This window comes from Ylistrum balloti, unplaced genomic scaffold (assembly GCF_031769215.1).
Source record: "Ylistrum balloti isolate Yb309-2 unplaced genomic scaffold, AGI_CSIRO_Ybal_v1 Utg370038, whole genome shotgun sequence".
Taxonomy (NCBI): domain Eukaryota; kingdom Metazoa; phylum Mollusca; class Bivalvia; order Pectinida; family Pectinidae; genus Ylistrum; species Ylistrum balloti.
In genome coordinates, this window is record NW_026782097.1 from 859454 (window position 1) to 910030 (window position 50577).

A 50577-nucleotide genomic window follows, 5' to 3' on the forward strand; every position below is an offset into this window, starting at 1 on the left:
GCATACGTCCGCGATGTCAGCCGTACACGTGTCCTGTTCTCCAGCAACGTCATCGTGTAGAACGTTTAGTTTTGCACTTCACGCGGCAGGACTGGACGTTTGCTCTTTTCACGGACGAGTCAAGGTTTCATCTCGACAGCAGTGATTGTAGTTCTAGCGTGTATTGTCGTGTTGGTGAACGTTTCGAAGACAGTTGTGCGGTTCAACGACGTCCATTCGGCGGAGGTAGTGTCATGGTGAGGGGTGACAGCTTATTCCGTGGCAGAACAGCTCTTGTGTTTGTGGACGGAACACTTACAGGCATCAGACATCATGGCAAATTCATCCGGTCTCGCGTCCTTTCATTTGTGCAGCAACGTAATGGCACGCTGCAATCATCTTGGCGTCGTTGTCAAGCATGCATCGATTCTAATGGCGAACATACAAAGTATTGACGAGAGAAACTTTGTTTAGAGAACATCTCTGAAAACTGGCCTCTATTCAAGACGCTGCTGATGCAATAGCCAGATCACTTGAACTGGTGTTTAATAGAGCGCAGACAAAACCCTGTTGATTTTCCCCCGATTTCTTATATACTTCCTAAGTTATATCATTTCATACCCGTGTACAGTTTCTTTTTTCTGCTGGTATAATTTAAGTCTTAAAATGTTGAAATTATCACAACGAAATTCGACAACAAAAAGAGATACTATGAACAATTGGAGCAACACATGGCTACTTAAAAAGACATCCTGACAAGTGCAAGCACATGAGATTGAGTAATGTGACCAAAGATGTTTTATTCTGTGATATAAATGTCTTGTACGGTCACACTTGGATTACGCCAGTCCTGTGAGGACACCATATCAGAACAAACTATTTATCGATAAAAATAGAGGGAGTTCTAAGAAGGGGAACTAAATGCCTCCCTGGCATGCGATACCTTAATAAAACATAGCCTACCAACCTTATCATTCAGGAGAGTTAAAGGAGAAAAATGTTCGAACTTTTTGAAATTATTATTGGAATATATGACCAGGAATGCTGTGATTCAGTCGTTTTATGGACTGAGGCCACTCAACGACATAGCCGTCGAGTCGGTAAACTTGAAAACGAGAAATAAATAAATAAATAAATAAAGAATCCGAAGCGTAATTAAATCGATGTCAATTTGGAACAAATTGCCAAGACAAGTCTAGTATACAGTACTTACATATACACAAGTCCTGAATCGGAAATAAACTTATCTAAAAAACAATATCTGCATAAGTTTGTTCAAAACGTTCCCTCACATTGCTATGGCCAGTCAAAACACTCCTTTCAACCAATGATGACGTTAAAGCTCCGCCCACTTTCCAATCAAGTTGGCAATAATTTCGGGTCAGGATGTAGCTATAAGGTCGAGGCATATGAAAAGACTCAAAATGTTTGTCTGCGTGGATTATGAATCTTGATAGTTGTTTATATTGATTCCTGGCGTATTTACCCTAAATTTGTCACATCTATCTCTGAATGGTAAAGGTATTTGTTCATTAAAGTAGAGCGATAAACAACAGACATTACGGAGAGGCATGACAAGAGATCATGACGGAAAACTCATCCAAAGTTGTCAGTACGTTTCTTTCAAATGGAAAGTGGGGTTTATGTGTCGTTCTCTTTAGAATTATCCTGTAAAGTTAGGAGGGAATACCATGTGGTGTGATGTAGTAATGCGGAATGTATCCTGCACGGTAGACGTTATAATTAACAAGACGGACAAAGCACTAACTAAATCTACAGTTATACCATGTTAAATTAATTTATTGATATAATTAGACCACTTCAGTCTTACACACAGTCTGTAATAAGAAAATACGCCAAATCTCAAACTATTTGCAACAGAATTTATTTGCTAAATAATTTTCAGATAAACCCAAACTTTAGTGCAAATGAAGATTTTCTGTGTTAAGAATCAAAAGACGTAGTTCATTTTGGTTGCAATGATATAATTCTACATTGGTTTGCAACGGACATCACAAAAAAATTGAGCGTACTACTAATGCGTTGGAACATTATATTACTAGTAAAGCGTTTGAACGTAATGTTACTGGTAAAGTGTGGGAACGAAATACACTAGTAAAGCGCGGGAACGTAATATTACTAGTAAAGCGTGGGAACGAAATGTTACTGGTAAAGCGTGGGAACGAAATATTACTAGTAAAGCGTGGGGACGAAATATTACTAATAAAGCGTGGGAACGTTATATTACTAGTAAAGCGTGCTAACGAAATATTACTGGTGAAGCGTGGGAACGAAATATTGCTAGTAAAGCGTGGGAACGAAATGTTACTAGTAAAGCGCGGGAACGTTATGTTACTAGTAAAGCGCGGGAACGTTATGTTACCAATAAAGTGTGGGAATGAAATACTAAATCGTGAGAACGAAATATTGCTGGTAAAACGTGGAAATGAATGGGAATGAAATACTAATACATGGTAACGACATATCATTTCTGTAACAAGATAGTAACTTATCCTGTATCTGACCCATTCTAAAACGTCTCAAGGGCCAAAAATCAGCACTGATATAAAATTGCCCCCCTTTCAATGTACAATACCTCTGACCAAGTTAAGTCAGAATACCGTTCCTTCACAGAGGTTTAAAACCCACCATGTATACAAATTTGGACACCCCCACCCACTAACCACATAATGCTTCAGATAATGTCCTGTCACACACATATATAATAAGTATTTTGTTGATAATTTAACAACTTTAATGTGATAATACATTTCTGTACTTTCCCTTTCTCTCTCTTCTTAATCATTTAAAAGAAACGGGACATTTAAATGAGAATATTTCAATTTCTACCCAAATCAGACTCAATGAAACTACTATATGTGACCTGTTTCTTTTACCAATGAATTTGATCAGATTAACATTGCCACTGTGTATGAATACAAATATTAGGTAAGGGGAGAAGACTCCCCAACTTCTAATAGACTGGCAATATACCACAAGTATGAAATTTAAAAACATCAAAATAAAAAATTAATTCAACAATTAATAACTGTAACTTTACGTTTCAAACGATGTGAAGCGACTGAAGCCTAATATTTCTTGCTCTCCGCTTCGGTGCATGTAAAAAAAAAGGCCCACACTGCTTCGTTTGCGAACCGGCGCACCGCGTCTAGATGTTATTCCTCCGCGGGGAAAAATGCATGCTGTCTTTGTTGCACACTATTATTTAAATTTTCATTAAAGTTGTCGAAAAATATATTAAATTTTGTTCTTATTTAAGTTTCATTGAATATTAGTAACCACGCTGAAATATATTTCAACCTGTCACAATAATCTGTTTTCAAATGACAGTTTATTTGCTTGTACGACGTCAGACGATATGATGACAAGGAACGAAAGTAGAAGATAAATTGTGTCAGTTCCCATGCTATAGAAAAAAGAAGCGTGAATTGAAATATAAGGATTGAATCTTGCTTATGTTGATTTCATGGGATGATGAATTGAGTTGGTCTTGAGACCAAACCAACATGTCTAAAGACAAACTAAATTCATCATCCCATGAAATCGACATAAGCAAGTATCAATCCTTAAATGGAAAATACATCACAAACCTTCTGGGAAATGGCGACAGAAGACTTCAATTAATAAAACAAAAAATGGCCACCTGTCGGCAACTTTGTTTTCTAGATTTGACTAAAAATTTAGCTCTTTGTAAATACGTTCGCCAACAATTTTTAAAATGGCCTAAGCACAGCACCTACATTAATCCTTAGATTCACTGTCTCTTAATTCCCAAAACAAACACTTTTCAATAGACAAACGGTGCCCATAATATTGTACTATAGTGTTCTGTAGTATACTAAAGTTTTCTATAGCTTACTTACGTGTTCTATAGTAGTATATTTAAGTGTACTAAAGTGTTCTAATAGAAGAAACGAGTCGACAGAAGCATGGTTAATATCACATCCTATAATGTATATAATATATATGTCTTACCCATGGATGTGTTGTCCAAACAAATACAAATGCTGATGTGAAATTTTCATATAGAAATGCCAAATGTGTTCGAGTGTATTTGTGGTTTAGAAATCGAAGAATTCCCCCGATGAAGTTGAAGGTTAATAAGCATAGCTCTGTTGTTATACCTAATACATTAGTGTTAACTCCCCAACTCCCGATAAGGATTTCATTTCGTATTACTTTCAAACACGAACAAACTGCTGCAGCACGATGTTGATATTTGTAACCCGAGGAGGACCATTTATTTGGCATTACATCGCCGTCAGTGACAAATACGTCTGTTTTATACAGAAACAGCTCGCCATGTAACAAATCAATGTTTCGGAATAATTCCGATAGCAAGTTCTCTATGTAAACGCATACCGTTTACTCGTTTAATGAAGGTCCTAGAATTCACAATTGTTTCAACCAATTTAGATGTGACGTAAAAAGGTTTTCGCTAAATTACAACTCACATTGAAGTGAAATTAAGTCCATCGTGTGTGGACAACGATTTTTCAATCTGAATTTGCAAACTGTCTGTTGGAAATTCTTTCCGCCAAACTCAAAAATAGATTGTGCAAATGATATGGGAATGAATAAAACCTTCCGACCCAAATTTTGAGTTACTTATGGTGTTACAAAATAGTGTACTAAACAACATTATTCAGCTGTTTCGTCCTTTTTGGTCGTGTCTGTATGCAAGCTTCCGAAGGTGTTGTTTATCGTACAAGACAAAATTCTCTATTATCTCTCCCATTTAACAGTGCTATGCTTAATCTTTCAGTTTCTTTAATACCAGCATGAAACTAAAACTTTTTCCTATCAAAGCTTATCTATTTATTTATTTCTGGCCCGAGGAACAAGATAGGGATACCTCAAATGAATATGTCGATACCATACATGTCAACCTTTTTTTAAAATTCTAATCTTCTAATTGAGATGACGCAGCTTTTCACTTTGGAACCTATAGGCTGCTTCGAGAAGCTGTTTATTCAAGGGCCGAAGCTTAAACTCATTTCACATCTCTAAAGACTTAAGTAATTATAGGTACAGAATATGTTAACTGTATGGTTATCCGGATAAGTAGTGTTCTTTATGCTATAATGTGGTCTAGAACATGTTTTGATGCGTGTCCTGATGAATTCATATTGAACACTTCATCAATAGTCTAACTTCTCTGTTCCCCAACAATTCTTCATTATCCTTTTCAGTCGCGTCCAAACTTGTTTGTTTCTGGTGTAGCTTCTTTCATCCCCTATTATCAGCAAAACAGTCATAGACGATTTGAACAACACGCAAATAACAACGAAGGAAGCTGTATGATGTTTTCAATCAGTTTAATTCATTGCTTAACTATGCTGCATGTCACTCTGAATGATTGTCCTTTGGACTATCTTTGTATTAAATGGCGCTGTTCACTTCAGTGTTTGTTGGAAAATATTTACAGAAAGAAAAAAAAAGTTTTCACTTATCACCAAACTTCTTCACACAAAAAGTTTCTAAAGCTCTGGCAGTTCCCACTGTAGAACGCTTTATCAAAATACGACAGGCATTGACCTTCGTCCTGTGAGTCGCTGACAACCGTAAACCGAGTCGCTTCCAGAGCTTGCCCGGTTGTAAAATACCACAACTCGTTGATCAGCGTGCCTCCAACCCATATTTTCTCTACAACATAAATGTACGATACATGGAGACATCATGATATATAATCCTACTAATTAAAAGAATCAGCTTTTAAAAGATGTTTGTACATTACATACCTTTACACCGGCCTGTAAATCGTACATAAATTTGCCTTGATTAGTAGTAAAGATAATATATACTAAGAAGAGAATGAAACGCAACTTCAAATTTACGCTTTAACAAAATGATATTTATGAGCAATATGCCTAAATGTGAAAAGAAATAGTCAACTTCGAATATAGGACAATTCGTCTTCAAATTTTCTGAGATTTTTGATAGCTGAAGATTTCATTAGGCCACCATGAATTATGTGCACAAAGCTGAAATAACGACAGTTATCAGACCGATTCTAATATCGCGTGTGCCCGCAAAGAACAGCTATAGCGTCTCAATTCTGCGTAGCATGGAACTCATAAGGACTAAATGTTATTCCATTCCTCGGTAAGTGCTTTGGCCAACTGGCACTGGTTGTTTGGGATGTTTGCTCGATTCCGAACTTTTCTGTATGATCTATCCCGCATGTGTTCGATTTTGAACAAATTGGGACTATACGGAGACCAAGCAATAGGAACGATATTCTGGGTTGTAAGGAAGTCCTTACAAACTCTTGCAGATTATGGTCTAGCGTTATCATGCTGAAAGGTCCAATGGTGTCTTATAATGAAAGGAACGACATGAGGCCTCAGGATCTCATCTCGATAGCGATCCCATCAATGACCTTCTCACAGCGTGAAATTCCTCCGCAAACCAAAACAGATCCAGCCCCAAACCTGTCGTGCTAAAAAACACAAATGTATGCAGGGTGCTCTCCTCGACGCCGGCACACACGTTGATGGCCATCTTATCGAAATAACGTGAATCGAGATTCATCCGTGAAGAGCATGAACTTCCATCGTTTCAGAAGGAAACTGCAATGTCGAACACGTCGTATGCAATTTTTGACGGCACAGTTTCCCAGACGGTGACAGTGTTTAACAAACGAACTGGCGGCGTTGACGTAAATTTTGTAAAGTTTTTGAGTGGATACCACTGTCTCTATTACAATTAGTATTTTGTACCATTTCGGCTGCCTTCATCTCCTGTCACGCAAGTGGGCAAGCCTAATGAACTGATCTTGACGTTGCGACATTACATGTGTACGTCAGGATCTCTGTTTGCCATCAGCTCTTCCCGTTGCGTTACGAAGTAAAACTAACCGACTTATATAGTCGATTTGTGAAATCCGAAGTGAATAACGACCTGTTGTTGAGTGCTACATGGGAATTAAGACAACTTGTCCGCTATCAAGTTGGAATAGTCGTGGTGTATTTGTTAAAAAAAAAAAATTTAAATTGCAAACGTAACGGCCAACATGCATCTTTGTGATAGTCAAAAGCCGAACTAGTTTGAATAGAAAAGAACATTTGCATTTGTACAGTCACGGTATATTGGCAATTTAGGCGTACATGATGTGGATAAGTGTTTTTTTCTAACGGATGACGTGTTTCTAAAAATTTTTGGGGAATTAGGTAAGGTGCCTTTATATTCCTCTTAATTGTTATATGGCTGTTTATATCAAATACAAAATATTTTACAATTCAAGAAGTTGCATTTCTTAATCCTTTCCGTATATATACAAATAAAGGATAAAAAAGATTTTGTAACAGGTACAAAACGGAAAAGTAAACATGTTTACGTACACAACTCAATCCCCTTCCATCAGGGTAATAATAAGTATTAACTCTTCACCTTTTTACCTTAGCCAATATTAATCAAAATCCGATAACACTCATCAAGTTTGTATTTCCGAAGTGAGCAAGGGTGACATTTGACCATGAGAGATGCCCACGAAAATCAAATCAACCGTGAAAAGCATTAACACAGCTATTATTTGAAACAAGAGTGGAGAAGGGGTATAACATTGATATTAAAGAACGGTTATTTTGGAAATGTAAAGAATCATGAAGAAACCATTACCATTGCTGTCGAAGTTACTTGAAATTGCAGCAAATTTATCAGAAGTGTTCAGCACCGCCAACCGTCCTCCACTCTCATTGCAAAGAGACTCGGCTTCATTCCATTGGTCCCTAACATTCACCAATCGGACACACCAGTTCAGCTCGGCTAAAAATATGTAGTTCCATCCAGCACAAACTCCTAAACCATAATAAGAAAAAATAGTTTAAACAGTGCGAATTACATAGTCTAAAATATGCCAGGAAAGTGGTAAGCGAAATGAATGATTAGCATATCGTTATTGATATAACGTTAAACTATCGATTAAAGTAACAATTTGAAGTTATACCACAACAAGTCTACAACAAAGCAAATACTGAAATGAAAGTTGTAAACCTACACATAGTTTAGTATTGACATGTTGCCGTTGATTCGATATTGAACGGCTGTTCCCACGATTTCCGTCTAAGATGTTGGCAACTGTCTGATAAACTCGGACACATATAATGATGGATGATAAAAATGATAGAGAAGTTTTACAATATGATTTTAGAATAGTTGAGAAGTATTATTTCCTTGTGCAATAGGAAGTTGGGCACTTTTGATGCTCGTTAGTATACATGTTTGATGTGTATCTTGTTCTCGTTGAGAACGTGACATTACTTACTTGGATTGATCAAGATTACCAAGGTGGATGTCGGTGGTGAAGCAGAAGACGCCTACTCTTCCGAAACACCTGGTCTTATTATCCATGTATCCAGAATCTTTCTTTCAACACATAAAATTCTGTGAGCACTGTTGAACAAATGTAGACTGCGAAACATGACAGTAGATATTGCAACACATACTGCTGGGCTTCAACTTGAAAAGCGCTAATTGTACACAATATTTTCCTTTTCAAAAAGTATCAGAAGCCACATTAACCAGGAAAACAAGAAAGATTAGCAATAAAACAGAAGTACATCACAAAAATATCAATGAAGAAAACTTTAATAGAAAGCAACATATTTTTGAAACACAAGAGAAAAGGCAAAGTGAAAAATAAAATCAGGTATCACAAGTTATGTATCAATTTTAACAACTGTTACTGATAATGTAATGGTGTGTTGTATTTTCAGAATGTAAGCGCCTTGTTCTGGTGACGTAATGCGAACTTTTCATAACTATGGCGTTTGTCGTGGACAACACCCCAGAAGGATCCTGTATCGGGAGCAAAGGATTATATAGTTCTGAATATGAAGTTGCTAATGGCGCCGTTGGTGTTGCTTGGAAGGAAATGTAGCCCACACAATGCCCGGAAGTAAATGTTATTACGTCACACCCGGAAACTGTTGCACAATGGTTCGCGCATGCCAGCAAGGAACGTCTGGTTACGTGAAACAGTGCTGGCGTTTCTACTCGGCTTAAATATTCTGGACTGATTGACCATGTACTGTTTTTGAGAACATCTGAAATAAAAAATAAAAAAAGGTATAGAAACAAAACATATCGTATAGCGTCAAAGACCATGATAAAATACACCACAAAATCAGTCATCTCAAACTGTGTCTGTAGAAATACCCGGGCAAGTATGGAGTTATCAAACAATATCACAAAGTCATATGCCCAGGAAATCCGCGATGCATCAAACTAAAGCAAAGTCTTGATTAAAATGCGATAAACTATATGTTTTTACGTTCTCTATAGAAACGGCTCAACTATTGAATATGACTTGTGTCGACTCCTTTTTTAGATAAAAATTTACAGAATTAAATTCCTTCTAACTACTACATTATGTTTAATAAGAACATTAAATTTTCATAGAACATTAAAAACCTTACCTGCAGCCATGATTATGTATTGAGCAAACGAAAGGATCACGGAAAACAGAAATGGAACCATGTCTACCTGCTGTCTTACCAAAGTAGGAATGCAACTTTCGTGATCACATGGACAGAATACTGCATGTGGTATCAGGGGAACGCAATGTCATTCAGTTTCCTAGTTGTTATTAAGATAGAAAAAAAATAATTGATTCGTCGTGCAACGGGAATGAACAATGTTATGGCTGTCAGAACCGGGTACAGTGTAAAAAGTAAATCCAAATCCTTAGAGAAATATAGCATCGTGGTTCAATACGAACGATGAGTGTAAAGTGAAATTCCCGTAATTATCAATATACGAATCATCTCTTGTGTAAACCTCATTCAGCCAAAATACAAATATTGCATAGAAACCAGATATCAATGTGATAAAACCTGATCGACCGATCGATATTGCGATCGGAAATTATTCCTGAATCAAAGTTTTTTTGTTTTGTTTTGTTTGCTATCGTTGTTCTTGGGAGGGGGTGTTACATACAGTAGTATTATACTACCTAGACATGTTACACAGTTATTATACCTGTTATAGTTGTAAATGTTTCTATCACTTACGGTAAAATCCAGATACGTATAGAAAACTGTTCAATGTGTTATCTTACAGTGATATCATCTCATCCTTCATGTATGTCGATAGTGTACATGTTATTGTTTGTGACTGTTAGAACACAGTGTTATATTACAGTGTCGTCATCTCATCCTTCATGTATGTCGATAGTGTTCATGTTATTGTTTGTGACTGATAGAACACAGTGTTATCTTACAGTGTCGTCATCTCATCCTTCATGTATGTCGATAGTGTACATGTTATTGTTTGTGACTGTTAGAACACAGTGTTATCTTACAGTGTTGTCATCTCATCCTTCATGTATGTCGATAGTGTACATGTTATTGTTTGTGCCTTCATGTATGTCGATAGTGTATATGTTATTGTTTGTGAGTATTAGAACATGGTGACTGTCATTATACAAGTGTTGTATTGTAATAGCAGAAAGTTAACCATGTGGATCCGATATTGCCTTACCCTCTCTATAACTACGATGATAGCTTAACAACGAGTTGTATGGCAAATCTAGATACACGATTTCAATTTCCCTACTTCCTTAATTTTGATTTTCTGCCTATCAACTTAAAATGTGTTTCCAGAGTTTTCCTGTTCGAAATGTATTGATGTTATCTATCTAGTAAGTATACATTATATTTTTTATTGCTAACACGGTTCTTACTTTGAGCACCTTACATTTCTTGGGTTGAAATACATATACCTTTACTTGACTAGTGCCTTATAGTCTGTTTCTATTGTTCCCTAGAAAATATGAACCCATTAAAATACAATTTTTAGCAGAACTCGGTTGGCATTCGGAATTATACTCCACAATATAAACGATTAGAACTGATGTTTATAGAAATATGGTGTAAAATTTCGCATTCCAATCAAAGGTTGAATTAGAACGATGACATTTTGCTGTAAACGATATTCCACATGATAATATCAATATTTCTAATTTGACATTAATAGCCGGGGATATAGAACTGGTGTTCATGGGCACGCTGGTCAGTGTAAGGAAGCTTGCATATGCAACATGGCATCTCTATCAGACTCAGCACAGACGTCAATCAAAGATGACGGACAAACTGAAGATAAGGTAATGTTTATATTCAGAATCTAGAGGGTATATGGCAACATTTTTACACTTAATAACAGAACGGAGCATTACACAATGGAAATAACGTTTCGTGATATGACCGTCAGTTAGTAGGTTAAGCTGCCATTAAAGCCCTTCTCTAATTCAATTTTGTTCACTGTAAATTTTTACATATTTCTAAAATTTGTTGGATTGAACTTGAGACTTACAATTACCTTTATTAAAGTTCCGTCTCTCGGTAGTGACAATATCTTATTATTTTACGATTGTATAACCTTTGAACCCTCGAAAGTATAAACCGTCGCTTTTATGTCTGATACTTTAGCATTGTCACCGTAAATACCATGTCTATTAATTGTGTGTCTCTATGTACCGTTAATATCATGTCTTTTACAGATGTGTCTCTATGTACCGTTAATATCATGCCTTTCACAGATGTGTCTCTATGTACCGTTAATATCATGCCTTTCACAGATGTGTCTCTATGTACCGTTAATATCATGTCTTTCACAGATGTGTCTCTATGTACCGTTAATATCATGTCTTCTACAGATGTGTCTCTATGTACCGTTAATATCATGCCTTTCACAGATGTGTCTCTATGTACCGTTAATACCATGTGTTTTACAGATGTGTCTCTACGTACCGTTAATATCATGTCTATTAATCATGTGCCTCTATATACCGTTGATATAATGACTTTTACAGATGTGTCTCTATGTACCGTTAATATCATGCCTTTCACAGATGTGTCTCTATGTACCGTTAATATCATGCCTTTCACAGATGTGTCTCTATGTACCGTTAATATCATGTCTTTCACAGATGTGTCTCTATGTACCGTTAATATAATGTCTTCTACAGATGTGTCTCTATGTACCGTTAATATCATGCCTTTCACAGATGTGTCTCTATGTACCGTTAATATCATGTCTTTTACAGATGTGTCTCTACGTACCGTTAATATCATGTCTATTAATCATGTGCCTCTATATACCGTTGATATAATGACTTTTACAAATGTATCTCTATGTACCGTTAATATCATGTATTTTATATATTTACCTCTATATACAGTTGATATAATGTCTTTTCCTGTTGTGCCTCTATGTACCGTTAATATCACGTCTTTTGCTGTTGTATCGCTTTGTCCCATAAAGTCATTTTTTATTTATACAGAAACTTGTTACCGGAGATGATGATAAAAAAGAACATGAAGACGCTGACGGAGGAGAGGAAATGCAGGATGAGGATTATGAGGATCCACCAGAATCGGTTCACAAACCCCCAGATGGTGGCAGCAGAGCATGGTGTGTTCTTGTGTCATGTTGCAGCATCAGATTCTGCGTCATTGCGCTACAGAATGTCTGTGACTTATGTGTTGAGATTATCATCGGCAAAGCTGAAAACAAACGTCTTCAAGAGGTCCTTGTTGCAGTGCAATGCATAACACGTAAGTACAATGCGTCGGTGAAGAGTCGTTTTATTAGAGTATTTACGTGAAGCTATCAATGTGTACAAATTATATCGCGTAGCAATTTATAATGACAATATGTGAGAGTTATTGACTCGCGTGTTTCCTTTCTGTGAAATTTAGGGTTTAATTGTCATGCGAAAAGGGCGATGTGATTTCTTATTCATACAGTCTCAGATTCAAATGACAGATCGGTTGATTAAGAAAAAAAATTGACATTTCACTTTTATCTAAAGATTAACAATCAGCGGGTGCCACCGGAAGTGTAGATTCCGCAGTAACATATCTTAACTTTGTTGCTTCGTTATAGATAATCTGAATTATAGTTCAAACTAAAACCTCTCCTACATTGTAAGGTGAACATCAAACGTCCGTAAGAGCCGTTCTATTCGCGAATATTTAATGATTTTGCGAAAATCAACAACACCATTCAAATGTAAAGCCCGCGTGGATCAGTCGGTACACCATCATACTTTTTGTAATGGGGTCTAGGGTCAGTGTCCTTACGTTGGAGAAAATATTCTAAATGTGGTTGGGTGGCTCAAGTTGTAACGCACTCGCCTTTTCCAGCCGTCCGGGGTTGGATTCCCGGAACGGCCGTGAAAAGGTAAGGGATCACCTGCCCGACCATGTGGGGTTTCCCCCAGTACTCCGGTGTCCTCTCACAATAAAACCCCTCCGGACCAACAAGAGTGATTAGTTACATATTTCACAATTGTTGTAAAATAAATAAACTTTTCATTAATTATATCCTCCTCTCACGGTAGGGAAGTAAGACTGCCAACGATCAATAACAAAAGGTAAGGAATTCAACGGTAACGGTTTGGTACTCTTGAAACGCCAAAATATTCCGTTGGTACGCTAGGTTAAACTCAACTTCGGTCAAATACACAGTTAACCATGAAACTAATATGCTTAAAAATAGATCTTTACTTTGGTATCCTCGCCTCATTGAGATATGTCCCCCAATGGAAACGACACATCCGCTGGCACCCGGTAGTAATAATCGATGTGAAATAGAATATTAAATTTGTTAAATATCGTTTAAAACTTTATGTTGTAGTGCCAATGATAGGCATATTTATGACGCATTGCGGCTACAGAGTGATTGGTTTAACCGGAAGTACTTTCATTATTCTGTCCTTGTTTGCACTGTCATGCGTGCCCCACACGGCCTACCCATTGGCCTTTTATACCATTTACTGTATAACTGGTAAGTGTACCATAAATACACATCTGTTAAAACTATCGCGATGTATTCTCATTTCTTCTTTGAACTTCGTATCGTATAGATACTTATAAAGCCAACAATTAATATCAGTCAGAAGAGTTTTCTTATTTCTTGTTTGTTTGTTGTGGTTTTTTTTAATTCTCGCTAGTGATGATATATTTCAGGACTTGGATTCGCTTTTTTGAACTTGATATCGGTGGTGCCTGTCATGGAATATTTCCAAAAGAAACGGATGGTAGCTCTGTTTGTGTACGGTTTGTCCACGTTGGTGCCGCTAATTGTGTTTGAGGTTCAATTGAAGGACCATGAGTTCACAAATGAATTAGTCTTCACCATATATCAGTTGGTTGCTATGGCAATAACTTGCATCGCGAGCAGCTTTCTGGTACCCATGGCACTGGACGTGGAGATCGGGGAAAAGCGGGTAAATAGGATCCTCGGACTACGGGACCTGTCGTTTCTGAAGGATGTTCTCTTCTATCTGCTACTTGTCTTCGTCTACCTCTTTCACTTGGGTAAGGCACCGCTATATACAACTCAAACTGCACAGAAGGACTATGTAATTCAGAATATGGTTAAATTTTAAATTTTATTAATTTATTGATATCATTTTGTTTATTCATGATATTCATCAATTATTTTTAATATCAATGATATTTTTGTTGTTGATAACAACTAACATAAGGAAGGTGTTTATCAACGTCTAATAGATACCCATCAAGTGTACCCATTTTCTGATTAAAAACTCAATTAATCATAAACGCGATAAACACGTGCTTTGATTCCACCTCCGCTATAAATATTCCTGCATGATTAATGTTGCAGTATTGCCGAAAACCTTTTCCTTAAAAGAAAAAAATATCGATCGTATTTCATTCACCTGAGTAAGCTAATTCATGCAATGCACAGCGTCCGTCTGTCGGTGGACCAAAGCTTGTCCAACGCCTTCATTATTATGTCTATACATGTAATAGCGTTCAGACTGTAGTAAGACAACACATTAAATATTGTTTTCGGACAGTAGTGAAATAAATGTCAGCGGGAGTCACATATATATGTCAGTGTGTTGATACATTTTGAATCTTAGTCTGTGATATTGATATGTTAGGGGAGAGGGTGTTAGTCTGTGATGGTGGGCGGATAAGTCTGTGATAATGATATGTTAGGGGAGAGGGTGTCAGTCTGTGATGGTGGGCGGGTAAGTCTGTGATATTGATATGTTAGGGGAGAGGGTATTAGTCTGTGATGGTGGGCGGGTAAGTCTGTGATATTGATATGATAGTAGAGAGGGTGTCAGTCTGTGATGGTGGACGGGTAAGTCTGTGATAATGATATGTTAGGAGAGAGGGTTAGTCTGTGATAATGATATGTTAGGGGAGAGTGTGTCAGTCTGTGATGGTGGGCGGGTAAGTCTGTGATATTGATATGTTAGGAGAGAGGGTGTTAGTCTGTGATAATGATATGTTAGGGGAGAGTGTGTCAGTCTGTGATGGTGGGCGGGTAAGTCTGTGATATTGATATGTTAGAAGAGAGGGTGTCAGTCTGTGATGGTGGGCGGGTAAGTCGGTGATAATGATATGTTAGGGGAGAGTGTGTCAGTCTGTGATGGTGGGCGGGTAAGTCTGTGATATTGATATGATAGTAGAGAGGGTGTTAGTCTGTGATATTGATATGTTAGGGGAGAGGGTATTAGTCTGTGATGGTGGGCGGGTAAGTCTGTGATATTGATATGTTAGGAGAGAGGGTGTCAGTCTGTGATGGTGGACGGGTAAGTCTGTGATATTGATATGTTAGAGGAGAGGGTGTCAGTCTGTGATGGTGGGCGGGTAAGTCTGTGATGTTGATATGTTAGAGGAGAGGGTGTCAGTCTGTGATGGTGGGCGGGTAAGTCTGTGATATTGATATGATAGTAGAGAGGGTGTTAGTCTGTGATGGTGGACGGGTAAGTCTGTGATATTGATATGTTAGGAAAGCGTCTGTTAGCCTGTCCCCGGTTTTATCGTGTCTCCCCGTCTTGATCGTGTCTCCCCGGCTTTATCGTGTCTCCTCCGACTTAATCGTGTCTTCCAGGTCTTACTTTGTCGTTATATTTGGACTCTTTGTCCTGATGTTCAGTTTGTATCATGTTATACGCTATTCTGTATGTATAATGCCATTTGTTTTTATAAAAATACAAATTAATCTAACTCGGGTCTACTGTTTTGAAATGTCAACATTTAATTTTTTTTCTATATTTCATGAGTAATTGATATAAAGTGAGGTTGGATTGGACATGAATACCGCCATAAGTTAAAGCACCCCATTTCTGTATAGATCAGATTAATGGCTTTCTGTTAATGTAGATATTGAGGTTTATAATACTGAAAATGATTCACACTTGAAATATTAAACCATTAACGATAGTAGGCCAGACGGTGACGCAAGACTGTACCTATAACTCAACCTTTTCTAATACGAACGTAAAATAACCTGCGTCCCACGAGTCAAAATGTCATGATGTTGCTTTATCATATTCAATAACTTTGTCCCATTATTACCGACACTTACACGTCATTCTGAGAAATACTATATGAACCAGTTTGATAGTGTCTGGATTTTTATATGGTGACAAGTGAACGGTTATCAATTAGAGTACAGGGGAACCGTAAATTATCAAAAACCTTTTACGTGATAGTTTCTAACGGGATCCATTCACCAACCATATCTAGTGGTGTCCAATCACCAACCATATCTAGTGAGATCCATTCACCAACCATATCTAGTGGTGTCCAATCACCAACCATATCAAGTGAGATCCATTCACCAACCATATTTAGTGGCGTCCAATCACCAACCATATCTAGTGGTGTCCAATCACCAACCATATCTAGTGGTGTCCAATCACCAACCATATCACCCATATCTAGTGGTGTCCAATCACCAACCATATCTAGTGGTGTCCAATCACCAACCATATCTAGTGGTGCCCAATCACCAACCATATCTAGTGAGATCCAATCACCAACCATATCTAGTGGTGTCCAATCACCAAACATATCTAGTGAGATCCAATCACCAACCATATCTAGTGAGATCCAATCACCAACCATATCTAGTGAGATCCAATCACCAACCATATCTAGTGGTGTCCAATCACCAACCATATCTAGTGGTGTCCAATCACCAACCATATCTAGTGGTGTCCAATCACCAACCATATCTAGTGGTGTCCAATCACCAACCATATCTAGTAGGATCCAATCACCGACCGAATTTAGTGGGATTCATTCCATTGCCGTCTAATATTTTACTATTCTCTTCGTTTGTTTTAGGGATAAGCTTTGGGAACCAGTCACAATATGTATACCCAGACAAACAGAAATCGTATGAACGAATCATGATCCGATTATTCCCACTGCTGGGCCAGGTTGTGGGCTTTGTTTGGGCTTTGGGTCTACGTCAAAGAGCCGAGACTGTGGTTTTTTACATGACCGGGGCCGTGGTCATCCTAGCCGCTGTCCTCACATCCATCGTGGTAATCCCAACAATGTCCGTCGAGATCTGGACAACGACTTGTTTTGCTGTACTTGGTGTAGCGTATGGTGAGTACTAAATATAAGAACAAGTATTTAATAAATGTCTGTTTTCTTCCGAGTCCTCCATTACATATTGAGAGACTACATGGTGGGGACAACATGTGAGAAAACTACATGGTGGGAAATATATGATGAAATAATACATGGTGGGGACTACATGGTGAGAGAATACATGGTGGGGTATTACATGTACGAAGACTGTATGATGGGAAGTATATTATGGCAGACAACACGGTGGGGGAAACCATGATGGGGGTATATGGTGGTAGACTACATGGTGGGGGATACCATGATGCGGAGTATATGATGGCAGACAACACGGTGGGGGAAACCATTATGGGGGTATATGGTGGTAGACTTCACAGTGGGGGATACCATGATGGGGATTATATGGTGGTAGACTACATGTCGGAGGATACCATGATGGGGGTATATGGTGGTAGAATACACAGTAAGGGATACCATGATGGGGGTATATGGTGGTAGGCTACACGGTGGGGGATACCATGATGGGGATTATATGGTGGTAGACTACACGGTGGGGGATACCATGATGGGAGTATATGGTGGTAGACTACATGGTGGGGATACCATGATGGGGTATATGGTGGTAGACTACATGGTGGGGGATACCATGATGGGGAGTATATGGTGGTAGACTACATGGTGGGGATACCATGATGGGGGTATATGGTGGTAGACTACATGGTCGGGGATACCATGATGGGGTATATGGTGGTATACTACACGGTGGGGATACCATGATGGGGAGTATATGGTGGTAGACTACACAGTGGGGATACCATGATGGGGGTATATTGTGGTAGACTACACAGTGGGGGATACCATGATGGGGGTATATGGTGGTAGACTACATGGTGGGGGATACCATGATGAGGTATATGGTGGTAGACTACATGGTCGGGGATACAATAATGGAGAGTATATGGTGGTAGACTACACAGTGGGGGAAACCATGATGGTGGTATATGGTGGTAGAATACACGGTGGGGGATACCATGATGGGGGTATATGGTGGTAGACTACACGGTGGGGGATACCATGATGGTGGTATATGGTGGTAGAATACATGGTGGGGGATACCATGATGGGGGTATATGGTGCTAGACTACACGGTGGGGGATACCATGATGGGGAGTATATGGTGGTATACTACACGGTGGGGGGGTACCATGATGGGAGTATATTGTGGTAGAATACATGGTGGGGGATACCATGATGGGGGTATATGGTGCTAGACTACACGGTGGGGGATACCATGATGGGGAGTATATGGTGGTATACTACACGGTGGGGGGTACCATGATGGGAGTATATGGTGGTAGACTACACAGTGGGGGATACCATGATGGGGTATATGGTGGTAGACTATATGGTGGGGGATACCATAATGGGGGTATATGATGGTAGACTACACGGTGGGGGATACCATGATGGGGGTATATGGTGGTAGACTACACGGTGGGGGATACCATGATGGGGGTATATGGTGGTAGACTACATGGTGGGGGTGGGTAGACTACATGGTGGGGGATACCATGATGGGAGTATATGGTGGTAGACTACATGGTGGGGGATGGGGATACTACATGGTGGGGGATACCATGATGGGGGTATATGGTGGTAGACTACATGGTGGGGTATATGGGGATACCATGATGGGGGTATATGGTGGTAGACTACACGGTGGGGGATACCATGTTGGGGGTATATGGTGGTAGACTACAGGGTGGGGATACCATGATGGGGTATATGGTGGTATATGGGGGTATATGGTGGTAGACTACATGGTGGGGATACCATGATGGGGTATATGGTGGTAGACTACATGGTGGGGGATACCATGATGGGGGTATATGATGGGGGGATACCATGATATATGGTGGTACGGTGGGGGATACCATGATGGGGGTATATGGTGGTAGACTACAGGGATACCATGATGGGGATGGGGTGGTAGACTACATGGTGGGGATACCATGATGGGGAGTATATGGTGGTAGACTACATGGTGGGGGATACCATGATGGGGGTATATGGTGGTAGACTACACGGTGGGGATACCATGATGGGGTATATGGTGGTAGACTACATGGTGGGGGATACCATGATGGGGGTATATGATGGTAGACTACACGGTGGGGGATACCATGATGGGGGTATATGGTGGTAGACTACACATGGTGGGGGATACCATGATGGGGGTATATGGTGGTAGACTACATGGTGGGGGATACCATGATGGGGGTATATGGTGGTAGACTACATGGTGGGGTTACCATTATGGGGTGTATATGGTGGTAGACTACATGGTGGGGGATACCATGATGGGGTATATGGGGTATATGGGGGATACCATGATGGGGGTATATGGTGGTAGACTACATGGTGGGGGATACCATAATGGGGGTATATGGTGGTAGACTACATGGTGGGGGATACCATGATGGGGGTATATGGTGGTAGACTACATGGTGGGGGATACCATGATGGGGGTATATGGTGGTAGACTACATGGTGGGGGATACCATGATGGGAGTATATGGTGGTAGTGGGGGATACCATGATGGGGGGTAGACTACACGGTGGGGGATACCATGATGGGGAGTATATGGTGGTAGACTACATGGTGGGGGATACCATGATGGGTGTATATGGTGGTAGACTACATGGTGGGGGATACCATGATGGGGGTATATGGTGGTAGACTACATGGGGGTATATGGTGGTAGACTACATGGGGGGATACCATGATGGGGGTATATGGTGGTAGACTACACGGTGGGGGATACCATGATGGGGGGTATATGGGGGATACCATGATGGGGTATATGGTGGTAGACTACATGGTGGGGGATACCATGATGGGGTATATGGTGGTAGACTACATGGTGGGGGATACCATGATGGGGGTATATGGTGGTAGACTACATGGTGGGGGATACCATGATGGGGGTATATGGTGGTAGACTACATGGTGGGGGATACCACATGGTGGGGGATACCATGATGTGGAGTATATTGTGGTAGACTACATGGTGGGGGATACCATGATGGGGGTATATGGTGCTAGACTACATGGTCGGGGATACCATGATGGGGTATATGGTGGTAGACTACACGGTGGGGGATACCATGATGGGGGTATATTGTGGTAGACTACACAGTGGGGGATACCATGATGGGGGTATATGGTGGTAGACTACATGGTGGGGGATACCATGATGGGGGTATATGGTGGTAGACTACACGGTGGGGGATACCATGATGGGGTGTATATGGTGGTAGACTACATGGTGGGGGATACCATGATGGGGGTATATGGTGGTAGACTACATGGTGGGGGATACCATGATGGGAGTATATGGTGGTAGACTACATGGTGGGGATACCATGATGGGGGTATATGGTGGTAGACTACATGGTGGGGATACCATGATGGGGAGTATATGGTGGTAGACTACATGGTGGGGGATACCATGATGGGGGTATATGGTGGTAGACTACATGGTGGGGGATACCATGATGGGAGTATATGGTGGTAGACTACATGGTGGGGGATACCATGATGAGGTATATGGTGGTGGGGGATACCATGATGGGGGTATATGGTGCTAGACTACATGGTCGGGGATACCATGTTGGGGTATATGGTGGTAGACTACACGGTGGGGGATACCATGATGGGGGTATATTGTGGTAGACTACATGGTGGGGGATACCATGATGGGGGTATATGGTGCTAGACTACATGGTGGGGGATACCATGATGGGGGTATATGGTGGTAGACTACACGGTGGGGGATACCATGATGGGGAGTATATGGTGGTAGACTACATGGTGGGGGATACCATGATGGGAGTATATGGTGGTAGACTACATGGTGGGGGATACCATGATGGGGGTATATGGTGGTAGACTACATGGTGGGGGATACCATGATGGGGAGTATATGGTGGTAGACTACATGGTGGGGGATACCATGATGGGGGTATATGGTGGTAGACTACATGGTGGGGGATACCATGATGGGGGTATATGGTGGTAGACTACACAGTGGGGGATACGATGATGGGGGTTTATGGTGGTAGACTACACGGTGGGGGATACCATGATGGGGGTATATGGTGGTAGACTACATGGTGGGGATACCATGATGGGGTATATGGTGGTAGACTACATGGTGGGGGATACCATGATGGGGGTATATGATGGTAGACTACACGGTGGGGGATACCATGATGGGGGTATATGGTGGTAGACTACACGGTGGGGGATACCATGATGGGGTATATGGTGGTAGACTTGGTGGGGGATACCATGATGGGAGTTTTTGGTGGTAGACTACATGGTGGGGGATACCATGATGGGGGTATATGGTGGTAGACTACATGGTGGGGATACCATGATGTGGAGTATATGGTGGTAGACTACATGGTGGGGGATACCATGATGGGAGTATATGGTGGTAGACTACATGGTGGGGATACCATGATGTGGAGTATATTGTGGTAGACTACATGGTGGGGGATACCATGATGGGGGTATATGGTGCTAGACTACATGGTCGGGGATACCATGATGGGGTATATGGTGGTATATACATGGTGGGGGGTGGTATACTACATGGTGGGGGATACCATGATGGGGGTATATAGTGGTAGACTACAAGGTAGGGGATACCAAGATGGGAGTATATGGTGGTAGACTACATGGTGGGGATACCATGATGGGAGTATATGGTGGTAGACTACATGGTGGGGGATACCACGATGGGGGTATATGGTGGTAGACTACATGGTGGGGGATACCATGATGGGGGTATATGGTGGTAGACTACACGGTGGGGGATACCATGATGGGGGTATATGGTGGTAGACTACACGGTGGGGGATACCATGATGGGGTATATGGTGGTAGACTACATGGTGGGGGATACCATGATGGGGATATATGATGGTAGACTACACGGTGGGGGATACAATAATGGAGAGTATATGGTGGGGGAAACCATGATGGGGGTATATTGTGGTAGACTACACGGTGGGGGATACCATGATGGGGGTATATGGTGGTAGACTACATGGTGGGGATACCATGATGTGGAGTATATGGTGGTAGACTACATGGTGGGGGATACCATGATGGGGGTATATGGTGGTAGACTACAAGGTGGGGATACCATGATGGGGGTATATGGTGGTAGACTACATGGTGGGGATACCCTGATGGGGGTATATGGTGGTAGACTACATGGTGGGGGATACCATGATGGGGGTATATGGTGGTAGACTACATGGTGGGGATACCATGATGGGGGTATATGGTGGTAGACTACATGGTGGGGGATACCATGATGGGGGTATATGGTGGTAGACTACAAGGTAGAGGTAACATATTATCTTTATGATACAAAGCTGATTAGGTTGCTGTTTCAAGTACTTACTTATTGATCGCACTTTTAATTTTTTCATGTTTAAATCGTTTATCATATATTTGTCACAGGCCTCGTCTTCATGTCAGCACACAAAGTTATTCCGGACCTGTTTGGGAAACAGAATACCCGGCTTATCGCTAGTTTGGTGTCATGTATGACAACACTCCCGACGTTGACAGAGTCACTTTATACTGGTAAGTTTATATAGAATCCAGTTTGTTGGGTGTATGACATCACTTCCGACGTTGACAGAGTCACTTTGTACTGACAAGTTTATATAGAATCCAGTTTGTTGGGTGTATGACATCACTTCCGACGTTGACAGAGTCACTTTGTACTGACAAGTTTATATAGAATCCAGTTTGTTGGGTGTATGACATCACTTCCGACGTTGACAGAGTCACTTTGTACTGACAAGTTTATATAGAATCCAGTTTGTTGGGTGTATGACATCACTTCCGACGTTGACAGAGTCACTTTGTACTGACAAGTTTATATAGAATCCAGTTTGTTGGGTGTATGACATCACTTCCGACGTTGACAGAGTCACTTTGTACTGACAAGTTTATATAGAATCCAGTTTGTTGGGTGTATGACATCACTTCCGACGTTGACAGAGTCACTTTGTACTGACAAGTTTATATAGAATCCAGTTTGTTGGGTGTATGACATCACTTCCGACGTTGACAGAGTCACTTTGTACTGACAAGTTTATATAGAATCCAGTTTGTTGGGTGTATGACATCACTTCCGACGTTGACAGAGTCACTTTGTACTGACAAGTTTATATAGAATCCAGTTTGTTGGGTGTATGACATCACTTCCGACGTTGACAGAGTCACTTTGTACTGACAAGTTTATATAGAATCCAGTTTGTTGGGTGTATGACATCACTTCCGACGTTGACAGAGTCACTTTGTACTGACAAGTTTATATAGAATCCAGTTTGTTGGGTGTATGACATCACTTCCGACGTTGACAGAGTCACTTTGTACTGACAAGTTTATATAGAATCCAGTTTGTTGGGTGTATGACATCACTTCCGACGTTGACAGTCACTTTGTACTGACAAGTTTATATAGAATCCAGTTTGTTGGGTGTATGACATCACTTCCGACGTTGACAGAGTCACTTTGTACTGACAAGTTTATATAGAATCCAGTTTGAAAATCTTTGTTTAATATGGAGGCTTTGTTTTCTTTAATTTCATGAATTTCTTGAAAAGTGGTACTCCTTTACCAATTAACCACCGCGATTGATATTTAATATCACGTGATACAAATCACTTATCTGTGATAAGGCGTTGTCTGTGACACAGTTACAATTACATTATATAACAAACCAGCGATCTATTATAAATGATTGTTCGATGACTAAATACTGATTAAATTACCCTTGAAGAAATTTATAAATAACATCCCTGCATGCCGTAAAAAGTGCCTAGTTGTTAAACAACCTTGGCAGGTTGGGTTGATTTTTCCGGCGATTTACGGGAAAAAGGAGAACACAAGAATACAAACTGATGCATGACGTAACTCTTATTACAACTAATTATTACATTAAACGTAACAGTTGCCCCGCTTAATGTAATAATAATAACTTTATTACATTAAGCGTAGCCGTTACAACGCTTATTGTAATAATTATTACATTAAGCGCCGTTATACATTAAGAGTTGCATCAAAGCATTCCACTGCATGACAGTACAAGGCATCTAAAATAGATTTTTTCCATCGGGTCTTCTACCAAGAGGACATAAAAGAGACCAAAATAAATTTACTGTTCCTATTGCAACACTCGCGTCCTTATCCTGTTTGTTTTTTCTTCCTCTGTTCAGGTCTATCACGTGACACTTGTCCTTATAACACTGGCTGTATCTTTATTTCTAAAAATATCAAAGAAACGGATATATGATATTTCAAAATTAATAGACAATTACGATGTTCTGTATGTAGGTCTGATGGGTTTGAGACCAGCACTTCGACAAATTACCCACACTTTCTTTTCACCTATTTGCAGATTTGTTTGGGAAGAGTAGCATTGAGAGGTTCGTTCATGCAGGGATCCTAATACTTTCTGCTGGTATCTGTGCGTTGGTCATAGCAAAATGTGCATCTTCACGTAGAACACTGTCCATTAGTGACGGTGATACTAGTCAGGATGGGGACCGGGAAAGGGATACAACGGAAGACATCGCAGAGGCTTAAAAACATGTGAGGAATCTGCAAACATTCTGCTTTACATCTTGTACATCAAATAACGTTCAGCTGGATAATGATCTTGTAATAAAAACATAGTCACTCGTAGAATACCACAAATATGGATGCTTTATCAGAGACATGAAACGGAGAGATTGATGCAAACGGGTGACTGACATCTGAAAAGTGGAGTGGTTCAGACAAAACACATGTACTAGATGTTCTTTGCGGTCATTCAGTATTTAATCTTTTTTAAGTGATCATTTTTGGCACTACTGAATCTCCCCATTAGGGGTTTGACATTTATCTCCGCCAATTTGATTTTCCTTCGGCGTCTCCGAGATTTTACCAATATAGGCCTTTAGTATCACTGACAAGTCCTAAAGAAATGATGAGTGTAGTTTAATTCATTGTGACTCTCCTGTATTAGTATGTATTTTTTTAATGCGTGTCGTTTGTATAACTTATTACATATATTCCTATGACAATAAAATTCATCAGAAAAAACATAACATCTTTTCATATTTGTATAATCATATAGACATTCATGAAATTAAACCTCAATTTTCTTCTTTGAATTAAGAATACTCGTGGGATCTTCCCTCGGTTTAATGTTAATCACTCTCATTGTCCAACATAAGTCATTCTGAATTAAAATGTTTTAAAATATATGTGGATATATTCTCAAAATGTATTATTTGTTACCATGTCTAACTGCTTTTGCAATTCCAATACCTATAAATAAAGCTTTAATGTAAATGTCTGAATTTTACTAAGTCGTCTTTATTATCATAATCTTATTTATTTCTGGTAACACATTTGCTGGCATGCGATTCCAACACAGTCTATGTTATCCGAACCTCAATAAAGTGCATCAGCGATGGTAAATGTCAAATTGTATATGTACATTTGGAATGGAATACGATGTTTATCCAATATTGTGACTGAAATCAATAGATTCAATCCAAGCCTCCAATATCTGGGTTATTTTGTCATCCAAACAGCTTTCAGCAACTACAGATCATAAAGGTCCGCATTAGCTATATCAAATCAGATCAGATACACTCCTGAAGCATTTTATATTTCGGTCACAGCTACATCATAAGTACAATCTTCCTCGATACTCCAGGGGTTACGATCACTTTCGCTTTCTGCACCCTTCGAACCATCCTCGATTCTCCGGGGGTTACGATCACATTCGCTCTCTGCACCCTTCGAACCATCCTCGATACGCCGGCGATTACGATCACTTTCGCTCTCTGCACCCCTGGAACGTGTCATTGCAAAATCGAAAGCAAAAGGGAAGTCATTTGATTGGTTCCACGAGGAAAAAATCTGACCATGCTCCTTTTGGAGATTACAAACGAGCGACACCCAACTTCAAAGCCTGTAAAAACATACTGTTATGCGACCTCGAGATACGTTTGATGTACATCAAAGGATAAAACAAGTGTTTTCATCTTGTCCACAAGGTGTTGCTCATGGAACCTTCAGTTTTGCCGTGACATTGTTCCTGGGGCGCAGAGAGCGAAAGTGATTACGGCCCCTGGAGTGTCGAAAATGGGACATAATATAAATAAAACACAAACACAAGTAAAAGTTTGGTAAATAAAGCATTTTATTAGTTATCGGGAAGGTTGATTAAAAAAAAAAGCCGGTTGTAAAATGAGGAGCATTGCAACAAGGAAGACATGGAAAGTGGAAGCTACTTCAGATGACTTAAACCGGGTACGTTTTAACCGGGTGCGTCTGAAAACGACGATAAAAACTTACAGGATTTCAACCCTTTAAATAAAATGATCTATCTATGCCGGGAAAACGATGGTTGAATATTGAAATAAAAAGTCAAGTACGATTAAGTACACACATCAATCTATATACAATACTCTGTAGTGGGAACTTCCTAAATGATGGGCACTGCAGGAAGTGACCGGACGATACTATAATATACATGTCAGTTTGTATGTTATCTCACAATATGTGTAAGTTATAATCAGAGGGAAATTCCGCCGACAGGGGGCGTCTAGTTAACAACGGCTTGGTTTAGTTTGTATGGGATCTGTTAAATTTTGGCCATATATGGTGGTAGGCAGTGACCAGAATGAATACATACATCAACCAACACACTACAGTTCAAAGTATGGAGAACTCGAACGACTGGGATGATGATTATCAAGAGGTCAGTTTGTTTACAACAAAGCAAGTTTTTTTAAAGATAAACACAACTTAGTTCACATCTTATCCTAGAACAGTGTTTTATTGTGCTGATTTCCATGTAATAATACATTCTCATGACATTTTTCGCCTGTGAAAACTTACACTTAGGGGTAGCTATGCATGGAAGCCTCTTAACATTTATGGTTGGCTACCTATGAGAACCCCTTTATAGTAAGGGTTGACTATATGTGATAACCCCTTTATCGTAAGGGTTGACTCTATGTGATAACCCCTTTATAGTAAGGGTTGACTATATGTGAGAACTCCTTTATAGTAAGGGTTGACTATATGTGATAACCCCTTTATAGTAAGGGTTGACTATATGTGATAACCCCTTTATAGTTAGGGTTGACTATATGTGATAACCCCTTTTATAGTAATGGTTGACTATATGTGATTACCCCTTTATTGTAAGGGTTGACTATATGTGATACCCCTTTATAGTAAGGGTTGACTATATGTGATAACCCCTTTATAGTAAGGGTTGACTATATGTGATAACCCCTTTATAGTAAGTGTTGACTATATGTGAGAACCCCTTTATAGTAAGGGTTGACTATATGTGAGAACCCCTTTATAATAAGGGTTGACTATATGTGAGAACCCCTTTATAATAAGGGTTGACTATATGTGATAACCCCTTTATAGTAAGGGTTGAATCTATGTGATAACCCCTTTATAGTAAGGGTTGACTATATGTGATAACCCCTTTTATAGTAATGGTTGACTATATGTGATTACCCCTTTATAATAAGGGTTGACTATATATGAGAACCCCTTTATAATAAGGGTTGACTATATGTGATAACCCCTTTATAGTAAGGGTTGACTATATGTGATAACCCCTTTATAGTAAGGGTTGACTATATGTGATAACCCCTTTATAGTAAGGGTTGACTATATGTGATAACCCCTTTATAGTAAGGGTTGACTATATGTGATAACCCCTTTATAGTAAGGGTTGACTATATGTGATAACCCCTTTATAGTAAGGGTTGACTATATGTGATAACCCCTTTATAGTAAGGGTTGACTATATGTGATAACCCCTTTATAGTAAGGGTTGACTATATGTGATAACCCCTTTATAGTAATGGTTGACTATATGTGATAACCCCTTTATAGTAATGGTTGACTATATGTGATAACCCCTTTATAGTAAGGGTTGACTATATGTGATACCCCTTTATAGTAAGGGTTGACTATATGTGATACCCCTTTATAGTAATGGTTGACTATATATGCGAGCATCTTTACACTGAGGATTGACTACCTGTGAGAACCTCTCTACAAACAGGGTTAACTTCCTATGATAACCTTTTTACACTTAGAGTTGAATACCTATGATAACCTCTTTACACTTAGAGTTGAATACCTATGATAACCTCTTTACACTTAGAGTTGAATACCTATGATAACCTCTTTACACTTAGAGTTGAATACCTGTGATAACCTCTTTACACTTAGAGTTGAATACCTGTGATAACCTCTTTACACTTAGAGTTGAATACCTGTGATAACCTCTTTACACTTAGAGTTGAATACCTGTGATAACCTCTTTACACTTAGAGTTGAATACCTATGATAACCTCTTTACACTTAGAGTTGAATACCTGTGATAACCTCTTTACACTTAGAGTTGAATACCTGTGATAACCTCTTTACACTTAGAGTTGAATACCTATGATAACCTCTTTACACTTAGAGTTGAATACCTATGATAACCTCTTTACACTTAGAGTTGAATACCTGTGATAACCTCTTTACACTTAGAGTTGAATACCTGTGATAACCTCTTTACACTTAGAGTTGAATACCTATGATAACCTCTTTACACTTAGAGTTGAATACCTGTGATAACCTCTTTACACTTAGAGTTGAATACCTATGATAACCTCTTTACACTTAGAGTTGAATACCTGTGATAACCTCTTTACACTTAGAGTTGAATACCTGTGAAAACATCTTTACAGTTAGGGTTGACTACCTACGAGAACCCCTTTATAGTAAGGTTTGCTTACCTATGAATGACCCTTTACAGTTCGTGTTGAACATACATACATACATACATACATACATACATACATACATACATACATACATGTGTATTATTCTATATGTTGAATCCTAAGTGGTAGGCAAAGTCCATGACTAAGAATCGATTGGTCAACAGACAAAATTCCTGAATACGTAGCCAATTAGTTAACTAGTCAAAAATTCTGATCACGGTGTTTACTTGACTACAGGTAGGAAACCTTGACAACAAATGAGACGAGCGAAAATTACGAGTCGCATTGTAAAAGGTACATATGTCATAAAACTTTTAAAAAATACCATCGATTCATTCAAAACAATTCTATTGAAGGGTTATGAAAGGGTCGGTCCACCACGGCCTACAATTAGAAATGTGAGGAGCGAAAGCGGACCTGACGTGCCAGCGGAAACAGTTGAAGTACTTAATGCGACCGGCAATGTGAGGCGGAGGAAAATACTGATTCTAGTGGGGTGCACACTAATAAACTTTTGTCAATCAGTTGTGTTTGCCATGGCAGTGTTGGGAAAAATTAATTCAGATCTTACTAACGAGCAAGCAGACGACATACGAAAAGCATTATTGATTACACGACGTTTGGGAGGTAGGTAATTTCCGTGAAAACGATAATTTACAAATCTCTAGACTAAGGTACAGTGGTTGATGTCAACGTTTTCTTTTATTAATTCAAATAAATGGTTTTTCGTAGAAAAATGTTCCTCAAACTTTTTAGTAAGCATGTAGACTGATAGTAGTAAACTAACAGTGAATAAGGTATTTCTTACTACGTTGAACCTTAGCTGTTTTATATGACGAACAGTTTCGTGTGGGGTAATTATGATTCATGATGGTTATCAATATCACTTTATTATGATATTTTCTTCCCCAACAAAGTTCCGTTTGCATCCCTCCTTATGATAGGCCTGGGCTACCGAATTGTTGGGATCGCCGGATGTTCCCTTGTCGGACTTGGTCTATTTATAGCTGCCTGGGTACCACGTGTGGCAGTAGGTGGTATCACGTTTCTGGTCGGAGGAGTGGCAGGTAATCCATGTCTTTACAGCCGGTCGTTTCTCTCGATAACTGTAAGACTGAAATCGGATTTACATTAATACTTTTGGACCACATAGTGACCTTTTCCTTTGTGTTTAATAGTTATAGAAACAACATGTATTTCGATTCTATTTCAATAGAGATATGACAATCTCGGGTTTCAATAGAGATATGACAATCTCGGTTTTCAATAGAGATATGACAATCTCGGGTTTCAATAGAGATATGACAATCGACGTTTTCAATAGAGATATGATAATCTCGGGTTTCAATAGAGATATGACAATCTCGGTTTTCAATAGATCTATAGCAATATAAGTTTTCAATAGAATTAGGAGAATCTCGGGTTTCAATAGAGATATGACAATCTCGGGTTTCAATAGAGATATGACAATCGACGTTTTCAATAGAGATATAATCTCGGGTTTCAATAGAGTTATGACAATCTCGGTTTTCAATAGATCTATAGCAATATAAGTTTTCAATAGAATTAGGAGAATCTCGGGTTTCAATAGAGATATGACAATCTCGGGTTTCAATAGAGATATGACAATCTCAGTTTTCAATAGAATTATGACAATCGACGTTTTCAATAGAGATATGATAATCTCGGGTTTCAATAGAGTTATGACAATCTCGGTTTTCAATAGAGTTATGACAATCGACGTTTTCAATAGAATAATGACAATCGACGTTTTCAATAGAGATATGACAATCTCGGGTTTCAATAGAGATATGACAATCGACGTTTTCAATAGAATTATGACAATCGACGTTTTCAATAGAGTTATGACAATCTCGGGTTTCAATAGAGTTATGACAATCACGTTTTTAATAGAGTTATGACAATCTCGGTTTTCAATAGAGTTATGACAATCGACGTTTTCAATAGAGTTATGACAATCGACGTTTTCAATAGAGTTATGACAATCTCGGGTTTCAATAGAATTGTGACACTCTCAGTTTTCAATAGAGATATGACAATCTCAGTTTTCAATAGAATTATGACAATCGACGTTTTCAATAGAGATATGACAATCTCGGGTTTCAATAGAGATATGACAATCTCAGTTTTCAATAGAATTATGACAATCGACGTTTTCAATAGAGATATGACAATCTCGGGTTTCAATAGAGATATGACAATAAAAGTTTTCAATAGAGTTATGACAATAAAAGTTTTCAATAGAGTTATGACAATCTAAGTTGCCTTTAACAAAATTTCCAACGGTATGTTTATAAAAAACAATGTAACAATTATTATCGTTGGTTGACGGGTTTTTTTATTTACCCTATCAACAATATGTTGGGTGTGCCAATTTTTATTTCAACTTTATCCCTACAAAATCACATCGGAATAATCAAATATTTAATTTGTTTAAACTGATAAGCTTGAAATCAAACCATTTCATATTTGTATTAGTCCACTTAAAGCATTCTACGTCATCTTAGTATAAGGAATTTCAAAAGTTGTTTCTGTTTTGGCAATCGAAATGATAACATGTTGTTATCTATTGCGCAGATCAAGAAACACAACCGTGATAAACCGGTTAAGTTGCTATTTAGTGTACTTGAACAGTGACATTAAATGATATTAAATTCTTTATATATCCCTTTTTCATGACAATAAATCAGAATTTCGTTTGCTTTATTGCTCAATCCTTTGCTGTTTCAGGTCTTGGTTTCGCATTTCTCTCATTAACTGTCATCATTCCTATTTTGGAGACTTTCACTAAACACCGACTGAGATATGTCGTACTGATAAGGTCGGTGGAATCAGTTGCGGCCACTGTGTTTGCAGGCATTACCTTAGTACCGGATATTGACATTGATTGGCGGATCTTATATCGTTACCAGCTAATTATCATGGTGATTGCGGGGGCCGCTTGTGTGCTTCTGAAACCTCTAGACCGTACCACAGTTGACACAAACAATGGAGTTATTGGTCGTTTGCTTGGCCTATCAGATTTCAGTATTTTTAGAGGCGTGGCGCTGTATCTACTAGTGATAGTTTATTTCTTGGACCAGCTTGGTGTGTATAGAGTTTATTTCCTCGTATCTTGATCGTTTATCATTCATTCATTCATTATATATCTATCTATTTATTTATTTGTTTCTTTTTGCCGCAGTGTCTTTATACCTAGGGATCAGATATTTTCGGATGCTGCCAAGGGCCTTCAACAACCAAGTTAATCAACAAAAACACTCTTAGCTATAATAAGATTTGAAGAACAAACATTACATGGAATCTCCGTAATATTGCTATTAATAACTTATCAAAAATGTTACTATCTCATATCTCGTAATTATTTTTAGTATCCAGAAACAATATTTCTCAAATTTCAGGCAAGCCGATTCCTGTGTATGAACTATCATCTCTGCTACAGGACCCCACGAAGGGGTTTGGGACCGATCTTTCTGTACGAGTAATCGTTACTTTGCCTTTTATTGGAAGTTTGTTGGGACTTTTGACACTCGTTTTCTGGCACAGGTTCAGTCTTGTGGACATCCTATGGACACTTGGACCAGTCAACATAGTGTCCGGACTTCTGACCTTCCAAGCCCCTGCTCTGAGCAAGGTGGCCTGGGTAGCCGTGTATGCTGTAGGGTTTGGCATGTCAATAGGTAAATTCATTTCGTCCATTTGTCCGTATCACTGTTCCTTGTTTACAAGCTGGTTTTAGTTCTTTAAAACTAGGACATTGAAAAACTATATTTATATTCAAGAGTTAATTAAATCCGTATCGAAAGAAGAAAAAAATAACCGACAAAGCAATCTAAAATCTTTATATCAATAAATGTTAATTTTCATGGAAATTCGCGTTTGGAAACAGCCAAGGTCCAGGTATCTGATATTGACGGTATTGATAATAATCGCTTGATTTATGCCTACAACTGAATGTTTGTTTTAAATAATTTTGTTTGTTTGTTTTTCCAATGTTTCTTATATCAGGTGTCTTTCTCGCCCTCGTTGACAACGTGATACCTCATGCGTTTGGGAAACAGAGAATTCGAATTGTAGAGGGAATCCTGGGATTAGCTTCCGGTGTTGGGCACGTCATATCCTTTCCTGTTAATGGTACGTATTATCAATGTCCAAAATTGATCAACTGGAACCCCAAAAAATTATGTCATTTACCATAACTGTTATTTTGTGATGATCGTCACGTTTGCTTTGTCATTAACAAACCTAAGAAATCAGTCATATTTTCCCCCATGAATTGACACGAACCGATAACAGAAAATGGTGCTAGAATGGTGACGGTGCAATATTTGATATATAAACATGACAATAGCTAATTAGTATCCTATCTATATATAATTTTTCCTCGACCTACAGATGCACTCAAGATACAGACAAATGATTATGAGCCTTCTTTCTACTTATCGGGATCAGCTCTCATCACTTCCGGTTTGTTAGCAATTGGTTTCCGGTTTGTTTTGTTACGTCAGAATAATAAAAAGGAAAACGATCGGTGACAGCAACATACTAACAAAATAAAACCGATTGCCAATTTTTATGCCTGTAGGGCTGGCAAAATAATTACCATTATTATACTTGGTCTTTTAATACTGCTTTTATAGATCTCTAACTGATGTTAAGTCTCAATGAAATCAATGATCCGACAAATTGACTTTAATTACATTTTTTTTCTTTATGCTGTATTACATTATTATATGGAAAACTGTATGATAATGTTTATAGCGAAACCCGTTAATAATGCATCCTTTCGGTGATGGGTACGAACACTATCACTGGAGGGGTTGGAATGGCGATCAAAAAAAAAAAAAAACAAGAGCTTAAATGAAGCCAAACTTTCATATTTATGATATGTTGACGGATCAATGATCATTTGATTGTTTTTTGTTTTTGTTTTGTTTTAGTGTTTATATATATATAATATCTATATAACATAGTCTTCGAATCTTACCCATGTGTGTCTTTAACTGAACCCCGCACGCACGCACGCACGCACGCACGCACACACACACACACACACGCGCGCGCGCGTATATATATATGTAATAGGATCTATATTTGGATTGTGAGTAATTATATCCTTAACCAGTTATTAATGAATGATTAGTATGAATGTATATATATTGTAGGTATTAGGTTTGTTAATAAGCTATATAGTTTGTCTAGCGTGTAAGATGATGTAAGGACCTCGGTAACTTTGGTAGACTTTCCCACATTTTTAGTGGGAAGAGTCCATTGTGGTCTACAGTGGTGACAGATCACATGGAATTGTCTGTGTGAACGGGAGTGAGTTTGTGAGTTGTTATGACACCTGACTAGGGACAGGCCATATAACTGGTCAGGGCAGGTGCCTTTGTTTACCTGGGTTATAGGGCTTTGGCCACCAAGGGCACTCTGCTCCTGACCAGTAACAACAAAACCTGTTTTCGAGTTAGAGAGAACTAAATTATTTATATGGTAAATTTATTTTATTTGTTTAATATATTTTCGGATAACCAATACTTCTGAAATTGTAGGCAATCTCCTATTTTGTATTTCAGTTGAGGTTATGCAATTTTATCGTATTGAGTTATTCTCATAAAGATATGGACTTTTTGGCATTAAGCAATTTCAAAGTTAAAGTGACTTGTAGTCTGCAAATATTACAGTATCCTTCTGGTTAAATTCTATCTCTATGTATTTACATTATATTCATAAATATCCAAGTATTTATGAGGTAAAGCCATTACTTTATAGAAAAAAATCCTGGTTGGATAATCCAGGCTATTAGCATTATGGGATACCCTTAAGAACTTGCCTCTACACCATAGCTGTGGTGTGAGTGTCTGATGGGTTCAGAATGTTTTTGAGCTATGTCTGTGTTTTTAACTAAATATGTGTAAATTGTGCGAGTTAAAACAATAGGTTTGTAAAGAATAATATTTATATATTTTCGTAAAGAACATGGTAACAACCGTTTAGATTTTATAAATGAAGTTATATCTTCATTTGTAAGATTTGTAAATTATATTTTACCAATTACCATTGTCCATACACATTTGATGGGATAGAACAGGCCTGTTCTATAACAGCAGTTATTGTCCTTTACTACACATTGTACATTTGTATGCAAGTATGTGAAGTATGATAGTTTTTGTGTAAAACATATGTGTTTTATTTGTTTTGTTGACCACAGCAAATTTGTTTTAAAAATGAAGAAATAAAGACGGAAATAATCGAACTATTGAGCCTGTTTTGTAACAAAAGTGAACACCATATATATATATATATATATACATACATATATACCTGAAGATGGCCGCGAGGCCTGAAAACGTTAGTGATATATTTGTTTGTCATGTTAAGTGATTAATTTTCTCTGTATATACGATACACAAAGCTTTTATCTTTTTAAATTATATATATATATGATCTTGTTAATAATATTGACGGTATGGTCCAATATTGGTACTGGATCCTAACAAAAAAATGTACATTGGATGCGTATAACTGGAATAGATATACGATCAATTAAAGTAATAATGACAGTACGGACTAGTCTTGATAAAGGGTAAGATTGCCTCGAAAATGTGACAATTCACTTAAGTGCGTGCTGTCGTTATAACTTCATATTCTCGTAAAAGTCACATTAGGAGGACATCATGTAAATACATAATTTAGATGGACATTGATATTACTTCCTTGTTTTTACATCAAATCGGTTTGAAGCAAAGCAAGAGCATTTGTTAAGGACCATCTCTGGATCATTTCAGGCAAGGCTGAATCCCTCTGATGAAACTGGAGGAGCGTAATATTTATTATGGAAAGTTTATTTCAATCACATATAAACATGTCATCAGACAAAACACATGGCTATTGGTCATCGTGACCTAAAATCAGATGACCTTACGAATTGTACATTACTCACGTCTACTGGCCATCATAAAATTAGCCCAGGCATCCATTCAGCAGCCCCATTGTCTAGACTGTTTTTCAGTCTTTTCGTCTTCTGTAAAAATTTTTTCTATGTAACGATAAGTTATTGCCTTATTCCAGTATGTTGTAGAAGGAGAAATTCTGTTCATTGAAATGAAAAAAAAAAAAAAAAAAAATGACTTCGTAGTAACCATCTCGGATTTGGCAGTTAAATAGCATCGCAATTTCTGCAATGGGTTAATGTCCAAATGTCTTTTCATTGAGGGCAAAAACAGAAGAGAAGGGAACATATCCAACTTTTAAAAGAAAAAATAAAGATCAAACACTAGAGGGCGCCATGTCCTTCTGTGTTTTCTTGTTTGTAATTCTCTAATCTGTATGTATGCCAATGACTAAATGTTCATGTGTCATAAGACGGAATACATTGATGAATAAAGATTTACAGTGGAAACGAAGATTTCATCACAGATGGATATAACTGAGAGTGAATCGGAACAAGAAACCATTTGGAGTCATATACATTATAAGGGTGGAGTTTGAAAATCCTCTCCGAGAGTGTGCAATCTTTGTGACTATTATCCTGTTAGGTTTTATGACTTAGATTCGGATGTTTGTAGAGTACTCTCTAATATGTAAGCAAACTGTACATGTGATTTTTGAAATCCTTGTGAGGAGATTTTACATATGGCATTATGTGCAAATTATAATGTTGACTGCTCCCATGGATGAAAATCTTTCAGGAGTAAAAAAAAAAAAAGTGCTTTAAATTTTTAAGTCATATAGAACAGAAAGCCAAGTGAACTATATGGATAGGGCGGCGCCCATCATCCAACTTTTCATATAAATCGCTACAAATTACAGACACGATTGCACTAATTTTAATTAAATTAGTTAAAGCAGTAAGTTCATCCTTAGTGAAAAAGGAACCAATTTGTAAACGTGGTGAATCTGAAACTGAGGGACAGGACACAACGCAGGAAAATTTATTAACTTCTTGTTCTTCAGGAATTGCAGATTGTATAATTTCTATATCAAACAATTTTACTGCCGTTATTTTCAACACTTAGGGGGTAATGCAATATTCATGTCTTCAATGATGTCTCTGTATGATATGTTGTTAGTATGTCACAGGCTAGTAAGGCATCAACTAGGTAAAATTTAGCAGACTAAGTCCTGGCAGAAATCGTTGACGTACGACAGATATTATCTGTGAAGATTGTGACTAATTGACGTCATTGCTATTAAACCCCCATTAAACACAATTAATAACTTGAGAGAAGACAGCTTACAAAGACATTCAGTTGGATTTATTGACTTAATTTGCGCCAGTAAAGCTGCTTTCAAAAAGCAGTACTAGTCGGGTTAGAATGCTGGGCAAACATAAACATAAACTCCTTTCATGGTCGAATTTCCACTGGGTTAATATTAATTTTTACTTTAAACTTATGTTTAGTGTTCATGTGTTGATTTAATAGATAGTCCTCAACTCATTGCATTTACAACATATTATCTTCCAAAGTCAGCATATTTAATGAAGGGCATGGATATTACATTGTTCCCCTAAATGCTTGAAATAACAGTAATGTAATTAATGCTAATTATGAAACCTACAAAACCATACCTTATAGCTGTTCAATAAGTAGTTTTGTTTGCTGATCGACTATTAAAACAAAAAAGGTAATTTCCACTTGACTAGGATTCAAAGTAGGGCAATAGGTGTGCGTTAGCATATTTATTAGTTATGCGGTTTTTAATTCCACAGAGATACAGACTGATTCGGGGAAAGATGTGTGGGCAATTCCGAATTAAAACAGGTTTTACAAATATTTGTAATCAACGATTCGACTGACGATGCATTGGCAAAAGGACTCTTCTTCAGCATTATCACATAGACCCTATTGAGACTTTGATGACTTCCAAGGAAACAAATTTATTACTAGGCCGACTTCGGGAGACAAGGGCGTTTTCATATAAACTATTCTACAGAGCATTCCCGACCTTGTCTACCTTAGTCGACCTGAAATCCACATTAAACATTACTCGATACAGGTATTAATAATACCAGTGGTCATTTCTTGTGGCCTTATCGAATATAACACCCCCTCCTCTCTCTCTCTCTCTCTCCCCCCCCCCTCCATTCACTTGGAACGACATAAAACAAACACTTAGTAAGATTTAAATCATTGTCAAGGGACCATATCATATACATATATTTCACGGGAGGAAGCAATTTTGCAAAATCAAATAACATGTTGTATTCGCGTGCTTTTATTTCACGCTGACTTTCGGTTCCGTATAAAAGAAGGCACAAATAGTCAAAATTCAGCAGATGTGTATTTATCTCGGTAATTAAGGTAAAATTGATGATAATAAACGTATCTAGATAATCACGGATACCTAGTTTTGTGTATTTGAAATTCACTGGGAGGTTTAGTGTTCAGAACTAGGGCGATGCCAATATGAGTGTCACGCTGACAGGTCAGTGAATAAACATTATTAAATGACCTCTAAGTTGACACATTAACTGAATGTTAAAGAAACAAACTGTCTATAATCTAGATATAAGGTGAATAGAACTGCATAATAAACCACAGATTCTAGCGGATAATGTTAGAGTGTGGCAATAACTTTCTTAGAGTTATTTCCCTTAGGCCATGAAATACAGTTTCACGACACGCCCGTTAACTAACTGTTGGGGTTTATAACCAGAATGGACAGAGTACGTACACTCCTCAAATGTGATACATTTATCACTCATGTATGAAAAGTATTGTTTTATTTTCCGTCTCTCCATATCCATCAAATTTTCAACTCTGGTGTTACCAGGTTCATGTGTAGCCAAAACCTGAAATGGGGCGTACTACATGTAAGGTTCTTCCATGATAACGGGATAATTAGACCTACATATAGATTGAAATCAACGTATCATCACATTACTATCTGGAACAGGTTCTAGGACAGCTCCATGTTTTGTTTATATGACAAATAAGCGATGCATTCATACCTATTTTATCTATATTTTTCATTTCCATTATATTTCATTTTTTCTTTGTTCCTTATGTTCAATTATTTCATTTTTAACACATCTTCGTACTTTCACTTTCATGTATCTTATAAATGTCTTATAGTTATTGGCCTTGGTTATGTGTATGGGAATTTATCTCAATATATAAATGTGATCTTTGTTGCCAAACATTACTGTGTTTATTGTTGCCAAGGAAATCATGATTGATTGATAAGCAAACTTTTCAATTTCGTTCTCGAAACACTAGCTAAGCATGCTTCCGCATTACGATAATACTGCTAAGGACCTGCCTCGTTTTCATGGATTTTCGAAACTTCACAAGGACCTTGAATAAAGTTTCCTCGTTATCTGTATCTGTAAAGTGGACAATTCTTACTGTTACTACTCTTAGTACCGTTCAACAACCAGAGGAAAGTTGTATTGTAACACAGAATACTCTGGAATGTGAGTTATGAAGAAAGCGTATATTTTTGTGAGGCTTTGAGCATCATTTATATCTATCCTGAACACATTTTGAGAGAAAGTGTGCTCTTTTCCATTGTTGAGCACGACCGTACATTTTGTAAACTGGAGAAATCAAAGACCATCGTCCCCGTGTTATGATAATCTAAAAGCGTACGACTAAATGATTGGGAGCTATTTTGAGTGTAGTTTGTGACAAAAGCAAAATTTACGAATCGAAATATATCTGAAGTCAGTTTTATCTTCATATCTTTTTCTATAACTAATTAGCGAGCCTCAGGCAAATTAATAGAAAGCAAAAACATTAATGAGATCGCCGAGCCTTAGGCTACTGAAAAAGACAAGATGCCCAATGGGCCTGCAGCTCTCATGTCGAATATCTTGTCTCTAGACCTTTTAGTTCAGTTTATGAGAAGGCGTTTAAAATGTTTTGATATATTTGACCCCTGTGACCTTGAATGCATGCCAAGGACATTTATTGTCCCAAATTTTGTCAGGTTTCATTCTAGAAACATACCACCCAAATATAATGCCTTTCGGCCGTTTAGTTCATGAGAGGAAACCATTTAAATGTTTTTACAAATTTGACCCCTGTGACCTTGACCATAGTTCATAGGCCAGTTATTTTCCAAATTTTGTCGGGATTTATCACAGGAACATACCCGCCAAAGACATTTAACCCTTGTGACCTTAAGTATAAGTTAATGTCATTTATCTATGTCAAAGTTCTTCCAAGGGACATACCAGCCAAATCTCATGCTTCAAGAATTTTTAGTTCAAAGGAAGAATTCGATGAATGTTGTAACAAATTTGATCCCTGTGACCTTGAACATAGTTATCGGGTCAGTTCTTTTTCCAAAAGATGTCCAGCTTCATTCAATAGAAAAAAAGTCAAATACCATACCTATTGTCACAGAAATTGTCGGGCTTCATCAAAGGAACATACCAGCCTATTCATGCAATACATCTACACTGCATCACTACATCTACACTGTATCACTGCATCTATACTGTATCACTACTACATCTACACTGTACCACTAGATCAACACTGTATCACTACATCACTACATCTACAATGTATCACTACTACATCTACACTGTATCACTACATCTACACTGTATCACTACATCTACACTGTATCACTACATCTACACTGTATCACTACATCACTACGTCTACACTGTATCACTACATCTACACTGTATCACTACGTCTACACTGTATCACTACATCTACACTGTATCACTACATCTACACTGTATCACTACATCTACACTGTATCACTACATCTACACTGTATCACTACATCTGCACTGTATCACTACATCTACACTGTATTACTACATCTACACTGTATCACTACATCTACACTGTATTACTACATCACTACGTCTACACTGTATCACTACATATACACTGTATAAATACATCTACACTGTATCACTACATCACTACATCTACACTGTATCACTACATCTACACTGTATTACTACATCTACATTGTATCACTACATCTACACTGTATCACTACATCTACACTGTATCACTACATCTACACTATATCACTACATCTACACTGTATCACTACATCTACACTGTATCACTACATCTACACTGTATCACTACATCTACACTGTATCACTACATCTACACTGTATCACTACATCTACACTATATCACTACATCTACACTGTATCACTACATCTACACTGTATTACTACATCTACATTGTATCACTACATCTACACTGTATCACTACATCTACACTGTATCACTACATCTACACTGTATCACTACATCTACACTGTATCTACACTACACTCTGCACTGTATCACTACATCTACACTGTATTACTACATCTACACTGTATCACTACATCTACACTGTACTGTTCACTACATCTACACTGTATTACTACATCTACACTGTATCACTACATCTACACTGTATTACTACATCTACACTGTATCACTACATCTACACTGTATTACTACATCTACAATGTATCACTACATCTGCACTGTATCACTACATCTACACTGTATCACTACATCTACACTGTATTACTACATCTACACTGTATCACTACATCTACACTGTATTACTACATCTACAATGTATCACTACACTACACTGTATCACTACATCACTACACTGTATCACTACACATTCTACACTGTATATACATCTACACTGTATCACTACATCTACACTGTATCACTACATCTACACTGTATCACTACATCTACACTGTATCACTACATACACTACATCTACACTGTATCACTACATCTACACTGTATCACTACATCTACACTGTATCACTACATCTACACTGTATCACTACATCTACACTACATCTACACTGTATCACTACATCTACACTGTATCACTACATCTACACTGTATCACTACATCTACACTGTATCACTACATCTACACTGTATCACTACATCTACACTGTATCACTACATCTACACTGTATCACTACATCTACACTGTATCACTACATCTACACTGTATCACTACATCTACACTGTATCACTACATCTACACTGTATCACTACATCTACACTGTATCACTACATCACTACACTACACTACATCTCACTGTATCACTACATCTACACTGTATCACTACATCTACACTGTATACATCTACACTGTATACTACATCTACACTGTATCACTACATCTACACTGTATCACTACATCTACACTGTATTACTACATCTACACTGTATCACTACATCTACACTGTATCACTACATCTACACTGTATCACTACATCTACACTGTATCACTACATCTACACTGTATCACTACATCTACACTGTATCACTACATCTGCACTGTATCACTACATCTACACTGTATTACTACATCTACACTGTATCACTACATCTACACTGTATTACTACATCTACACTGTATCACTACATCTACACTGTATCACTACATCTACACTGTATCACTACATCACTACATCTACACTGTATCACTACATCTACACTGTATCACTACATCTACACTGTATCACTACATCTGCACTGTATCACTACATCTACACTGTATTACTACATCTACACTGTATCACTACATCTACACTGTATCACTACATCTACACTGTATTACATCTACACTGTATCACTACATCTACACTGTATCACTACATCTACACTGTATACTACATCTACACTGTATCACTACATCTACACTGTATCACTACATCTACACTGTATACACTACATCTACACTGTATCACTACATCTACACTGTATCACTACATCTACACTGTACTACATCTACACTGTATCACTACATCTACACTGTATCACTACATCACTACACTGTATCACTACATCTACACTGTATCACTACATCTACACTACTACATCTACACTGTATCACTACATCTACACTGTATCACTACATCACTACATCTACACTGTACATCTACAATGTATCACTACATCTGCACTGTATCACTACATCTACACTGAATTACTACATCTACACTGTATCACTACATCTACACTGTATCACTACATCTACACTGTATCACTACATCACTACATCTACACTGTATCACTACATCTACACTGTATCACTACATCTACACTGTATTACTACATCTACACTGTATCACTACATCTGCACTGTATCACTACATCTACACTGTATTACTACATCTACACTGTATCACTACTTATCTACATCTACACTGTATCACTACATCACTACATCTACACTGTACTACATCTACACATCTACACTGTATCACTACATCACTACATCTACACTGTATCACTACATCTACACTGTATCATTACATCTACACTGTATCACTACATCTACACTGTATCACTACATCTAAACTGTATCACTACATCTACACTGTATCACTACATCACTACATCTACACTGTATCACTACATCTACACTGTATCACTGTATCTACACTGTATCACTACATCTACATTGTATAAATACATCTACACTGTATCACTACATCACTACATCTAAACTGTATCACTACATCTACACTGTATCACTACATCTACATTGTATAAATACATCTACACTGTATCACTACATCACTACATCTACACTGTATCACTACATCACTACATCTACACTGTATCACTACATCTACACTGTATAAATACATCTACACTGTATCACTACATCACTACATCTAAACTGTATCACTACATCTACACTGTATCACTACATCTACACTGTATCACTACATCTACACTGTATCACTACATCTACACTGTATCACTACATCTACACTGTATCATTACATCTACACTGTATCACTACATCTACACTGTATCATTACATCTACACTGTATCACTACATCTACACTGTATCATTACATCTACACTGTATCACTACATCTACACTGTATCACTACATCTACACTGTATTACTACATCTACACTGTATCACTACATCTACACTGTATTACTACATCTACACTGTATCACTACATCACTACATCTACACTGTATCACTACATCACTACATCTACACTGTATGACTACATCTACACTGTATCACTACATCTACACTGTATTACTACATCTACACTGTATCACTACATCACTACATCTACACTGTATCACTACATCTACACTGTATCACTACATCTACACTGTATTACTACATCTACATTGTATCACTACATCTACATTGTATCACTACATCTACACTATATCACTACATCTACACTGTATCACTACATCTACACTGTATCATTACATCTACACTGTATCACTACATCTACACTGTATCATTACATCTACACTGTATCACTACATCTACACTGTATCATTACATCTACACTGTATCACTATATCTACACTGTATCACTACATCTACACTGTATTACTACATCACTACATCTACACTGTATCACTACATCTACACTGTATTACTACATCTACACTGTATCACTACATCACTACATCTACACTGTATCACTACATCACTACATCTACACTGTATCACTACATCTACACTGTATCACTACATCTACACTGTATCACTACATCTACACTGTATTACTACATCTACACTGTATCACTACATCACTACATCTACACTGTATCACTACATCTACACTGTATCATTACATCTACACTGTATCACTACATCTAAACTGTATCACTACATCTACACTGTATCACTACATCTACACTGTATCACTTCATCACTACATCTACACTATATCACTACATCTACATTGTATCACTACATCACTACATCTACACTGTATCACTACATCTACATTGTATCACTACATCTACACTGTATCACTACATCTACACTGTATCACTACATCTACACTGTATTACTACATCTACATTGTATCACTACATCTACATTGTATCACTACATCTACACTATATCACTACATCTACACTGTATCACTACATCTACACTGTATCACTACATCACTACATCTACACTGTATCACTACATCTACACTGTATCACTACATCACTACATCTACAATGTATCACTACATCTACACTGTATCACTACATCACTACATCTACAATGTATCACTACATCTACACTGTATCACTACATCACTACATCTACACTGTATCACTACATCACTACATCTACATTGTATCACTTCATCTGCACTGTATCACTACATCTACATTGTATCACTTCATCTGCACTGTATCACTACATCACTACATCCACACTGTATCAGTACATCACTACATCTACACTGTATCACTACATCTACATTGTATCACTACATCTACACTGTACCACTACATCTACACTGTATCACTACATCTACATTGTATCACTACATCTACACTGTACCACTACATCACTACATCTACACTGTATCACTACATCTACATTGTATCACTACATCTACATTGTATCACTACATCTACACTGTACCACTACATCACTACATCTACACTGTACCACTACATCTACACTGTATCACTACATCTACATTGTATCACTACATCTACACTGTATCACTACATCTACACTGTATCACTACATCTACATTGTATCACTTCATCTGCACTGTATCACTACATCTACATTGTATCACTACATCACTACAGTGTATCACTACATTGATGTATATCTACATCTACTTTGTCACTATTAGCGATATTTTGTGTATCATGTTTATACAGTACGTGTTTGTATAACTAATTGAATTAAGAACTACAGAATTTAATACTTGTTATATTAGTTTTGCGTGTTAAGTTATTTCCTCAAACAAACATTACTTATCTTCACAGTATGATTTAGCTGTTGTTGTAATTATCTTACCGTGATTGGTGCGCTGCATTCTTTGAACAGCGTTTTTCCCGATCACAGCTGAGTGGACAGATGGTGAAGAGATGTCGTTTGTTCAGGTCACAATTGATCCGAAATTCGCGAATTCCGTGATAGACATGGATAGTTGACTGACAAACTCACAACACGATCGACCGATGCAGGTTAAGAAAAATTATAAAAATTTTATTAGAAAATATTCTATTTCCGTATGCGGTTTTTTTTTTCAATCACTCTCTTTATTGTGTCTTGTGACCTGCTTTTTGATTAAGTCCTAACATCATTTTCAAAATATTGACGAATTCTCTTCTGATAAATATAATAATATCTCTAAATTTAAGCGAGTTTCCGAGACTGAAGGCCCGTCATGTGTTTCGGCGACCGCTCCCTCAACTTTTGGACTGAAATAAATATCATCGATAGCACAGGAGAACCCAACTCTTCCGACAACACAAGCTCTAATTCTCTGTAATTTTTTCCCTAATTGATAGCATTTTGTCCCGGGGTAATCGATTCTGCGTTTGAATGTACGTATTGTTATTTTATTGCAATCAAGAGAATCCGAATGATTGTAAATATATTGCAATGTCCTACAATTTCAGTACATTTACACCGTTCGACATACAATTGGATAGGAGACACCTCTGACAAAGCCTGAAAACGGTACCTACTAGTCCTCCTGGTGGGTGTTAGCAACCCTATGTACTGCACACCACTATTGGACAAAGTGTCAGTTCACACCAAGGTTCTCACATGATGGAACTTTAATCAGCCCACATTGCATGCTGCAATTGAGCACTTGTGTAATGGGACCAAGGTGTGGGCTAGCCTACATTGTCAGTGTAATGGTACTGCCAACTTGCTGTTCCTACCTTACCTCACCTTGTCTCAGCCAAAGGTTATGTGCTGCTTTATGGTCCTGTAAAAAAGCACGTGTACTTTGGGAGGTTTACACACAACATATATCGTCTTCTTATCTCTAGCGTTAATCTCGTCAAACATGTATGTGGCAAATGGTCAATAATTCATTTGGAATTAATTGGTGTGGGTCGTTTATTAGAGAGTGACAGCCAATTCTGATTAAGCAAGAGACCTCCTGTAAGCTGGCCCGGCCGATATCAACGTGTGACGTCGTCTGCTTTTGGAAACAATGACATGTGCTGTGGCTTTTTCTTCTGTGCGTCGCAAAGGTAAATAAAAGCCCGCCTAATCAACATGAATGTTTCAAGAGGTCCTGCCTTTGATGTCGATTATGTACTTCTGATAGAGAATGTTACTGCTGCACGCGCACAACCAAGGAGATATTAGCCAATCCCAAGGGAGGAACATGTTTGCGTCCGTCACGCGCATTAATTCCTACTGTCATATATATTTAAAACTTTGTCAAGACGACCGGGCGGTTCCTGTAGATATCTACCATGCCACAAGACTGTAAATCCATAGATGAAATGGCAAAAGTCCACGAAAAGTCGAGCAACCTTGTCGACAAGCACGGAAACCTCTGCCAACAGAAGATAGCAGTGTAAGTCACAGGAGGTCGACAATCGAATTGGGGGATAGAGTCGTCAGACGCGTCTTGTGTTCAGCTAATGAATAACTTAGTCAATGTATAATGAAATTACAACACGTTGACGGAATGTCCGGGATATCTTCACATTGTCACGCTGGAATTACAACAGTAAACATAAATCGAAGTCAGATGCTTAAAAAAATGGAAAGATGAAATAAAACTGATCATGCGTTTTTCGTAAAAAAAAAATAAATTGAAAAGATAGCAAATCAAATAATTTTAACCATGTATTAGTTCAGTCCCGAATGAACCAGTACTTATGCCCCACGGCACAACGCCAATCATATTGTTAATATTCAAAATTTGGTTTAACCTCGTTAACTCGATTTTTTATAACTCGAAGACCCTGTTATTCGAAATATTTCGTCGGTCCAGGCCAAATTTCACACTAAACATTCGAACTTATCTAAATCGAAACTTGGATAACTCGAAGATTTCCTACGGTCCCGCCTACTTCAAGATAACGATGTTCGACAGTAACTTATCAATATTTCAAAAACTGATGTAGAAATGAGAACGTTCTGCTCATTAAATACGTTTTTAGATGTTAAAGTTGCGAATTTCGCTGTAAAATAAATAATGCAGAGGCTATATATCGGATATCACTCTCGTGTTAGGCAGATCGGTAACTAATGTTTAGGTAATGATTGACGGTAATCACGATATTAGGTATATATACATGGTTAAGAATATCAATGCTAGGCCAACAACTCTTTGTCCTTGACATCCGCTGGGGCCAAGGCGACACCAAACCAAAACGAACAGAGCCTAAATTAAATCTGCAGACGTCTCCAGGAGTTCGGACGTAAAATGTCCGCAAAACAGTTCCAGCCATGATCATGTATACCGGCCAAGGACGTAGCGAGCAGAGGATGGAGTAGAATGGATCATCTCATGTAGAAAACCTTAGGTACTTAAATCACTCTTTCATTCTAAAACATATTGAGTATAAGAATCTTTTGTATTTAGTTCTAAAGAACATTTAGCAATAGATTCATTTTCATCCATCTTTTTTCAATTATGGAATTGTAAATATAAAAACTGTACATTTTCCCTTCATGATAATAAATATTTAACAAAATTGCACACAAAATATTTAATTTAACTATTTTTAGAACGGAATGGAGCATCCTTGGATGGAAGTCAGTTTAGTTTGCCCAAATAAATGTTATTAACCTATTTGAAAGGTCAAATGTGTTCAAGATTCCTTATCATTTGTCTCGAATTACTAGCTTCTCCTGTTATGACTAACCATTGGACCAATGGTCATGAAATACGTCAGGATTGTGAAATTAACGGGAATCAAGGAATTATGCTTTCCAGTTCGATAATATTTATTTGGACATGACTGTCACGTGATTGACATGGTTTCCACTTGGTTATTGATGTTTACCGTATTGTAACATATGTTTTTTTCAAAGTTTTAATGAATATCGCATTGCAATAATTCAGTCTTTCTCGAGTTTAACTTTAATTCATACAAATTTAGAAACGAAATGAAAAGATCTACCTTTTGGTGTCAGACAGGTGAGCTACTAACGGTAAAAGTCCAGGGTCACGATATTTAATTTGATAAGGTGTTTTTGGAGCGGATGAACTTTTCAACTTTGTTCACACATTTCCAGTATTTCAAACCAGCCCCGAGGATCACGATGTTTGGTCTGAAACATGTTTGGTTGAAGACTAGCAAAATTACCTTAGATGAGTGACCATGACCTTGACTTACCCGTGTCATTTAAACCACTTTGTTCAAACAACCCATGACCTCATTGTCATGAAATGGGACATTGTGATAATTGACTATTGAATTTGTTTAAATAAAGACTCTTTATTACCTTTCAAGTATTTCGAACTACTTCTTCTGAATCACGCTCCAAAAATCACAGTCATTTGGTCAGAAACAAGCAAGAATAAAGGCTTATTTTAAGTTTGTTTAAATAAATCACCTTGACCCACTTTCAAAATCACAGGCTTAAATCTTTAAACCACTTCTTTCGAATAAACAAACAAAATAACTCAAAAGAATGGTTATTAATGTCTCTGAATATACAGGCCTGTAAAAAAACTCAAAGGAAGGGCTATTTTCATCTCTGAATATACAGACCTGTAAATAACTCAATATACAGACCTGTAAATAACTCAATATACAGACCTGTAAATAACTCAATTTACAGACCTGTAAGTAACTCAATATACAGACCTGTTAATAACTCAATATACAGACTCAATATACAGACCTGTAAAAAACTCAAAGGAAGGGCTATTTTCATCTCTGAATATACAGACCTGTAAATAACTCAATATACAGACCTGTAAATAACTCAATATACAGACCTGTAAAAAACTCAAAGGAAGGGCTATTTTCATCTCTGAATATACAGACCTGTAAATAACTCAATATACAGACCTGTAAATAACTCAATATATAGACCTGTAAAAAACTCAAAGGAAGGGCTATTTTCATCTCTGAATATACAGACCTGTAAAAAAACTCAAGGGAAGGGCTATTTTCATCTCTGAATATACAGACCTGTAAATAACTCAATATACAGACCTGTAAATAACTCAATATACAGACCTGTAAAAAAACTCAAAGGAAGGGCTATTTTCATCTCTGAATATACAGACCTGTAAATAACTCAATATACAGACCTGTAAATAACTCAATATATAGACCTGTAAAAAACTCAAAGGAAGGGCTATTTTCATCTCTGAATATACAGACCTGTAAAAAAACTCAAGGGAAGGGCTATTTTCATCTCTGAATATACAGACCTGTAAATAACTCAATATACAGACCTGTAAGTAACTCAAAGAAAGGGCTATTTCCATTGCTGAATATACAGACCTGAAAAAAACTCAAAGGTAGGTTAATAAGTTTGGGATAAGCATAGAGAGACTTTTCCTGGAAAGACTTCTTTTCCTCTGCTGTATGATAG

At 37.9% G+C, this 50577-nt stretch overlaps 1 protein-coding gene across 1 annotated transcript; it reads left to right on the forward strand.

Moving 5' to 3' along the window:
* Positions 1-27067: 27067 nt before the first annotated feature.
* On the forward strand, positions 27068-34177 carry LOC132549016 (uncharacterized). The gene is made up of 7 exons (XM_060212928.1): positions 27068-27220; positions 29624-29894; positions 30185-30334; positions 32019-32375; positions 32690-32968; positions 33297-33422; positions 33684-34177. Exons 1-7 carry the CDS (start codon positions 27143-27145, stop codon positions 33821-33823), a joined length of 1401 nt encoding a protein of 466 aa, XP_060068911.1. The 5' UTR covers positions 27068-27142; the 3' UTR covers positions 33824-34177.
* The last annotated feature ends 16400 nt before the right edge of the window (positions 34178-50577 follow it).

What these genes read in the sequence shown, in the direction of transcription:
- LOC132549016 (XM_060212928.1), top strand. Translation starts at nt 27,143, where the DNA reads ATGAATACATACATCAACCAACACACTACAGTTCAAAGTATGGAGAAC. An exon ending in GATTACACGACGTTTGGGAG is followed by an intron (nt 29,895 to 30,184) that starts GTAGGTAATTTC and finishes TCCCCAACAAAG; the next exon opens with TTCCGTTTGCATCCCTCCTT. An exon ending in TTATTTCTTGGACCAGCTTG is followed by an intron (nt 32,376 to 32,689) that starts GTGTGTATAGAG and finishes CTCAAATTTCAG; the next exon opens with GCAAGCCGATTCCTGTGTAT.